This window comes from Artemia franciscana, chromosome 1 (genome assembly GCF_032884065.1).
Source record: "Artemia franciscana chromosome 1, ASM3288406v1, whole genome shotgun sequence".
In the NCBI taxonomy this organism is placed as follows: Eukaryota; Metazoa; Arthropoda; class Branchiopoda; order Anostraca; family Artemiidae; genus Artemia; species Artemia franciscana.
In genome coordinates, this window is record NC_088863.1 from 5,912,689 (window position 1) to 5,984,777 (window position 72,089).

The following is a 72,089-nucleotide window of genomic DNA, read 5'->3' on the forward strand; positions in this document are numbered from 1 at the left end:
TTTTATTTACTTCGTAAATTAAAAAAAAAACAAATATATCTTGGTGAACCAACAATTTTAGGGCATACAATCTCTCTTGACATACAATCAGGTTACAAATCATCCCTATTGTTACATTCTATTGGATCTGAATCAGAACATATCCAAGGAATTAAGTATACTCACCGATATTTTTGACACTGAAATTATCGCATATTCACCAGCGAAGAGTGAAAATAGACATTAGTTAAATCCATGTATGAAACTAATGAAACTATTTGAAAACAGATATTTATTTTAAGTCTTAAATAATTCGAAATTGTTGTTTAGGAAGGGCTATTCTCAAGAACAGTTTTGAAAAAAAAAAATGTTAATCTCTTATAAAAGCTTCGTTTCAATTTGACTAAGGGCTATGTCCAACTGCCAAAAGTAGTTAAGCATTGGTGGAAAAAAATATAATTACTTGTACGTGCCCTAGCAAGTAGAAATAAGGGAAAGTATTTAAAAAGAAAACATATGCTTGATTTGGATGGTTGATTCTTGAAACCTTTATTACAGATAATTGAACAACTTGTAAGTTGTTTTTTTTTAGTAGAACGATTTTAGTAGAAATAAATATTTCTTAATCAATAGCATAACATAAGCAAAGCTTGCGAGGCTGTGCTAAATTCAAGGAAAATAAAGAGAGAATATGGAGAATGAGACCATATACCGATATAAAAAAAACATAAACAACATATTACATTGCGTGACCCCAAGACAACAAATATAACAAACAAAAAAAAATACATAAATATTACAAATGAATAACCTATGATAAACTTATTTCAATTAATCTTTTTCAAAAGTAATTCTACGGAGCAACACCAAATGTAAATCAGACTTACACTGGCCAAAGATACCTATTTCCTTAATATCTATACTCAGTTTAGTCCAAAATTTCTAATCTCGTTAAATACTTGAAAGTATTTAACAATAAGGTCTTTTTTCTAAAAAGACCTACTTGAAACTAATCTAGGAACCTCAGTATTACCTCGTATCCGAGTAATGTGGTGGTGAACATCAGATCTATCACAAAATATTCCTCTAAAACAATCAGAATGGCTATCACTTCAATACTTATATATAAAAATCAACGTATAAAAATCACGTAATCCAGCTGCAGGCATTATACTTAAATATCTATACACAGACCTCAAAAATTCCTGGCTCCAAACATCACAAAAAAACTTAGGTAGTATTATTCTGGATGACATAGATTGGACGAACTATCGAAGAGAAAGTACCAGGCCAAATCGACGAGCAATACAAAATGAAAGGGTGAATCAGGGAAAAGTATGAAAATCGTAGAACATTTGGTGTAAAAAAATGTTTCAATATCCGCATGACACCTAAGTTATGTGACAATATTTTCAAAACTGTCTTCACATGATCTTTAAATAATAGGATTTCATCAACATGTTCCGATGTATTTGGTGAATCTTGTTCGTTTAATGATTCCCCGCTCCGAAATCATTTCCGTAAACCAAGGGTATAAATTTGGAGATTGAGAGAAAATAACCAAATTCGACTTATCTATAATAATGAAATAATGAAAATAATGAAATTGGTCTATAATTCCCCAAATTCTTCTTGTTACCTTCCTTAAACACAGGAGTTATTAAGAATAAATGGCCCCAAGAATAAAGAATGAGCGCGAACCAGTGGGTAGTATATCCAACTGTTCTTCCAAAATATCCATAAAGGCCGGTAAAGACCCAGATGGTGGTCTATATAGTGAAAAACATAAACATCTTCAGGCTTTAGCCTGAGCTGAAGGATAAGTGGCGCACATAAAATCTTATGATACAGCACTAGATCACTTCTTGCTAAAACCTCAATATCGCTCCGTATATAAGCTCCAATACCTCCATTTTGGCGAAATTAACGATTCCAATGATAAAATTTATAACCTAGAATATCAAAGAGAGCAGATTTATGCTCATTTAGCCATGTTTCTGTAAGACCAATAACCAGAAAAATGGAAAGTTCATATATTTTGATTAATAAATTAAAAGATGAAATTATACCCGGGCGGCTGAGATGGAAAACTCTGAGATCTTCAGAATCACCACCACTATACCCGGACCTCAAACCATTCTTAAATAGGTACTTTTGATTACAAGAAACATATTGACTAGCAATTCCAATGTCATAATTCCGATAGAGCTGCTCCGTAGACATACTATCAAAATCCACAAATGAAGCTTCCAAATTTTTAAGACGGCTGTTGCCCGGGGTTCCACGATCACCATCAACCATATTCATACAGTTTTACAACAAAGTAATATGGCCTTATCTCCACAACAAAACAAAAAGGAACAAAAAAACAACTAAATAAGAAGAAAATAGAATATAACAAACAACAAAAGAATGACACTTTCCATCAAACAAACAAAAAAAGAAGCAGGGCTCATTTGATTTGCCCGTAACGGATCCATAAACAAGTCACCTAATACAACGGCTGCTAATTCCCATAATTACACAACCATAATTATCGCAAAAAAATAGCAAGTTTTATTTATTATTTATTTTTCTATGTTTTTTCTATTGATTTTTTTCAGACGCAAATATACACTCAGTAATTTTAACAGCAGCAAACAAAATTTAAGAAACCAAACAAACTCTTAGCATTGTATCAAGGCAGTTTAATAACACGGTTGTCCTTTTTAACAAAAATGCTGGGTGGTAGGGTAGGAGATACCCAGCATTCCAAATCCTTATCTACCAAATTGATTAATGAATTTAATTAATTTTATTTTTCACCCACACGATACATAAAGTAAATATGGTGAAATAAGAATAAATATAAAAAAAGCACAAAAAGAAAAACGATAAACACAAATAGTCAACGAAAAAAACGGATAAGACGGTGGTGAGGGGATAGGCACGCAGAAGCTGTATTAGAGAGTTTTCTGTGAAGAATCTCCAACTTCAAAGTTTTATCAGGAACTGACAATTTTTTAACAAGAGTCCGGTTTTTTTCCAAGGAGGAAGATACAGAAGAAATTTGCAAAATTTGAAATAATTTATCCGAATTTTTTTTAAATTATCATTATTAAGAAGGGGGAAAAAACCTTAAGCATAAAGGACGGCATGATCACAGAAAGTAGAATAAAGTTTAGCCTGCGCACGTCTATTATACTTCCCTTTATTTGCAACAATTTTGCATAACCAATCTGAATCTTTTTACTTATATCACAAACAGTACGCTGACGCAAGCTCGAAAGATTATTAGTAATAGAGATACCAATCCAATGAATACAATCAACATAAGGGATAGTGAAGTTATTACAGGGAAGGGGAGTAGCATTAATACAGATATAGGGAAGAAAGTCACATTTATCTATATTAACTGAAAGGCCAATATCAGAGAAAGCATTAGAAACTATAGAGTGTACTATAGCGACAAACACTTACGTAACCCAAGTATTTCTTTATGCAAAACCCGTACAAGTGGTGTGACATAATCACTAATAAAGACAGACTTATAAACACAGAACTCTTTCCCTTTTTATATTTTCGCATTACTTAGAATCAAGAAACGTGCGTGGACACTGTCCACCCTAATTTTAACAAAATTCTTGGAACAGTGAACCACAGTGAATAGTGGCAACATGTCAGTTGGGAGTGACAAACCAGCTACAATCACCTTGCAAACCCGAGATGCAGCCTCATTCAAGGGGACAATAGTAAGGCCCCAAAACAACAAATTATGCAACTTGTCCCAATTTTCATAAACAAGAGACTGGGACACAACCACATTCATTTCCTCATTGCATTCCTTAATCAGATGTGACTGGGCTTTTACAAAACTTTGCAGAGCTAGAAGTTCCGATTTCACTGTTGAAATTTCATTGTCTGTTGCACTACTTTTGTTTTATAGCACCATAATACGACTGTTAACTGTAACCAAATCATTCAGACTTTTGACCATATTATGCTTTAGGGTTTCCATGTTGAAATTTATAGATTGGTCTATTTCAAAAATTTTAATGATATTCTCTGCGTTCGTTTTCTGGCAGTCCGCATTGACACTCGTATCCAAATTGCTAGTAGAATTCATAACCGGATCTGGTAACTCAGATTCTCTCCGGCTGCGTTTGGGTCTGGCTTTCTTTCCCGTTCTGACTTTATCAAAATAACATGTGACCTACCTTTGCAAAAACTTATTTTCTACCCACCCTTGCTTACAGCGTGCAATTTCCATAAACCATTTAAAGGGCGCGGCTAACACCCACATTAGAATTCCCCAGGAACTTGCTCGAACGCAGAACTCACTCCTTTGTATCCAAGATTATATTGTAACAATTAATTTAAACAATTGTTACTATATCATTCACATACGTCTAAAACACAGCATAGCAACCGTTGTATCCTGGTAAAAGCAGTCAGACAAGTTTATCCGTGGATTGCTAAATGATTGACTGCTAAATGAGAACTTTAAGGTTAAACCTTAAAAGCTGACACTAATAGAACTTCAATTTCACTGAAACAGCAAACTGAGGACAATCTCACTAATTTAATTAAAAATGAGACAATTGCTAACGATAAGAAATTACGAAATTACTTTTTCTTCAAAATGCCATTTGATGAATGGACAAGCATACACCCTACCGCAAGGGGACCACTCAAAGCAAAAAACATTGATTATCGAAAGGAAACACCTCGAAAGTCTGGAGCTTTCAGACAACCAAAACAAGAAAATGAATTGTCATTGTCTAAAGTTTTGACAAGTGTTGCAGAACTATTACCTCAATTATATCAAGATCGTCTTTTCTATAAGTTTTTGGACTTTTCAAAAACTTCAAAAAAGTCTTGATTATTTACACCCGTAAATATTCATATTTTAAAACAATTAAAGTAATATGGGGAAGCGTCAAACGATAATTTTAAGTCATTCTTGGAAAATACTAGCACACCAAGTGATGAGGAATTTTAATTAAGAAATACCGAGTAAAGGTGTCCTAATATAAGTGAATAGCACTCACTTATTAGTTTGAAAAACGATATTGTATGCTTCATTGAATTTTTACGTTCAAAATGGCTTATGTTTTGAAACAAATGTGTGGGAATATTGGTTTAACGTGAAGCTTAAGCTCCCCCACCTTATTTGCTCAAATCACCGGACTTCAAGAGGATCTAGCAACTCGAATAAGAGTATATAGACAGTAAATAACATTAAACTCTTTATTGCAATCATAGATTTGGCTATAGTCATTATCGAAAACTAAAGCCCTTTTCCTATTATATATGTTACGGGCAGTTTTTTGACTCTATACGAGTTTTAAGGATGTCACTATAGTTTCATACAACTATATTTTACTTGCAATCTGTGTCAAATCAAGGCCCTCATCGATCTCTGTTCATTACTAGGCCTCTGAAATTTCATCAAGGTGGCCATCATACACTACACATGCATTTAAACAATATTCCAATGAAGTATTCCAATGAAGTACAAAGGAAGAAATTCATTGTTGGTGATACAGTTTGAATCAATCGCTAATGTTTTTGAAAAAGGAAACTATATATGGTTCAATGAGCTTTTCAAAGTTCTAACGTCTTAGACACTAAACCAGTGACGTATCAATCACTTGCTATAAAAGATTAGGAGGTTCTTGGTGGTTTTTATGACTAAATTTCACAAAGTTAAAAATATAAGAATCTTTCAGACTAAAAAGATATCAAATAATCACACTGACAGTGACAAGAGACAGTTGCTGTTTCGTTGGCTAGGATAAAACTGTGGTTTTAATTCTCATATTACCACTGAAGATGTAATCAATGCCCACTGCTGACTATGCGACATTCATGTCCATTTTCTTTTACCCCTTTTACCATGATTCGAATGAAACAAGTTGATCTTAGAAAAAATCTCCCCTACCATCAAATTCGATGGAAAGTATAAAGTTTCTCTTGTTCATTGTATTCTCAAAATTACATACAATATTCTGAGAAATAATAATAATAATGACACAAGAGTTAGACCACACATTTGATAACTCTTTACCAGTGAATGAACAGTATCACATAACTTTGGTGAATATCCCTTTGTCATGCTGCCACAAAAGGAACTTGGTAATATAAATGATTCGTGTCTTGCAATCAATAGAAGAATCTCTACTCCTAACAATTGTATATGCCACTTTAAGCATTGATTAAAAAGCGGCACGATTAAAATTGGGTCTCCGATTGAGACCGAGAAAGTATTGCGGAAATTTGTCATTTAACATAGTTAAGCTCATTTGGTGATCTTTGAGAAATAGCAGAGGGTTTGGTTGGGATTGCTTACCATTTTCTTTATTCAACAACAAGATGGTTAATAAAAAACTACTTTTGTTTGTCCTGATTTTGATTCCTATGCTGCTTATCTTTGATCACAACAATTTTGTACTGGAATTTACAATTAAAAATTTCGGTTGTCAATGTCAAAGTGCAGTCTTGGCAACTAATTTGCTAAGTTATTTTAGTGTGCATTAACCCTATATAAAATAAGTTTTGCTAGGGTTGCCTCAGATTTTGCGTCTTCCAAATTGCACCATTGGGGCTTAGGGAAACATTTGAAAGAAAGTGTTTCAGGAAACCTCAGTTCAAGCACAGGATGCCTCGGTGAGCAATTCAAATAACACCAAAGAGGTGAGGTTTTAAAAGTTAAAAGAAAACAGCTCATTACTCATGATTCTCTTCAAGGCAAAACAATAGGTATCACTTTTGTCTAAAATCAAAAAGAAATCAAGATAACAAAAAATTATCACATCGAAAAAGCATTTATTTTCAGACAGAGCAATGTCAGATCTACCACACAAGGAGTCCTATTTCTCAGTTACATCATCATTGAATATTTTCAATGTAGAAAATATTGATTTGAGCGGAAAAGCGAGTTACTATGAAAAACTCTATCCACGATAGCTCGTCTCTGAAAAATTTCATTTGAAAATTATTCCAGTGAATACTATTTTATAGATTTGACTTTATTATGGGACAGTAAAAAATTCTAACAAAGAAAAACCAAGTTCTGCCGATTTTTGAAATTTGTCTACTACCCAATTTGTTTAAACCAATCAGTGTATACATAATAGTACATTGGTGACTACTAGCAACAATCTATCAAACTATGCAAGTTACATACTTTTCATATCGGTGACTCCAATGTCGCATAAAAACCTGAAGGACGTGACGATTGGATTTGAATATAAGGGGGACACTGACTCTTCCAAGGGACATTGACTCTACAAATATGCTTAGAGAGGTGACAACTACTAATTTCCACCTAGTGAAGAATATAATCATGAAATATTTAATATAACCCAATTGATGACTCCCAATGTTAATATTGATATAAAGTTGCAACTTGCTCTGTCCAATTTTATTTCGCCAAAGATAATTGCTGATAGGGCTGATGCAAGAGCCTCTCTCATTTCAGCAATACTTCATGTGCATGAACAACAGGGTATGAGTTCTTTTGCTTTGAAAACTGAAAATTAAGAGCCAGTTGAAATAATATCAAACTGCTCGTTCCTCACACTGACATCAATTAACGACATATTACAACGGATTCTGGTGTCTACACCTATTGCTAAAGCATCAGGGACAAATTCCCCCACACAAATTGGAAGTTTGTGTGTTCTTATGTGTATAGTAAATGGATTTCCCCTCTGCAATTTATCCTTTGATAATCCTAAATCCCTATATGAATTGACAATGCAATCTTTAGACCAATATTCATAACTATTTTAAAATGGTATAACTGATAGAATTCTCACAAAAATTCATGTTGTATTTGTAATTTACTTTTCCGGTACTCAAAATATGAATGTTGTTGAAACAGATATTGTATGCTTAGAGTTTACTTTTGCCACGCCAATAACAGAGAGAATAGAATTTTTCTTGCTAAATCAATTTAATACTTTTTGGGTTGTCTCGGTAAGAGCGAGAGTGTATAGGTTCTGATGATAATATGTTGTTAACTTACGTGTCTTTATATCTCATAAAAAGGTTTTTTAAACCGCATTTCATACAGCACAGTAAAGTAAGCCCATTTGAATCTGATGAGAACAAAAAGGCTACTTTGCTGAAAGTGTAAAAAAAAATCGACATGGTAGCTCACCATGAAAAATTTGTTGTTAACGTCAAAAATGATATATGATTTGAAAAAAAGGTTCAGAAATGTGCAAAGGAATTCCTGAAATCAGAAAATATTGATAAGAACATTGAAGATGACCAAATAGCAATTCAGGGAGGAGTCATTGACAAAGCATCAGATGCCATGGATGATTTGCTAGACGCAAACCAACAGATTTTAAATTGTGAAACCAAACACAGGTTGAAAAATGACTCTGTCACTTAATATGGCCCAAAAATCTTTTGTTGACAAAATTGCAGACGAAGCACCCAAGTTCACTGGTGCAACATCTTTGAAACTGATTGTATCCTGAATTGGATGTGCGGGAAAATCTAGGGTTATCACTGTCATCAGGAGACTAATTTGAAACAAATTCAAGAACGAAACTGGTCCCAATATAGTTCTGGCACCTACTAGTATTGCTGCACATAGTATAAATGGCTGAACAATACAAAGTTGACTTAGTTTACCTATTAATCAGAAAAAAAAACGAAATACACACCTCTCTCTGCTAAAAAACTTCTAATTATAAGAAAGACACTTAAGGGTACACTACTTAATTATTATTTCAAAGTCAATATGGTTCCATATATTCTCTTAATCTATATTCACTTAAGACTAACTGAAATAATGATAGTTGATTTTCCAACGGGTATTGCTAACTACGTACTTTTGGGAGATTTCCTTTAATTAAGACTAGCATGTGATAATCCTCCGTATATACCTCTGACACGGCTAGAAGCAATTTATATTAAAGAATGAACTCAAGCCCAAATGAGGCTGAACCCTCTGTTTCAGTCAAATTATTTTCATTATCTTAGATAAGATACAACTATAAATAGTTGCTTATTACATTTTATTTTAATGAAAATGTTTATATTAGGTTTTACTTTAAAGGGTATTACTTTTAATTCAATATATTAGAAATTGTTCCCCACGGGAAATTTAGTCCTGTTTTCTCGCGTGACAAGTGGGCATTTTACCATAGGACCATTGGAGGCTCATGAAATATAAGTTACACACGGGTCATGATAATAATTTCGTTAATACACTGAAAAATTACACAAGGAATCAGTCATGTTAATTATAAATGGCCATATTATTAGCCTTATTGGTATAATAGCTTTAGGGATGGCTAAAACATAGTAAAGAACAGACCATGGCACATATTAGGCTTATGTTGATGCCTCCTACTCGAAAAGTAAAAATCAACATTAATACCTAATACGAACAGATACTTTCTTGTGTTGGAGGGTTACTTCCACTATGTCAATCCTAGCATCTTACGCCAAAATCTCACTTTTTTATCCAATTTTATAATAGAAACTCATTAAAAAAAACTTGCAAATGTAATGAGAAGCTTATTTCCGGCAGTGAAAAACATTAGCCTACCGATAGAGGGTGTTTGAAGGGTAAGTCTAAATCAGAGACAAAAAGATTTTTGTTCTTGTTAAATCTTACTGTTTCACTTTTCACTCAATGCTGCGTATTTTATGTTATATCTTTTTTACCTAATACTTTACAAGAAATGTTTTCAATCTATAGTCGGACAACAATAATATTAAGATATCCAATTTACTTAAGAGTGCTATTCCCTTTTTCTCTCTTTTAGATCCCCCAGTAATTTCTCCCTCTCTCTTTGTCTCCTTGATATTTGTATTTTTTTTTTACTTCTGAATAATATTGTCTTTTCAAATTTTAGTACTAGTTAGGCAGAAAAATCAATTTTTTGCCATACGTGGATATGAAAGTCATATCTTGGGCTGTTCTATTAAAATATTCTTCACCTGATTCTTGTATTTTTCTTGAAACCAGGTTTTTAACAATACAAATTTCTATAATCAAAACTAATATTCCATCTTGTCATCTATTATTCGAATACATGTTTTGATCTTTAAAAATATTGTCGTGAAATTCGTTAAAAGCTACTGTTTTGTCCCTTGTTAAAAAACAATATTTTGTCGTAAGAAGATATGAAAATGATATCTTCAGTTTTTCTAATCACTTATTGTTAACCAATTTGTTATATTGCCTAGAAACTTGTTTTATGCATAATGCATTTCATATTGCAGTTTTTACTCTCTAGGCCCTAAAATATGTTTATTTAAGAATTTAACTTTCTATAAGAAATAATAAGCTTTGTATCTTATGATATACTATTCAAATACCTGTTTTAATTTTTTAAAATAATGTTGTAAAATTTCAAGTTGAGTTTTAAAATCGTGAGCAGAATTTAACTTCTTCGGGATCAGGCCCTCTATAGCACAATTGTACGGTGAACCACAAGCCAAGATACTTTCCGCACACAGATCCATTCCTATAAATTTTATTATTAAAAAACAAAGGAATGTACTTATGTAGGTAATATGGCTTCAAAATCAATTTTGGTTTTATTAGATATGTGTTATTAACTGCGTTTCTTGTAAACCTTATGATTCTTTAAGTGCAAATGCAAATTTGCACCACCTTTGAACACCAGAACATAATTTGCATTTTAATGAATAAAATAAATATTTGTAATGTTTTCACTTTTATGACTAAAATAATAAAAATTTATTAAGACTTTAGGGAAAAATATTAGCATATATATGTTAATCAAAAATCTACATTCATTTCTGTTTTTGATTTTGTGTATTTTTCAGTAAAGTAAAAATTATGCTTTGGTCTTAAGAAGGAATTTGATTAAGTTTAAATTATTTCTACTGTTGAGAAAGACTGAGGGTTACCGGCCCTAATTATGTTATTTCCTTTTGTTTTGATTTTAACTCCATTATTTTTCGTAATATCTGTTTGTAATCTTTGTGGTTCTTATGTGTAAATATTGTGAATTCTGTCTGATTTATGCCTGGTAGATAATTTGACTTTATTTCTGCTCAGTTTTGATGTAATAGAGCTCTATACACTCTCTCAAAAATTTATGTGGAATTAGTTTTAAAAATTAATCTCTGTTCCATTCTTATTGACGAAGTCTTTCAAACAAGAGTAAAATGATTTTTTTGTAAATAAGTCGTGGTACCAAACTGTATGTAAGGATTGATCCGTCCCAATAGTTACCGAAACCCTGAAAAAACCTATTGAATTCATCAAGTTTAATGTCATCACTAAAAATTTGGATATTATAGTTGGTTAAAAATCAAAACTCGGGTGATCATGGTTAAAATCATAAGTTCTATGAGTAATTTAACCTATCAAAAATTTACCCATTTCTTAAGTAGAATAAGAAACAAAAGACATCAAAAAATAATATCACCAGAATAAGAACTTGCGAAAAACGTGCTGTGTTGGTATCAAGATTTAATGTAAGAAATGTGGGATTTTGCCTTTTTTGGTTTAAGACCAAGAAAGCTCGTGTAACTGTTTGGTTTTTTGTTTGAACGTTTCTTGTTTTTCCCAGTAGTTATTTTATCAGCCAGTTTTCCTAGAATATGGAAAGAGAGCACATTTTATTGTACAAGAAAAATCTAGTGTCCTTTTCAAGTGATCAAACGTACTACAGTTCAGCTGGTCCTCCTCCCCACGTCTCTTATTCCCCCAAAGTCATCCGATCAAAATTTTGTAATGGATATTTGGTGAAGTACTGTCGAAAAATCTATTAATAATGTCTTTAAGGATCACTTTATTCCAAGCAGTCCACTGGGAGGAAGTATTACCATTTAGGACCTTAAAGTCCCATAGCTCTGCGTTATAAACATGGCTTTATAAGTTATAAAAATAGCTTTAACTTGCACCCTTTGATTGTTAGGACTGGCTTGTCACCTTGAGCTGGGCTTCGTGTATGTTTTCTGATTCCATTTAGAAGAAAATTATTCTTAAAATGTTTTTGTAATTCTCATTGAAAATACATAATCTTATTTTCTTTTCACTTTTGAATTAATTCTTTTTCACTGGCCTGGGTAGAGTCTAAATTATGTTCTGATTATTCTGCTTTGGATGAGGTTTGAGTCGTAGTCCTTGAGAAAAAGTATTTTCCATTACCAGTCACTGTGATCCTCTTCCAATTTTATAATGAATAGTCCTACTTCCTAATTTTGGCCTATAGTGGTATAAACATTAATTTCCTCCAAACCTTATTCCTTGATCTATATATCCTTGTTTTATCTTCATTTGACATCGATTCTTGTTCTTCCTAAAATTATCCCAAGATATGGGACAAAGAAAAAATTTTATTCACATTTTCTTGTATTTTTACAAAATTTATTTTTACACCAATTGATACAGCGAAAGTTTGCATCGTGAGCTACGAGCGATGTTAAATTGTACCAAGGGACAATTTGTGTTTTAATGTAGTTGTGGAGTGGTTTTTACCATTGCAAATTAAAAGAACTAATTTAGCCAAAACATCTTGACATTTGGAATCGTCCAAATGCTAAAACCCGATTCTTTTTTCTCTTGAATGAAATGTTTGTTGATTCGAAATTTTTTCGTTAAGAGTATTACAAACTTTTTTATATTTTTCCATCAGGCTGGTGGGTTTATGGATATACGAAATCCCTTTAAAACATACCTGAGAATAATTGTGTAGAATTAGCATGATTTAGATCATCAAGTCTCTTAGATTTCTGATTCTTAAAAATCAAACTTCAAAATTTAGAGGGCTATACAGCCCAGAGCTTCAATTTTTCGTCAGAGACATTTATTGGTAATGAGCCTTGAGAAAATCGTTAATCTTCCATTAATCTTTGAAAGGAGATGCTATGGAAATTGTCTCTGATAACTAGATAAATATCATTTTTTTCATTTTTTCTTTAAATGTTAAACTTATTCCTATTTATGGAAATCCTTGTTTCATCCCCTTCTCTTTTTTGTAATCTCATTGTTTCTCTTTTCACAAAATGTTTTGTTAATTTTTGATACACTGGCATATTTGCTTTCAATAGTTTTGATAAGATTTGTCTGGGATGAACCAGAAAATCAGTTCTTCCATTGGTGATGATGCATTGCATTACATTGCACCCTTAGAGGGCTGCCATTGGATGGCCTGATTGAGGTGTTCATCGTGTTGTTTTTATTTTTGTCTTTTAGAAGGAAATTTTTCTTAAATTCTAATTGCAATTTGGATTTGGCAAGAAGTGAAAGAATTTCTCTTGTTTTTGACATCTCTGTTTTGCTAGCCTTGGTAGAGTCTCGATTTTAGAGAGAGAGGAAGATGGTAGAAGGGGGTACAGGGATAAAGTCCTCTATTACTTTAGAAATCTTTCCTAGTGGAAAGTAATAGTTAAAGAAGATTTTATGCAAAAGATTTTTTTGTCAATTGTCTGACTTCTTACAACCTGGTGGAAGCTGGAAATTATTCTTAGTATCTGCTCCCAAAATGACGTGTATGAGGTTAAAGTGTCAGATATACAGATTTTCAAGTAATATATCACATTTATATTAAATGTATTATTCCATATGAGTGTATATCCTTTGAACAGTTTTATTAGAAGATTCTTCTTATTTTTATTATTTGGATATTTATATTTAATCTAGGTCTTACTTCAAAAACTAAGCCCTAAGTTACCTTCACTTCACCGTGCACAAGTTAAAAATTCAAATTAGGGTCTCAAATCTTGATTTCTTAATAGAAAACCTAGAAAGGTATAACACTATTTGAAGTATTAATTAAAAAAAGATTTAGGCAATCAGAATGAGCAAAAATAAATTTTAAATAAACTTAACTGGAAACAAATTGTTCAGATAAAAGTATAAAGCCAAATTAAATTTAAGATGAGTAATAAAAATTCCTATGATAGTTCAAATTTAACCTAGGTAGAACCAAAGAGTAAACTCTATCCAAATCTAACAAAAATGAAAATTATAATCACATCAAGTATAAGGCTGATAATTTATATAGATAATAATTAAATCTGTATATATATAAAAATAAGTTGTTTGTCGACTGACGTCATGTCTGTCCACTGATGTCATTATAAAGATTGAGCATTATGAGGTCATTTATGTATTTTATATGTTTGTATTTGACGTCAAAGACTTGTGTATGACGTCAAAGGCTTTGTATAGGACTTCATTATAAGTATATAAGAAGGTGTTTCAAAGAAAAATTTTTAGTATTGATCTTAAATTGACAGAAGAAACAGCCGAGGAAGCTGCTCAAATAGTTAATTCAATGAGAAATTTTAGTATAAATCATACAATGGCAGAAGAAACAGCTGAGGAAGCTGCTCAAAGAGTTAATGCCAAAAGGCTTGCGGCTAAAGAACGCAAAACCGCGCAGTTAGATGAAAATCAACCTGGACAGCGAGAGTCAAAACTTATCAAAAGTGAAAATGATAGCGATGATGATTGGGTTTGGGATTTTGACTTGGATAAGGTCATCAATGTTTACCAGAATTTAGTTTAAAAAATAAAGGTTCGGCGATATGTATTTCATAGTGACGAAAGACAAGCCGAGGTAAAATTAACCAAAAAACTTGAAAGTGATACCGATGATAAAAAAAACGACGTTGAAAGGACTATCGTTTCCCAGTTGCAACATCTTTTCCATAATAATAATAAATTAGTGCTTCTGTTCAAAACAGCAACCGAATTAATGCCTACAGATACGAAACTATCAACGAAGTGGCAATCGTTATGGTCGGTGATCAGTTCTTACCTCGAGATAATATTTGTTATAGGCGAAACAATCATTTGACAAGAATTACTTAAACTCATCGACGCTACGATGCCCTACAATATTTTATCATTTTTTGGGATGGAGCCGATGGCTATCACTTTAATATTAAATTGATAAATCCAGACACTAACAAAGAAATAGATATGAAATGCAGCACAATGAAATATTTCGCGTATAGATTAATGATTCGTCATTTATTACATTTATGTATAATCCATCTTGGCATTAGATACAACAGCTTTTACATCAAGGACAATCGCCGGCTCATAGAAATTAAATTACGGCCTGTGTCTTCCGGCAAATGTGTCTCTCCTTCATCTCCTACAGTCATGGGAGAAATACAAATCGCAAATGACCGAGAATATACTCCACCAATTACGACTAGAGAGGTCAAATATGACCTTGGACTTCACAACAGAAATTCATAACCCCACGTTAGTTGTGATTGAAGATTTAAGCTTATCTATTGCAAACGAACTTCACCTAATCGTACTTCTTTTATTTCTAGATGTGTAGAATGGGATCGTGAATAAAGTTACATTACAATTGATCTATTGTCGTATTTTACAGACCGGGACACCTTGACACAAGGAATATAAATGACAAACGGGACACTCAAAGAGAAATTACATACCGGTACACGGTGAAACAAATGACAAGTGGGACACAGGGAATATAAATGACGACCAGGACAGTCAAAGAGAAATTACAGACCGAGACACCGTGACACAAATGACGACAGAGACAGGGGGAATATAAATGACGACAGGGACACAGGAACACAACTACAACGGGGACGCTGGAAGGGCACATGGGGGATATATAAATGACAATGGGGAAACAGGGAATATTCGATTAGTAATTACCATCAACAAAACCCAAGGGCAATCATTAGAAAATGCGGTTTAGATCTCAATACGGATTGTTTTCCCATGGACAGTCATATGTCGCATGTTCAAGAGTCAGTACACCTGACAATTTATTTATATGCACAGACAATGGGACAGCGAAGAATATTATATATTTGCAAGTTTTACGTAGTTAGAAACATATATCTCTATCTGTATTCACAGGTGGGACACAGGGACACAATTACAATGGCACGTAACTATTACGGTGCGTAACGACTTAAGCGTGCGGGGGGGGGGGGGCTTGGGGGGCTCCAGAAATCCATATAAGGATTTCGGCTAATGGCTCTAGCTGCTTGAAACAAGTAAAATTTATATTGTCGAGAGTATCATTTAAGCTTAACTGAACACAAATATACTTAATAAATTTTAAAAAGCAGAAAATATAGACCGATTGTCTTTGATAATACAATTATGACATTATTAAACATCACAAAAAACACAGATAGTATTATTCTGGATGACATGGATTGGACGAACTATCGAAGAAAAAGTACCAGGCCAAATCGACGTGTAATACAAAATGTAAGGGTGAATCAGGGAAAAGTATGAAAATCGTAGAACATTTGGTGTAAAAATATGTTTCAATTTCCGCATGATACCTAAGTTGCGTGACAATATTTTTGAAACTGACTTCACACTATCTTTAAATGATAGGATTTAATCAACATGTTCTGAGGTATTTGGTGAATCTTGTTTGTTTAATGGTTCCCCGCTCTGAAATCATTTCCGTAAACCAAGGGTATAAATTTGGAGATCGAGAGAAAATAATCAAATTCGACTTATCTATATGCAGGTCAAGGTGGTTACTTTGAACCATGTACATATCTTGCTTATTGATCAAATCAAATTAGATTTTTGATCAAATCAAATCTTATTGATCAAATCAAATCTTATTGATCATCATCAAATTAGGCCATAGTAGCCTGGGTCTTACTCGGTCCGTTATCAACAAAGTCGTCAATTCTGGGCAGAACTTTCACAACATGTGGCATATCATTAATAAAAATTAAAAACAAAGTCGGACCAAGTATAGATCCTTGAAGTCTCCCTTAATGCATAAAATTCCCATTTTTTTAATAATATTTGATGGTCAACAGTATCAAAGGCCTTAAGTAACTCCAAAAATACACCAGCTACCCAAAAATTTTTATCAATAGCATCATTAATTATAGTAGCAATAAATGAAATCGCTATTTCTGTTGTTCTATCATTCCTGAAACGAAACTGACTTGGAAGTAGAAGTTTACGACACTCCAAATGCTCATAAATTATAATATTAATACAATTTTCTAAGACTCATGAATCAACACATAATAATGCTATTGGTCTTTAATTTCCCAGATTCTTCTTGTTACCACCCTTATACACAGGAGTGATTATTTCAATTTTAAGACAATTGGGGAACTTTCCTAGCTTAAAAGAAGCATTAATAAGGGATGTAAATATATGTGGAATGCTTGGAAACAAGGTTTTGAAAACAAGAAGGTTAATTAGGTCACTCCCAGGCAAATAACTTTTCATCTCGAAGATAATCTTACAAATTTCATCATGAGTGACACGTCCTTGATACATTCATACATCTACAAAAATACCCATAAAAGTCACAAGCAAACGATCATTATCAAAAGCTACTCTAGTAGAGAAAATTGAGCCCCAACAGTTGCAAAATGTTCCAAAAGGGCAATACATATTACATCAGGTTTATTCGATTTTAACCAATCACTTGTAGTAAATTCATGTGACAGAACCGGATCTGTTGAAGATATAACACTTTTACCAATTTTCCATGTTTCAACTGGGTTACCACCAGCATCTTCAAATTTACACTCAAAATAATTTTTCTTCGCGTTTCTCAAAAGTTTATAAAGAGCATTTCTATAAATTTTATAAGCTTTTGTGGAAACAGAATTATTTTCGTTCCTTAGTGAATCCTTATATAACTGGTCTTTCTTATTTATGCACCGCAGAAGACAAGGTGACAACAAAGACGTTTTGGGTATCTTTTTCCCTGACCTTGTCCGATTCATCATACAAGTTTTACCCAAAATAGAGTTCAATTTATAATAACATCTCTGAAAACTAATTTATATCATCGATATTTTCAACTACATTATTCCAAACAACATTGGAAATCTCTTGTTTAATCTTTTCTAAGTTACTCTGGTTGAGCATAGGTAACATACTCATTTTTAGTTTAGGGCCTTGCTACCTCGGGAAACAAACTTTAAAACTTGCCAAAATCCCAAAATGGTCAAAAATATCAGTAACAATAACCCCTACATTGGAAAATTTAGAATTAGATTGGAAAATTTAGAATGATAAATATTAAAATCCCCAAGAATAAAGAATGGGCGCGAACCAGTGGTCTATAATTCCCCAGGTTCTTCTTGTTACCACCCTTATGCACAGGAGTGATTATTTCAATTTTAGGACAATTGGGGAACTTCCCTTGCTTAAAAGAAGCATTAATAAGGGATGTAAATATATGTGAAATGCTTGGATTTTATAAGCTCCAAAATATCCATAAAGGCTGGTATAGACCCAGATGGTGGTCTATATAGTACAAAAACATAAACATCTTCAGGCTTTAGCCTGAGCTGAAGGATAAGTGGCACACATAAAATCTTATGATACAGCACTAGATCAATTCTTACTAAAACCTCGATATCGTTCCGTATATAAGCTCCAATTCCTCCATTTGCGAAATTAACGATTCCAATGATAAAATTTATACCCTGGAATATCAAAGAGAGCAGAGTTATGCTCATTTAGCCAGGTTTCTGTAAGACCAATAACCGGAAAAATGGAAAGTGCAAATATTTTGCTTAAAAAACTAAAAGATGAATTCATACCCGGGCGGTTAAGATGGAAAACTCTGAGATCTTCAGAATCACCACCACTATACCCGGACCTCAAACCATTTTTAAATAGGTCCTTTTAATTACAAGAAATATATTGACCAGCAATATCAATATCATAATTCCGATAGAGCTGCTCCTTAAACATACTACCAAAATCCACAAATGATGCTTCCAAATTTTTAAGATGGTTATTGCCCGGGGTTCCACGATCGCCATCAACCATATTCATACAGTTTTACAACAAAGTAATATGGCCTTATCTCAACAACAAAACAAAAAGGAACAAAAAAACAACTAAACAAGAAGAAAATAGAATATAACAAACAACAAATGAATGACACTTTCCATCAAACAAACAAAAAAAGAAACAGGGCTCATTTGATTTGCCCGTAACGGATCCATAAACAAGTCACCTAATACAACGGCTACTAATTCCCATAATTACACAACCATAATTATTGCAACAAAATAGCAAGTTTTATTTCTTATTTATTTTTTTATATATTTTTTATTGATTTTTCAGACACAAATATACACTCAGCAATTTTAACAGCAGCAAACAAAATTTAAGAATCAAACAAACTCTTAGCATTGTATCAAGGCAGTTTAATAACACGGTTGTCATTTTTAACGAAGATGCTGGGTGGTAGGGTAGGAGATACCCAGCATTCCAAATCTTTATCCACCAAACGCTTACGTAACCCAAGTAACTCTTTATGCAAAACCCGTACACGCGGTGTGACATCATCACTAATAAAAACAGACTTATAAACACAGAACTCTTTCCTTTTTAATGTTTTCGCATTACTTAGAATCAAAAAATGTGCCTGGACACTGCCCACCCTAATTTAAACAAAATTCTTGGAACAGTGAACCACAGTGAACAGTGGCAACTTGTCAGTTGGGAGTGACAAACCAGCTACAATCATCTTGAAAACCCGAGATCAGTTAGGCCCCAAAACAACATTTTATGCAACTTGTCCCAATTTTCATCAACAAGAGACTGGGACACAACCAAATTCATTTCCTCATTGCATTTCTTAGTCAGATGTGACTGGGCTTTTACAAAACTTTACAGAGCTAGAAGTTCCGATTTCACTGTTGCAATTTTATTGTCTGTTGCACTACTTTTGTTTTCTAGCACCATAATACGACTGTTAACTGTACCCAAACCTTTCTGACAGTTGAGTACATTATGCTTTATGGTTTCCATGTTGAAATTTATAGATTGGTCACTATTCAAAATTTTAATGATATTCTCTGCGTTCGTTTTCTGGCAGTCCGCATTGACCCTCGTATCCAAATTCCTAGTAGAATTCATAACCGGATCTGGTAACTCAGATTTTCTCTGGTTGCGTTTGGTACTGGCTTTCTTTCCTGTTCTGACTTTATCAAAATTACATGTGACCTACCTTTGCAAAAACTTATTTTCTACCCACCCTTGCTTACAGCGTGCAATTTGCATAAACCATTTAAAGGGCATGGCTAACATCCACATCAGAATTCCCCAAGAACTTGCTCGAACGCAGAACTCACTTCTTTGTATCCAAGATTATATTGTAACAATTAATTTAATCATTTATTACAATATTATTCACCCTAAGTCTAAAACACAGCATAGCAACCATTGTATCCTGGTAAAAGCAGTCAGACAAGTTTATCCATTGATTGCTAAATGATTGACGGCTAAATGAGAACTTTAAGGTTAAACCTTAAAAGCTGACACTAATAGAACTTCAATTTCACTGAAACACCACACTGAGGACAATCTCACTAATTTAATTATTAATGAGACAATTGCTAACGATAAGAAATTACTTTTTCTTCAAAATGCAATTTGATAAATAGACAAGCATATACCCTACCGCAAGGGGACCACTCAAAGCAAAAAACATTGATTACCGAAAGTAAACGCCTCGAAAGTCCGAAACTTTCAGACAACCAAAACAAGAAAAAGATTTGTCATTGTCTAAAGTTTTGACAAGTGTTGCAGAACTATTACCTCAATAATATCAGGATCGTCTTTTCTATAAGTTTTTGGACTTTTCAAACACCTCAAAAAGTCATGTTGCAAATAATCATATTTTAAAATAATTAAAGTAATATGGAGAAGTGTCAAACGATAATTTTAAGTCATTTTTAGAAAATACTAGCGCACCAAATGATGAGGAATTCTCATTAAGAAATACCGAGTAAAGGTGTCCTAATATAAGTGAATAGCACTCACTTGTTAGTTTGAAAAACGATATTGTACGCTAAATTGCATTTTTACGTTCAAAATGGCTCAAGTTTTGAAACAAATGTATGGGAATATTGGTTTAACAAGAAACTTAAGCTCCCCCACCTTATTTACTCAAATCACCGGACTTCAAGAGGATCTAGAAACTCGAATAAGAGTATAAAGACAGTAAATAATATTAAACTCTATTGAAATCATAGATTTTGCTATAATCACTATCGAAAACTAAAGCCCTTCTCCCTTTATATATGTTACAGGCAGGTTTTTGGACACTATGCGAGTTTTAAGGACGTCACTATAGTTTCATACAAGTATATTTTACTCGCAATCTGTGTTTTCGTCGCTATGCATATTTCATTCCGTTGCAATCAAAGAAACGAGAAGGGGTCGCTCTTGAATCCATCCTTGAACACAACTTTTATAAGAAATTTTCTAGCAGATCAAGGTAGTGAACTGGCTAAACCAAATATAAAAAAAGATTTTATTGAAATATAATACAATGTTCTCTCATATTCATAGTCCAATAAAAGTAGCAGCGGCTGAATGATTGATAATAACAATTTGGTTTTTAATCTCGAGATACTGTACATTGAAAAGTAGTGCAGCTTTTATTCATGATTTAAGATACAGGCGGCTCTTCAGTCCATGGACTCCAGACCTTTGTATAATTATGAGTGAATGAACGGAATCACATAACTCTGGTGAATATCCCTTTGTCATGCTGCCACCAAAGCAACTTGGTAATATGAATGATTCGTGTCTTGCAACCAATAGAAGAATCTCTGCTCCTAACAATTGTATATGCCATTTTAAGCATTGATTAAAAAGCGGCACGATTGATATTGGGTCTCCGATTGAGACCAAAAAAGTATTTTGTAAATTTGTCAGTTAACATATTTAAGCTCATTTGGTGATCTCTGAGCAATAGAAAAAGTTTGGTTGGGATTGCTTACCATTTTCCCTATTCAACAACAAGATGGTTAATAAAAAACTACTTTTGTTTGTCCTAATTTTGATTCCTATGCTGCTAATCTTTGATCACGACAATTTTGTAATAGAATTCACAATTAAAAATTTCGGTTGTCAATGTCAAAGTACAGTCTTGGCAATTGATTTACTAAGATATTTTAGTCTGCATTACCCTTATATAAAATGTGTTTTGCTAGGGTTGCCTCAGATTTTGTGTCTTCCAAAACGCATCATTAGGGCTTAGGGAAACATTTTAAAGAAAGTGTTTCAGGAAACCTAAGTTCAAGCACAGGATGCCTCAGTGAGAAATTCAAATAACAACAAAGAGGTGAAGTTTTAAAAGTTAAAAGAAAACAGCTCATTACTCATGAGTCTCTTCAAGGCAAAACAATAGGTATCACTTTTGTCTAAAATCAAAAAAGAAACCAAGAGAACAAAAAATTGTCACATATAAAAAGCATTTATTTTCCAAGAGAACAATGTCAGATCTACCACACAAAGAGTCCTATTTCTCAGTTACATCATCATAGAGTATTTTCAATGTAGAAAATATTTATTTGAGCGGAAAAACGAGTTACTATGATTTTTGAAATTTGTCTACTACCCAATTTGTTTAAACAAATTAGTGTTTACATAATAGAACATTGGTGAGTACTAGCAACAATCTATCAAACTAGGCAAGTTACATACTTTTCATATTGGTGACTCCAATTTCGCATAAGAACCTGAAGGACCTGACCATTGGATTTGAATATAAGGGGGACACTAACTCTTCCAAGGGACATTGACTCTACAAATATGCTTAGAGAGGTGACAACTACTAATTTCCACCTAGTGAAGAATATAATCATGAAAAATTTAATATAGCCCAATTGATGACTCCCAATGTTAATATAAATATAAAATTGCAACTTGCTCTGTCCAATTTTATTGTGCCAAAGATAATTGCTGATATTGCTCATGCAAGAGCCTCTCTCATTTTAGCAATAATTCATGTGCATGAACAACAGGTTATGAGTTCTTTTGCTTTGAAAACTGAAAATTAAGAGCCAGTTGAAATAATATCAAACTGCTCGTTCCTCACACTAACATCAATTAACGACATATTGCAACGGATTCACATGTCTACACCTATTGCTACAGCATCAGGGACAAATTCCCTACACAAATTGGAAGTTTTTGTGTTCTTATGTCTCTAGTAAATGGATTTCCCCTCTGCAATCTATCCTTTGATAATCCTAAATCCCTATATGAATTGACAATGCAATCTTTAGACCAATATTCATAACTATTTTAAAATGGTATAACTGATAGAAGGCTCACGAAAATTCATGTTGTATATGTAATTTACTTAACCGGTACTCAAAATATGAATGTTGTCCAAACAAATATTGTATTCTTAGAGTTTACTTTTGCCAAGCCAATAACATAGAGCATAGAATTTTTCTTGCTAAATCAATTTAATACTTGTTGGGCTGTCTCGGTAAGAGCGAGAGTGTAAAGGTTCTGATGATAATATGCTGTTAACTGACGTGTCTTTATATCTCAGAAAAAGGTTTTTTAAACCACATTTCATACAGCACAGTAAAGTAAGCCCATATGAATCTGATGAGAACAAAAAGGCTACTTTGCTGAAAGTATAAGAAAAAATCGACATGGTAGCTCACCATGATAAATTTGTTGTTAACGTCAAAAGTGATATATGATTTGAAAAAAAAGGTTCAAGAATGTGCAAAGGAAATCCTGAAGTCAGAAAATATTGATGAGAACATTAAAGATGACCAACAAAAAGCAATTCAGGGAGGAGTCATTGACAAAGCATCAGATGCCATGGATGATTAGCTAGTCGCAAACTAACAGATTTTAAATGGTGAAACCAAACACAGGTTGAAAAATTAATATGAGTCACTTAATATGGACCAAAAATCTTTTGTTGACAAAATTGTAGACGAAGCTCCCAAGCTCACTGGTGCAACATCTTTGAAATTGATTGTATCCGGAGGTGGGTGTGCGGGAAAGTCTAAGGTTATCACTGTCATCAGGAGGCAAATTTGAAACAAATTCAAGAACGAAAATGGTCCCAATGTAGTTTTGGCACCTATTGGTATTGCTGCACATCGTATAAATGGCCAAACAATACAAAGTTGACTTAGTTTACCTATTAATCAGGAAAAAAACACGAAATAAACACCTCTCTCCTCTAAAAAACTTCTAAATACAAGTAAGACACTTAAGGGTACACTACTTGTTTATTATTTCGAAGTCAATATGGTTCCATCTTTTCTCTTAATCTACATTCACTTAAGACCAACTGAAATAATAACATTTGATTTTCCAATGGGTATTGCTAACTATGTACTTTTGGGAGATTTTCTTTAATTAAGACTAGCATGTGATAATCCTCCGTATATTCCTCTGACACGGGTAGAAGCAATTTATAATAAAGAATGAACTCAAGCCCAAATGAGTCTGAACTCTCTGTTTCAGTCATATTATCTTCATTATCTTAGATAAGATACAACTATAAATAGTTGCTTATTACATTTTATTTTATTGAAAACGTTTATATTAGGTTTTATTTAAAGGGTATTACTTTTAATTCAATATATTAGAAATTGTTCTCCACGGGGAATTTAATCCTGTTCTCTCGTGTGACAAGTGGGCATTTTATCATAGGACCATTGGAGGCTCATGAAATATAAGTTACACAAGGGTCATGATGATAATTTCGTTGATACACTGAAAAATTATATTAGGAATCAGTCATGTTAATTATAAATGGCCATTATATTAACCTTATCGGTATAATAGCTTCAGAGATGGCTAAAATATAGTAAAGAACAGACCATGGCACATATTAGGCTTATGTTGATGCCTCCTACTCGAAAAGTAAGGATCAACGTTAGTACCTAATACGAACAGATACTTTCTTGTGTTAGAGGGTTACTTCCACTATGTCAATCCTAGTAGCTTTCGCCAACGTCTCACTTTTTTTATCCCATTTTATAATAATAACTCATTAAACAAAAAAAAAACTTGCAAATGTAATGAAAAGCTTATTTCTGGCAGTGAAAAACATTAGCATACCGATAGAGGGTGTTTGAAGAGTAAGTCTAAATCAGAGACAAAAAGATTTTAGTTCTTGTTAAATCTTACTGTTTCACCTTTCACTCAATGCTGCGTATTTTATCTTATATTTTTTTTTTACCTAATACTTTACAAGAAATGTTTTCAATCTATAGTCGGACAACAATAATATTAAGCTTTCCAATTTACTTAAAAGTGATATTCTCTTTTTCTCTCTTTTAGTTCCCCCAGTCATTTTTCCCTCTCTCTTTGTATCCTTGATATCTGTATTTTGTTACTTCTGACTAATATTGTCTTTTCAAATTTTAGTACTATGAAGGCAAAAAAATCAGTTTTTTTGCCATACGTGAATATGAAAGTGATATCTTGGGCTGTTCTATTAAAATAGTTTTCACCTGATTGTTCTATTTTTCTAGAAACCAGGTTTTTAACAATACAAATTTCTATAATTAAAACGAATATTCCATCTTGTCATCTATTATTCGAATGCATGTTTTAATTTTCAAAAATAATGTCGTAAAATCCGAGAAAAACTACTCTTGTGTCCCTTGTTAAAAAACAATATCTTGTCGTAAGAACATATGAAAGTGATATCTTCAGTATTTCTAATCACCTATTGTTAACCAATTTGTTATATTGCCTAGAAACTTGTTTTATGGATAATGCATTTCATATTACAGTTTTTACTCTAAAGGCTCCAAAGTATGTTTTTTTAAGAATTTAATTTTCTATAAGAAATAATAAGCTTTGTATCTTATGATATACTATTCAAATACCTGTTTTAATTTTTTAAAATAATGTTGTAAAATTCCAAGTTGAGTTTTAAAATCGTGAGCAGAATTTAACTTTTTCGGGATCAGGCATTCTATAGCACCATTGTACGGTGAAGTACAAGCCAAGATACTTTGCGCATACAGATCCATTCCTATAAATTATATTCTTAAAAAACACAGGAATGTACTTATGTAGGCTTCAAAATCAATTTTGATTTTATTCGATATGTTTTATTATCTGCGTTTCTTGTAAACCTTATGATTCTTTAAGTGCAAATGCAAATTTGCACCACCTTTAACACCAGAACACAATTTGCATTTTAATGAGTTTAATAAATATTTGTAATGTTTTTACTTTTATGACTAAAATAATAAAAAAATATTAAGACTTTAGGGGAAAATATTAGGATATGTATGTTAATAAAAAATCTACGTTCATTTGTGCATTTGATTTTGTGTATTTTTCAGTAAAGTAAAAATTATGCTTTGGTCAAACAGTTCGTGGTAACGAACTGTAGTAAGGAGCGCCCCGGCTCAATAGTAACCAAAACTCTAAAAAATGGATTTTTGATACCAATGCATACATCAAAAGAATTGCATTTTAATGCTGATTTCAAATATATAAGTTTCATCAAGTTTAGGCTTACCCATCAAAAGTTAGGAGACTGAGAAAATTTGCGTTATTTTAGAAAATAGGGGGAAACGCCCCCTAGAAGTCTTAGAACCTTGACGGAAATCACACCATCAGATCCAGCGTATAAGAGAACCCCACTGTAGAAGTTTCAAGCTCCTATCTACAAAGATGTGGAATTTTGTATTTTTATCCAGAAGGCAGATCACGGATGCGCGTTTATTTGTTTGTTTTTTTTTCCCAGGGGTGATCGTATCGACCCAGTTGTCCTAGAATGTTCCAAGAGGGCTCATTCTAACGGAAATGAAAAGTTCTAGTGCCCCTTTTAAGTGATCAAAAAAATGGGAGGGCATCTAGGCCCCCTCCCACGCTAATTATTTTACCAAATCAACGGATCAAAATTCTGAGATAGCCATTTTATTCAGCGTAGTCGAAAAACCTTATAACTATGTCTTTGGGGACGACTTACTACCCCACAGTCCCCGTGGGAGGGGCCATAAGTTACAAACTTTGACCAGTGCTTACATATAGTAATTAAATAAAAAAAACAAGTTTTTTCAACTGAAAGTAAGGAGTGACATTAAAACTTAAAACGAACAGAAATTACCTTGTACATGAAAGAGGCTGCTTCCTCATCAACGCCCCGCTCTTTACGCTAAAGTTTGACTCACCATTACCCATCATTGTGTTTTTAAATAATGCTAGTAAATCCTGCGCTCCCTTCATGGAGATTTTCATCCCCCATGACAAATTATCGATGGAAAGTTCCCCCAGCATATCCCCCTCTTCTCAACCCCTCCCCCAACCAAAACAATCCTCCTGAAAACGCCTGTACACTTCCCAATAACCATTACTATATGTAAGCATTGGTCAAAGTTTGTAACTTGTTGCCCCTCCCATGGGGACTGTGGGGGAGTAAGTCGTCCTTAAAGACATAGTTATAAGGTTTTTCGACTACGCTGAATAAAATGGCTATCTCAGAATTTTGATCCATTGACTTTGGTAAAATAATTAGCGTTGAAGGGGGCCTAGGTGCCCTCCAATTTTTTTGGTCACTTAAAAAGGGCACTAGAACTTTTCATTTCCGTTAGAATGAGCCCTCTTGCAACATTCTAGGACAACTGGGTCGATACGATCAACCCTGGAAAAAAAAATAAACAAATAAACACGCATCCGTGATTTTCCTTCTGGCAAAAAATACAAAATTCCACATTTTTGTAGATAGGAGCTTGAAACTTCTACAGTAGGGTTCTCTTATACGCTGAATGTGATGGTGGGGTTTTCGTTAAGATTCAATGACTTCTAGGGGGCGTTTCCCCCTATTTTCTAAAATAACGCAAATTTTCTCAGGCTCGTAACTTTTGATGGGTAAGCTTAAACTTGATGAAACTTATATATTTAAAATCAGAATTAAAATGCAATTCTTTTGATGTAGGTATTGGTATCAAAATTCCATTTTTTAGAGTTTTGGTTACTATTGAGCCGGATCGCTCCTTACTACAGTTCGTTACCACGAACTGTTTGATGGTTATTGGGAAGTGTACAGGTGTTTTCAGGAGAATTTTTTGGTTGGGGGAGGGGTTGAGAAGAGGGGGATAAGCTGTTGGAACTTTCCATCGATAGTTTGTCATGGGGGAAGAAAATCTCCATGAAGGGAGCGCAGGATTTACTCGCATTATTTAAAAAAAAAGAAAAAATAAATATGAAAAAGTTTTTTCAGCTGGAAGTAAAGAGCAGCATTAAAACTTAAAACAAACAGAAATTATAACCCATTTGAGGGGCTCATCTCCTCCTAATACCTCGCTCTTTACATTAAAATATTTTTAGTAATTTCAACTATTTATTCTACGGCTTTTATGATTCTGGGGTCATTCTTAATGAATTGGGACAAAATTTAAGCTTTAGTGTAAAGAGCGAGGATCTGACAAGGGGGCGAACCCCCTCATATATGTAATAAAAATATGAGAATACAAGAGTTCTTTACGTAAGCTAATTTATAAGTTACGTAAATCTTTTACTAATAAAAATATTTGTAAAAAATTAAAAATTCTAGTTGCCTTTTTAATTAACCAAAAAATCGGAGGGCAACTAGGCTTCCTCCCCCGCTCTTTTTTCTCAAAATCATTCGATCAAAATTATGAGCAAGCCATTTAGCCAAAAAAAAAATGCAAATTTTGTTTTAATTATTCCTCTGCGGAGAGCCAAAATCAAAACATGCATTGATTCAAAAACGTCCAGAAATTAAATAAAAAAAACAAGTTTTTTTAACTGAAAGTAAGGAACGATTAAAACTTAAAACGACCAGAAATTACTTCGTATATGAAAGAGGCTGCTTCCTCATCAACACCCCACTCTTTACTCTAAAGTTTTTTACTGTTTTAAAAAGAAGAATTGAGAGAAAGAGTCAAACTTTAGCGTAAAGAGTGAGGTGTTGATGAGGAAGCAGCCTCTTTCATATACGAAGTAATTTCTGGTCGTTTTAAGTTTTAATGTCGCTCCTTACTTTCAGTTAAAAAAACTTGTTTTTTTATTTAATTTTCTTAAAAAGGCATTTGATTAAGTTTAAATTATTTCTACTGTTGAGAATGACTGAGGGTTACCGGCCTTATTTAGTTTTGTTTTGATTTTAACTGCATTATTTTTCGTAATATCTGTTTGTAATATTTGTGGTTCTTATGTGTAAATATTGTGAATTCTGTCTTATTTATGCTTGGTAGATAATTTGACTCTATTTCTGCTCAGTTTTGATGTAATAGAGCTCTTTGCACTCTCTCAAAAGTTTATGTGGAATAAGTTTTAAAAATTAATTTCTGTTCAATTCTTATTGACGAAGTCTTTCAAACAAAAGTAAAATAAATTTGTTTGTAAATAAGTCGTGGTACCAAACTGTATGTTAGGATTGATCCGTCGCAATAGTAACCGAAACCCTGAAAAAACCTAATTGCCTAATAAATAAAAAACCTACTCAAAAAAATATTGTCAATTCATATCCAAAATAGATAGAGTTCAACACGTTTAATGTCATTCCTCAAAATTTGGATATTATAGTTGGTTTAAAAATCAAAAGTATGGTTAAAATCATAAATTTCATGAGTAATTTAACTTATCAAAAATTTACCCATTTTTTAAGTAAAATAAGAAGCAAAAAACATCAAAAAATAACACCACCAGATTAAGAACTTACGAAAAACGTGCTGTATTGGTATCAAGATTCAATGTAAGAAATTTGAGATTTTGCATTTTTTGGTTAAAGAAAGATCAAGAAAGCTTGTGTAACTGTTTGGTTTTTTGTTTGAACGTTTCTTATTTTCCCCAGTTGTTATTTTATCAACCAGTCTTCCTAGAATATGGAAAGAGAGCACATTTTATTGTACAAGAAAAATCTAGTGCCCTTTTCAAGTGATCAAACATACTACAGTTCAGCTGGCCCTCCTCCCCGCGTCTCTTATTCCCCCAAGTCATCCGATTCAAATTTTGTAATGGCTATTTGGTTAAGTACTGTCGAAAAATCTAATAATAATGTCTTTGAGGATCAGTTTATTCCAAACAGTCCACTGGGAGGAAGTATTACCATTTAGGACCTTAAATTCCCATAGCTCTATGTTATAAACATAGCTTTATAAGTTATAAAAATAGCTTTAAGTTGCACCCTTTGATTGTTAGGACTGGCTTGTCTCCTTGAGCTGGGCTTCGTGTATATTTTCTTATTCCATTTAGAAGAAAATTATTCTTTAAATACTTCTGTAATTCTCATTGAAAATACATAATCTTATTTTTTTTTCACTTTTGAATGAATTCTTTTTCACTGGCCTGGGTAGAGTCTAAATTATATTCCAATTATTCTGCTTAAAGTAAGTATTTTCCAAAAAAGTATTTTCCATTACCAGTCAGTATGAACCTCTTCCAATTTTATAATGAATAGTCCTACTTGCTATTTTTCGTCTATATTGGTATAAACATTAATATCCTCCAACCCTTATTCCTTGATCTATATATCCTTGTTTTATCTTCACTTGAAATCGATTCTTGTTCTTCCTAAAAATATCCCAAGATATGGGACAAAGAAAAAAAATTTTATTCACATTTTTCTTGTATTTTTACAAAATTTATTTTTACACCAATTGATACAGCGAAAGTTTGCATCGTGAGCTACGAGCGATGTTAAATTGTACCAAGGGACAATTCGTGTTTTAATGTAGTTGTGGAGTGGTTTTTACCATTGCAAATTAAAAGAACCAATTTAGCCAAAACATCTTGACACTTGGAATCGTCCAAATGCTAAAACCCGATTCTTTTCATCTCTTGAATGAAATGTTTGTTGATTCGAAATTTTCTCGTTAAGAGCATTAAAAACTTTTTTTTTTTTCCATCAGCCTGGTGGGTTTGTGGATATACGAAATCCCTTTAAAACATGCCTGAGAATAATTGTGTAAAATTAGTATGCTTTAGATCATCAAGTCTCATAGATTTCCGATTCTTAAAAATCAAAACTTCAAAATGTAGAGGGCTATACAGCCCAGACCTTCAATTTTTCGTCAGAGACATTTATTGGTAATGAACCTTGAGAAAATCGTTAATCCTCCAATAGTCATTGAAAGGAGATGCTATGGAAATTGTCTCTGATAACCTGATAAATATCATTTTTTCATTTTTTCTTTAAAGGTTAAACTTATTCTTATTTTTGGAAATCCTTATTTCATCCTCTTTTCTTTTTTGTAATCTCATTGTTTCTCTTTTCGTAAAGTATTTTGTTAATTTCTGATTCACTGGCTAATTTTCTTTCAATAGTTTTGATAAGATTTTCTGGGATGAACCAGAAAATCAGTTCTTCCATTGGTGATGATGCAGTGCATTACATTGCACCCTTAGAGGGCTGCAATTGGGTGGCCTAATTGAGGTATTCATAATGTTGTTTTTAGTTTTGTCTTTTAGAAGGAAATATTTTTTAAATTCTAATTGCAAGTTGGATTTGGCAAGAAGTGAACGAATTTCTCCTATTTTTGACACATCTGTTTTGCTAGCCTAGGTAGAATCTCAATTTTAGAGAGAGAGGAAGATGGTAGAAGGGGGTACAGAGATACAGTCCTCTATTACTTGAGAAATCTTTCCCGGTAGAAAGTAAGAGTTGAGGAAGATTTTATGCAAAAGATATTTTTTTGTCAATTGTCTGACTTCTTACTACCTGGTGGAAGCTGGAAATTATTCTTATAATCTGTTCCCGAAATGACACGTATGAGGTTAAAGTGTCAGAAATACAGATTTTCGAGTAATATATCATATTTATATTAAATGTATTATTCCATATGAGTGTATATCCTTTGAACAGTTTTCTTAGAAGATTCTTCTTATTTTTATTATTTGGAAATTTATATTTAATCTAGGTCTTACTTCAACAACTAAGCCCTAAGTTACCTTCACTTCACCGTGCACAAGTTAAAAATTCAAATTAGGGTCTCAAATCTTGATTTCTGAATAGAAAACCTAGAAAGGTATAAGACTATTTTAAATATTAATTTAAAAAAGATTTAGGCAATCAAAATGAGCAAAAATTAATTTTAAATAAACTTAAATGGAAACAAATTGTTCAAATAAAAGTATAAAGCCAAATTAAATTTAAGATGAGTAATATAAATTCCTACGATAAGTGAAATTTAACCTAGGTAGAACCAAAGAATAAACTATATCCAAATCTAAAAAACATTAAAATTATAATCAAATCAAGTATAAAGCTGATAATTTATATAGATAATAATTAAATCTGTATATATATATAAATAAGTTGTTTGTCGACTGACGTCATGTCTGTTCACTGACGTCATTATAAGGATTGAGCATTATGAGGTCATTTATGTATTTTATATGTTTGTATTCGACGTCAAAGACTTGTGTATGACGTCAAAGGCTTTGTATAGGACGTCATTATAAGCATATAAGAAGGCGTTTCAAAGAAAAAATTTTAGTATTGATCTTAAATTGACAGAAGAAACAGCCGAGGAAGCTGCTCAAATAGTTAATTCAATGAGAAATTTTAGTATAAATCATACAATGGCAGAAGAAGCAGCTGAAAAAGCTGCTCAAAGAGTTAATGCCAAAAGGCTTGCGGCTAAAGAACGCAAAACCGCGCAGTTGGATAAAAATCAACCTGGACAGCGAGAGTCAAAACGTATCAAAAGTGAAAATAATAGCGATGATGATTGGGTTTGGGATTTTGACTTGGATAAGGTCGTCAATGCTTACCAGAAATTAGTTTAAAAAATAAAGGTTCGGCGATATGTTTTTCATAGTGACGAAAGACAAGGTAAAACGAACTAAAAAACTTGAAAGTGATACCGATTATAAAAAAACGACGTTGAAAGGACTTTCGTTTCCCAGTTGCAACATCTTTTCCACAATAATAATAAATTAGTGCTTATGTTCAAAACAGCAATCAAATTGATGCCTACAGATACGTAACTATCAACGAAGTGGCAATCGTTATGGTCGGTGATCAGTTCTTACCTCGAGATAATATTCGTTATAGGCGAAACAATCAGTTGACAAGAATTACTTAAACTCATCGATGCTACGATGCCCTACAATATTTTATCATTTTTTGGGATGGAGCCGACGGCCATCACTTTAATATTAAATTGATAAATCCAGACACTAACAAAGAAATAGATATGAAATGCAGCACAATGAAATATTACGCCTATAGATTAATGATTCGTCATTTATTACATTTACGTATAATCCATCTTGGCATTAGATACAACAGCTTTTACATCCAGGACAATCGCCGGCTCATAGAAATGACATTACGGCCTGTGTCTTCCGGCAAAAGTGTCTCTCCTTCATCTCCTACAGTCATGGGAGAAATACAAATCGCAAATGACCGAGAATATACTCCACCGATTACGGCTAGAGAGGTCAGATATGACCTTGGACTTCATAACAGAAATTCATAACCCCACTTTAGTTGTGATTGAAGATTTATGCTTATCTATTGCAAACGAACTTCACCTAATCTCACTTCTTTTATTTCTGCATGTGTAGAATGGGATCGTGAATAAAATTATATTACAATTGATCTATTGTCGTATTTTACAGACCGGGACACCTTGACACAAAGAATATAAATGACAAACGGGACACTCAAAGAGAAATTACATACCGGTACACGGTGACACAAATGACAAGTGGGACACAGGGAATATAAATGACGACCAGGACAGTCAAAGAGAAATTACAGACCGAGACACCGTGACACAAATGACGACAGAGACAGGGGGAATATACATGACGACAGGGACACAGGAACACAACTACAACGGGGACGCTGGAAGGGCACATGGGGGATTTATAAATGACGAAGGGAAAACAGGGAATATTCGATTAGTAATTACCATCAACAAAACCCAAGGGCAATCATTAGAAAATGCGTTTTAGATCTGAATACGGATTGTTTTCCCATGGACAGTCATATGTCGCATGTTCAAGAGTCAGTAAACCTGACAATCTATTTATATGCACAGACAATGGGACAGCGAAGAATATTATATATTCGCAAGTTTTACGTAGTTAGAAACATATATCTCTATCTATATTCACAGGTGGGACACAGGGACACAATTACAATGGCACGTAACTAATACGGCGCGTAACGACTTAAGCGTGCGGGGGGGGAGGGGGCTTGGGGGGCTCCAGAAATCCATAGCAGGATTTCGGCTAATGGCTCTAGCTGCTTGAAACAAGTAAAATTTATATTGTCCAGAGTATCATTTAAGCTTAACTGAACACAAATATACTTAATAAATTTTAAAAAGCAGAAAATATAGACAATTTGATTGTCTTTGATAATACAGTTGTGACGTTTTCAAAGTAAGCAGCATAAAAACATATTGTATGTTTCTAAGAGAATGAAAGATGATGTTTCGAGGAACTGCTTTGTCCTGATGTTACAGAAATCTCATTTTTTGGAGGGTTCTTCTAAGAAGTTTATAATAAAGAAGAACAACAGCAATGAGTTGAGTAATGAGTGATGACCATGGTTCTGGTTTCAGGTAATTTGACAGTATGCGGCAACTCAACTTCGATATTGCAGGTAGTTGCTGTTTTATAAATACTATACAAATATGTGAAATTCAGGAATAAACTGGTATACGATAAGTAAACTTGCTTACTTTGGTTTATTAGTCAGTGTGAGCAAAGTAGGCTTATTGAATATTTGTTATGATTCGAACTTATCGTTTCCACCTTTTAATCATTGGTGGTTGTTTACTTGTTTTGTTGTACAATTCTCTTTTAATATACATCAAGCTAAATCTTTCCAAAACACAAGGTCGAATGATTAAGCAGTTACTTATTATGTGTGCCATTATGTGTGCCACGAATTATATTGTTTGGATACTATGAATTTGTCAGACATTACACAGATGGATAGCTTGGAAAGACTTCTGCTTTCCTTAATAAGAGAATCTCCAAAAGAAATAATGATTCTTAATATAATTACATATGAAAAAGAAGTTCGCGTACACCTACAGGTCCTAAAAAGTATAGTGATGGAAAATAGAACGGTAAGAACTTAATTTAGACTGTTAGTTTTAGTTAGATACCAGAATTAGTCATATAACGCCTTTACTACAATTACTAATAATTATTTACACCTGTAAAAATAATGTTTTATGATATTTTTTTAATACTGGTGTTTCAACACCTTTTTTCAACCACCTGTGGCACAGCAGCTCAAGTTTCTTCTTTAATAAAATATTTTTCACATTTATGCCTGTTAGATGTGCGTGGGTACAGAGGAGCAGACACTCAGTCGGATCACATGCTCAAGATCGTCCACTTACAGATCAAACTACGTGCCCAAAAAAAGACACAGCAAGATCTGAAGAATCTGTAAGACACGGACAAGCTACAGGATCAAAAAACCCGCAAAGATTTCTGTATCTCTGTATGGAACAAATTTGATGCCTTGGCTGTTGAGGCAAATGACTCAGAAAGTGTCGAAGACCAATGGGAGAAAATAAAAAGTGCATAAACAACGATTACCGAAGAAAAGGTAGGTTTCTGAAAGAAACCAAAGGAAAGGTGGATCTCTAACATAACATGGAAACTGATTGACGAACGAAAGGCACTTAAGCAAGCTATGCTCATAGATACTACAAGGTGTTCAGAGCTGGCAAAAAAACAATTATACAAAGAAAAAGATAAAGAGGTAAAACAGAGTGCAAGAAAGGATAAGAGACAGTTCCTTGAAAAGAGAGCAGCTTTAGCTGAAGAAGCTGCTAGGAAGGGTGACTCCAAGACTGTCCACAGATTGACAAATGAGATGGTAGGAAAACAAAGCAGCCGAATCACCCTTGTCAAGGACGAAAATAGATCAATTATATCTGATCCAGAAAAAATTGACGAGAGATGGGCTTCCCATTTCGAAAAACTTCTGAACAGACCGAGAACTTGTGACCAAGCTAACGTACCTGATATCCTTTTTATGTATCTAGACATCAATACAGGTCCTCAGGGTGCTGAGGAGATCAAGCATGCAGCAAAAAAGTTAAAAAACAGACGAGCCCCGAGTATTAATGGTATTTCAGCAGAAATGCTGAAGTACTCAATTAGTATATGCATATCCATTTGGCTTTCTCTTTTCACCAGAATATGAACCTTATTGAAGGTCCCAAGCTATTGGAACAGAGGCACTATAGTCAAACTCTTCAAAATGGGAGACTTAATGACCTGCCATAACTGGAGGGAACAATCTTTTCCCTGTCTCATCCAAACTATTAGCCCCCTCATTTTACAGCGTCTGCAGAAAGCACTAGACGTAACTCTACGAGAAGAGCAGCATGGTTTCAGAACTGGGAGATCCTGTTCTGATATAATATTTGTACTGAGAATGCTTGTCGATGATTCAAAAGAATGGAACAAGAAGCTCTGCCTCCTCAAACAAGAAGGCGTTTGACTCAGTTAACGGTGATTGTTGCGGAGAGTTTAGAAATACTACGGAATTCCCGAGAAAATAGTAAATATGATTATAGTGCTTTATGAAGAATCGGAATGTTGCAGAGAGACCAAAAACGGTACAACCAGATTTTGCAAGATCATGTCTGGTGTTTGTCAAGGATGTGTACTTTCCCTCATGCTATTTATAATTATAATGGATTATGCCTTGAGATTCACATCGGGCTACGGGGTAAAAGTAAGCAACAAGCAACTGTTTGATCTGTACTTCGCGGACGACGTGTTCCGTCTCGAAGAGTCTAAAGAACGGTTGCAGCAGCTGCTTGACACTATTACCAAGAATGCTGAGAATATCGGTCTAAAGATAAACATTGACAAATCGAGGAGCATGGCCATCACAACCTCACCACTTGTTCTCCGTTGTAAAAACAAAGATCTAGAACAAGTCCAGGAGTTCAAGCACCTGGGTAGCTGGATTGATTGTGATGGAGAGATCTCGACCGAGATTAAACGCAGAATTGGACAAGCCACAGGGGCCTTCAATAGATTGAAGCCTATATGGAGAAGTAATAAATATTCAATGCGACTGAAGCTTCGACTCTTCAACAGCAATGTACTCTCAATTCTCCTTTACGCAAGTGAATGTTGGAAAATAAACGCCATGCTTGAAAAAAAGATTTTTCCATTTGAAAATATGAGCCTCAGAAGATTGTTGAATACAAGTTAGCAACAAAAAATTACAAATGCAGAAATACACAGAAAAACAGGTCAACCTCCAGTCATTGAGTTGCTGAAAAGAAAGCGGTGGACATACCTGGAACATGTTACGTTCTTCGTACGGAAGAGAGCCGCCTTCCTCAAATGACCTATGAATGGAAGCCAGACGGTAGAAGAAAGAGAGGCCGCTCAGAAAATACATTAAGACGAACACAAGACCGAGATTTAAGGACGGCCGGCACCTCACTAATACCTGAATGGGAAGACTTCATCGCTGCAGCACCAATGCGAGACGAATGGAGAGGCTTTGTCGACGCCCTATGTGCCACCGATGGCTCTGGAGGAACTAAGGTCTAAGGTAAGGTATGTTTCATTTTTTTTATCTTTCTTGTAATCATTTATCGCCAGAAAAAGGGACAGCCTACTTTTTGCAAGTCTCCAGATGGATGAAAAAGGAAAAGTATCTATAAAAATATGACATAATTTATATTTAAGATAAGCTTTAATCATCTTAAGCTTTCTTCCATTATAGAGCTATAAAAGTGGTAAAATAAAATTTTTTATACGACATGCTGTCTCAGCTGTTCATTCAAACAAGCACCTAAAAATATACCTAAAGTTCTTTGAAATTTTTTCTGTCCAATCATTGTCAACCTTTTGAAGCAGTTAATTTTTGAAGATAAGCATAAACAATATTATGGTTAAGATCTACAATGTGTTAATTTGAGCATTATGCCTTTAACCTCTTGCTTTAAGCCTTTTAATAACTTCAAAGACAATCCAACGCTCTGCTGGTCTGCCTTATACACCTTCTCTGCATCCAACTTCCTAACTAAAAATAAAGCTCAGTAATTGATTCAATCTACTTCATAATTCCTTGAGTTAGGGATATTGTTTCTTCACCTCTCAACTCGGAAGTCAAGTTTTGCTGAAATCAACCTTCAAATCCTAACTTTCATAAATATTTAGTTTTAAAACATTCAAAATTCTTTAATTTCATGTTAAAATAGCCAAGTCTTTCCTATGTATAAATATAACCTTATCTTGAGGGTGATCTAAAACCTCATGAGTTTTTTCGTGAACCTATGACAACACATCCCATTTCCTTTCGTATTTTGTTGATACTAACGAGCTGAATTTTGGATTTGAATTATAAATTATTCAAATGTCTAGAAAAAAAGTGTTTTGTTTTAATTTCGACAACAAATATAATTTAACATTAATCAATGTCATAATTTTTGTTATTTTTTTAGTTTAATCTACATAATTTAGATTGAAACAGCTAAAATTTTCAAATTTTTAGATTATAACCTATTTTCAAATTTTGTTAGGTCATATTTTTACAAAAATAACAGTTGGAGTATGATTTATATGTATTTTATATTTTCAATTATTATTTCAAATGTAAAGAGTGTGAAACTTTGTAAACTTTAGAATTCCTTTATCAAGTCTAAACAATAAGAAATATATGCTCTACTCCTCACCACTTAAATTTTTATTTCAATAAATAAGATTATTAAAAAAAATTATTAAAAAAAATGGAATATCAACTCTCTTCATAATTTTAGAAGTTCAACAATAAGCTTCACAATTCAACCAATTCCCATAATTTCAACATATATTGCTCTTTCCCCTTTCAATAATCTGAATATGAATCCTAGATATCTAAACCATTCATATACGTTAAACATAATTATTTTTCCGAATTTCATCATCGTTACGTTTGAGCTTTGATAAAAAATTATCTGTCCTGTTAAAAACTATAAAATTCAATTTTTTTTCAATAAAACCTTCTGACTACCAGTTTTGTTTATTTGAATATTTCAATAGCCAAGAATATTTTCTTTTTGGGAATTTTTACATTTATATTGTCAAGTTTTGATTACCAGTCGTAACAAGACTTTTTTTTCATTTGTATCCATCAATCAATCATCAATCCCTTTATTATTACAAAAACATTATTACAGATGTAAAAACTTCAAAGGGACGTTTTTATCATTCCCAGTTCATAATTATAATAATTAATTTATTTTACACCGAAAGCAACTAGAACTTCACAACCAAAAGGTGGAAATATAAAACGGTGTGTATGAAAAGTTTCAGTGTGACAAAAACGACAAAAAAAGGCCTCTTTCTAGTTCAGTGATATAATTTAGAGAGTTAATTGTGGTTGGTAAATATATCAAAGACTTCACATATGCTCAAAATAAAACTGCATGAACCTGGCCTTCGTAATGAGTCCCTTATTGGAAATACTGAAGAGCAGCACTTGCCTGCTCAGTTTTCTTTTTTTTTTCGGAAGCCAAACTTAAAACCATAGATAATCTTTAAGTTCTAGAAAGATAGGTAGACGGGAAAGCAAAGAATTTTCCTACCTTTAGCTAAATACTGATATTAGAGATTTTAGGCAATAACTTTTTGGATCGCTTATAGTTTATCCTTATAAAATTATCACTCGAGCTTACCTAAGCAAATTGATAAAAACCTAATTCTCAAGAAATATATTCGTAAGTCCTTTCAAGGGATAGATAATGGAAGAACGAATGAATTTACAACGTTGGTGTGTATCCAATTCGGGACAGAAACAGATGAATCACTTGACCCAATTAAGCTTATCTCACCCTAAATAACAGGCTTCAATCCCGTTATTTTGAATTAAATAGGACCAAGAAGTAACTTGAAATCTGGCTGAAGAAGACTTGAGCTAAGTGAAAGAATAATAATTTCTCCTAAGTTTGCTAAATCGGAAATTAAATTAACCTTTCGCATCCACGCCGTCAATTTTTGAGCTTTGAAAGATGCAGAAGATGAACACAAATCTCTTAGTAAGGAAATAACCCGTTACCAAGTTAAAAAAAATATTTTTCTGTACTTCAAAATTTCTGAGAAGAATTAAGATGTTTGGCCTTTCAAAAAAAAAGAATTATAAGTATTCATATAGTGTCTAGAACGTTCAAGTTGAGCAGCATCTATACTTATAGATAACTTAGTTGACCTGTAAGATTTTCAAAGGTTTTTTCAGGTTTTCGAGAAGGTTTGGGGTTATCCTTTGATTGGAAGAATAGATATTTCAAATATGGAATGAGGCATAGATGTAGTACACCCATTAACAGAAGATATACTTCAAATACAATAAAAATACATTAAAATCTGAAATATGCCTCATATATCTACTTTATGGTCTCCGCTAACCTTGATTTAAAAAGAAATTGGAAATTTTTACAACATTTCAAGGTAGCCGAGCAAAAACTAGGGACTCTTTGGCTTAACAACTTCATAAAAATAAATAAAAGAAAAAACTTTAAAATAGCCCAATAAAGTATTTGATAGAATAAAACTTTGCACCAAGTTAAGAAAAATGAAAAAAATATGAGAAGAAAAATATAAAATATAGGAATGCATTTGTAAGGTTCTTACTGCAGGCACTAATGATAAAAATTTCAACAAAATTGAAAACACAGGATCCTGTAAATTAAGCTAGAAATCTTCCATTATTAAAAACTCGCATTAACAGGGTTCATGCTATCTTCAAAGGCTTATTAATGAACTATAGGAATGAATATATTGAGCAGCTGTGGAAGGAATAAACTATGAATAATAATATTCCTTTCCTCAAGATTTAATTACAATATATAAAGATTAAAAAGTCCAGTTCTGATATGTTGATATACTTATCCTGGCAGTGTATGAAAAGGTCATTGGACATATCAGAAGCAAGACAACTTCTTGCCATCTTTCACTGGAAGACTCTGTCCATAGTATACCCGGGCATATATAACAGCTTAGCATTATTAATATCTGTAAACATTACGTATTTTTCTAAATTAAAAGTGAAAAAATTTGTTTTTTGTAATAATATTAAAGATCAGAGAAGTATTTTGAGCAGAGACAAAAAAAACAACAGAAATTATAATGAAAAGGGGACTAAGGTAAAGAAACAGATAATAAATTTCCAACATATATTAAACCAATAATGAACTTAAAATGTACCAAAAATATGACATTCAATTCTAACTCAGAACTAACAAAAAGTATTTGATGTGTGAACTTGGAATACCCACGCCCCGAAGTTGTATTTAAAATGGGGTTTTTGTCTCACCTAGATCAGCCAATCAATTTACATCAATTTCAGTTCATTTGACCTAATTTTACATCCAATATTGTACAAATTTGAGAAGTTTCCATTTCTACATTTAAAATGAAAACAGGTCCTTGAAAATCGAATTTAAATTCTATTTTTTACTTTTCACAATTTGAACACCGGTTCTAGGCCCTGCTTCGATCACCTCATCAATTTCTCCCAATTTTTAACAGAGTTCAAATGATTATTTAAAACAATCTTCAACATTTTTACGGTTGCCAATCCTGAGCCTTAAGATTAAAAGAGGTATTGCTAAATAAGAATTTATTTTTATTCAATTTTTCTTATACTACTGATATGATGTAATAATTTAACATTATTTACTATTTAGTGGACACTTTGATATCAATATCTAAATATTTTTTATTATCTATATAATTTCTCTCGATATACTTTAAAATCGCCTTCATCCAATTTATAAGTTTCTTTCCAAGATAAGCTGATTTAGAATTGAAAAGCTTAGGGGCAAGTATATCAGCCATTTCAACTTTATAATTAATAATGATAACATCTTTCTTTCCAAATTTAGTTTTAACATATTTTCTTCCTTTGATTGTATGTTCTATTTAACGTCTAAATTGTTTTTATTAATAGGTATATTTTGTTTATTTTATATTTTCTTGTCGCTTAAAAGTTTCTCCATTTGTTAGTTGCTAGTTTTATTAAACAAATTTTCAAATCGAGAACAATTTATATACTAACATACTTTTTCCATCAATGACCTCCATGATTGCTTTTCCTTCTGAAAATATAACGCAGTAAATGTTGACTGGATTAGCAGATACTAGATCTAATAAAAGTTAGTTTCTATATCAGCAGTTGATCCATTTAAAAGAGTATTCGATTTATGCTTTAAAACTCTAAAAAAAATGAAAGACTTACTGTTCCAAAATAATTATAACCTATAATTGCTCCTCTATCAAAATTCTTATTCCTATATCCCAACTGTATAAGTGGTTGATAAGCGTTTGAATAATTTTCATTAGCACTACTGAAATCACATTTCACATCTTCTTGTAGATACTAATATCCATTTACTCTCTAAAATGTCTCAACTGATATATTTGCAGTGTAATCTATGTTTTCACAAGCTTGTATCATCCGCCTTTCTCTCCTCTTTGCAATTTTTTCGTTTTGTCATGATTAGCCAATGTGGTGAAACTATATATTTCAATTCTTCATATCTTAGTTTTTATGTTTGTTTTAAGGCTTGGTTTTCTTTTTGTTTTCGTTTGATTTTAAAAATTATTTTTTCTTTTTTTTAATATTGCGCATTGACACTCAATTTTCTTGACCAAATTATTGGTATTGTAATCTACGTGTTTTAATAGCTTGTGGTATCTTCGTTTCTCTTCTCCTTGCGATTTTTTACTTAGCCTGTTTGATTAGCTGGTGTGTTGACATAACATATTAAAATTCTTCATAGTTTAGTTTTTAGGTTTGTCTTAGGTTTAGTTTTTTTTTATCCTTATTTATTTTTTTCAATATTCGCTTTTTAATATTACAAACTGAGACTGTCAATCATCTTAACCAAAATGTTGGCATTGTAATCCATGTTTTTCGCTTGTGGTGAAGTTACATATTTCTACTATTCATATTTTAGTTTATGTGTTTCTTTTAACGTTTGTTTTTTAATATTTTCATTTGATTTTTATAAGAATATTTTTTAATAATATGCACTGAAATTGTTAAGCGTCTTTAATGAAACGTTTCATTGTTATCTACATTTTTCACTAGCTCGTAAAATCCTCGTTTCGATCCTATATACAATTTTTATCATTTTGTCATGATTAGCCAGTGTAGTGAAACTATATATTTCATAACATCATATTTTATTTTTTTTTTATTTTTTCAAGGTTTGGGTTTCTTATATTTTCTTTTTTTTAACTATTTTTTACTCGTTTCCCTAATATTGTTCACTAAGACTGTCATATGTCTTGACCAAAAACATCGCATTGTCATCTCCTTTTTTTTACTAACTTGTATTATTCTTGTTTCTCTCCTAATTACAATTTTTTTATTTTGTCATGAATAGCCAGTGTGGTGAAATTCCATATTTCAAATCTTTATATTCAAGTTTTTCACTGGGTTGTATTTTCTTTGTTTCTCTCCTCTTTGCAATTTTTTTGTTTTGTCATCATTAGCAAGTTTGGTGAAACTACATATTTCAATTCTTCTTATTATAATTTTTGTCTTTTTTAAGCTTTTTTATATTTTCTTTTGATTTTAGTATTTTTACTATTTATCATATTTTGCACTGAGACGGTCAAGCGTCTTGAACGAAATTTGTTCGTTTTGTCATGATTAGCCAATTGGGTGAAATTACATAATTCCCTTCCGCATATTTTAGTTTTCACGTTTGTCTTAAGTTTTGGTTCATTTTTAACTTTTTGGTCTTTATCAATATTTGTTTTTATTAGTATTCGAGACTGTAAAACGTCTTCACTGAGATCCTTGCATTGTGATTTACGTTTTTCAGTAGCTTATATAACTTTTGTTTCTGTCTTCTTTACAATTTTCTCGTTTTTTCATGATTATCATGAAAAAACGATATCATCACATATTTCAATTCTTCATGTTTTAGTTTTAATTAAGGGTTTAAGGGTTTTTTTAAGGGTTGCCATTTTTAATTTTCTTTTGAATTTTATCAGTATTTTTTCATCTTTTAATACTGTCTGTTGAGACTCTTAAGTATCTTGAACAAAATATTTGCATTGCAATAAGGATTTTTCACTAGTTTGTATTATCATTGCTTCTCTCCTCTTTAAAATATTTGGAGTTTTAACGATTAGCCTATGTGGAGAAATTGCAGATTTCAATTCTTCATGTTTTAGTTTTTGTGTCTGTTTAAGACATGGTTTCTTTATAGTATTATTTTGATTTTAGTTAGTGTTTTTTTTTTCAATATTGGGCAGTGACACCGTCTAGCCGCTTACTGAATTGTTTAAATTGCAAACTACGTTAATTTTTTACCTTATTTTATCCTTATTTTTCTTTTCTTTACCTTTTTCTCAGGTTTTTGCATGATAGGCCAGTGTGGTAAAATTACAAATTTTAATTTTGCTCTCTTTGTTTTTGTGTTTGTTTTAAAGATTGGTATTTTATACTTTATTTTCAATTTCATATCTTTATTTTGTCTTTTTTAATATTGTGTAGTAAGACTGTTAAGTGTCTTGACCGAAATATTTGCGATGCAATCTAACTTTTCACTAGTTTGAATTATCCTCGTTTCTCTCCTCTTTACTATTTTTTTCGTTATTAACATGATTAGCCAGATGGTTGAAGTTACCTATTTCAATTCTTAATATTTTTGTGTTGGTTTTAAGTTTAGCCACAGTGGTTAAATTCCATATTTAAAATATTCATATTTTAGTTTTTGCGTTTTAACTAAGGTGTTTTTTTGTATTTTTGTTTGCTTTTATTAGTATTTTTGTTTTTTTATTATTAGTCAGTGGGATGTTTTATCAGTATTTTTTCGTCTTTTAATACTGTTTGTTGAGACTTTTAAGTATCTTGACCAATATATTTACATTGTAATATAGATTTTTCACTTGTTTGTATTATCATTTCTTCTCTCCTCTTTACAAATATTTGGAGTTTTAACGATTAGCCTGTTTGGAGAAATTACAGATTTCATTTCTTCAAGTCTTAGTTTTTATGTGTGTCTTAAGGCATGGTTACTTTATATTTTATTTTGATTTTAATTAATGCTTTTTTTTCAATATCGTGCAGGACACCCTCAAGCCTCTTACTGAATTGTTTAAATTGAAAACAGCGTTTATTTTTTTGGCTTATTTTATCCTTATTTTTCACTTCTTTACCTTTTTTAGGTTTTTGCATGATAGGTTAGTGTGGTAAAATTACAAATTTTAATTTTGCTTTCTTTGTTTTTGTGTTTGTTTTATTGATTGGTTTTTTATACTTTCTTTCGAATTTTTTATATTTATTTTTTCTTTTTTTAATATTGTGTAGTGAGACTGTTAAGTGTCTTGACCGAAATATTTGCGCTGTAATTTAACTTATCACTAGTTTGTATTATCCACGTTTCTCTTCTCTACTATTTTTTTCGTTTTTTTCATGATTAGCCTGTCGGTTGAAGCTACATATTTCAATTCTTTTTTTTGTGATTGTTTTAAGTTTGCTTTATTTAAATTTTCTTTTGATTTTCGTCAGTATTTTTTTATATATTATGTGCACTGGGAATTTCATGCGTCTTGACCGAAATATTTTTATTGTAATCTGCATTTTTCACCATTTTCTTTTCCTCATGTATAATGTATTTTCCTCATGTATATCATCTATCTTCGTTTCTCTAGTCTCAACCATTTTTCTTTGTTTTTTCATGATTAGCCACAGTGATTTAATTCCTTATTTTAAAATGCATATTTAAGTTTTTGTGTTTTCATAAGGTTTCTTTGTATTTTCATTTGCTTTTATTTGTATTTTTTTTTTTTTATGATTAGTCAGTGGGATGAAATTACATATTTCAATCATTCATATTTTAGATTTTGTTATTGTTTCTTTTTTTGTACTTTTTTCACTGAGACTCTTAAGTGTCTTCACCGAAATATTGGCACAGTAATCTACTTGTTTTACTAGTTTGTATTATCCTCGTTTATTTCCTCTTTATTATTTTTTTGTTTTGTCGTGAATAGCCAGTTTGGTGAAATCAAACATTTCGATTCCTTATGTTTTAGTTTTTATGTCTGTTTTGTTTGGTTTTACTATATTTTCTTTGTTTTTGTCAATATTTGTTCTTTAATATTGAAAATTTTGGATTGTAATCTACGTTTTTCCTTAGTTTGTTTTATCCTCGTTTCTCTCCTCTTTAAGATTTTTTCGCTTTTTCATAATTAGACAGTAGTGTGTAATAACATACTTCAATGTTTCATCTTTAAGTTTATTTATGTTTAAATGTTCCATTTTTTATATTTTCTTTTCATTTTATCATTTTTTATCTTTTTTCAATATTTTTCACTGAGACTGTAAAGCGTCTTGTCCATTTGCATTGTAATCTAAGTTTTTCACTGGCATGAATTATTTTCGATTCTCTTGTATTTTATTTCGATATTTATCAGTATATTTTTAATTTTTTTTATATTGTGCAATGAGACTGTCAACCTTATTCACCAAAATATTTACTTTACAATCTCCGTTTCTCACTAGATTATTGTAACCTCGTTTCTCTCCTCTTTACGATTTTTCCGTTTTGTCTTGATTAGCCAGTGTAAAACTATCTTTGCAACTATCAGGTGAAACTATCTATTTCAATTCTTAATGCTTTAATTTTTTGTGTTTGTTTTAAGGTTTGGTTTTTTATATTTTCTGTTAATGTGAATCAGTATTTTCGTTTTTAATATTCAATCGTCTTGACCAGTATATTTTCATTGTAATTTACGTTGTCGCTTGTATTTTCTTCTTGTCTCTCTTTTTACGATGTTTTTGTTTTCTTATGATTAGCCAGTGTGGTGAATTTATATATTTCAATTATTTATATTTTAGTTTATGTGTTTGTCTTAACGTTTGTTTTTTTATTTTTTATTTTGATTTTTATGAGTGTTTTTTTTGTTGTGAAGTGAGCCTGTCAAGCGTATTGACCAAAACATTTTCATTGTAATCTGTGTTTTTCACTATCTTGTATTATCCTCGTGTCTTTCCGTCTACCGACTTTTCACTTTTTCATCATTAGCCAGTGTAGTGAAATTACATATTTCAAATTTCATATTTTAGTTTTTGTGGTTTTTTTATGGTTTTCCTATATCTATCATTCAGTTATTATCAGTGTTTTTATCTTTTTTTCAATATTGTGCACTTAGAATGTCAAGGATGATGACTGAGATGTTTTCATTGTGATCTACACTTTCCACTAGCGTTTCTCTCCTAACCATGATTTTTTGTGGTCGTATGACATATTCCAATTCTTCAAAAAAAAATTTCTGTTTTGCTTAGGGATGTTTTTCTTATATATTTTGTTTGGGTTTATATCAGTATTTTTCATTTTTTATTTATACTGCACTGAGACTGCCAAGAGTCTTGACCAAAATATTTGATTTGTATTTTACATTTTCACTACCTTGTATTATCCTCCTGTCTCTTCATCTTACGATTTTTTTTGTATAATCATCATTAGCCATTGTGGTGAAACCCCATATTTGAATTCTTTATATTTTAGTTTTTTATTAGTTTTAAGGTTTGTTTTTTCTATTTTATTTTCATTTTAATAAGAAGCTTTTTTTAAAATTTTACACTGAGCCGGACCAGTGTCTTGACCGAAAAAATGATAATCTATATTTTTTGCTATCTTGTATTTTATTCGATTCTCTCTTCCTTATGATTCCTTATGATTTTAATTTTTGTCTATGTTTTAATGTTGGTTTTTCTTATGTTTGATTTTGATTTTCATTATTATATCCTTTTTTCATATTTTATACTGAGACTTCTAAGTGTCTTGAAGTAAATATTTACAGTTTTTCTCTATGATTTTCATTATCTAGCATGATATTCGATTCTTCATTCCTTACGATTTTTTCATTTTGTCATGATTACCAAGTGTGTTGAAATTAAAAATCGTATTTCAATTACTTAAAATTTTAGATTTAATTTTGTTTTAAGGTTTGTTTTCTTATATTTTCTTTTCATTTTTATCATTATTTTTTTTTTCAATACTGTAGACTGAGACTGTCTAGCTTCTTGATCAAATATTTGCATTGTAATCTACACGTTTCACTTATCCTCGGGTCTTTTTTGTCAATTATTTTTGTTTTGTCATGATTACCCAGTTTTGAAATTAAATAATTCACTTCTTTATATTATAGTTTTGGTGTTTGTTTTTAGTTTTATTTCTTTGTATTTTTTATTTGTATCACTTTTTTGTGTTAAAATATTCTGCAGTGAAACAGTCAAGTGTCTTGACCAAATATTTGTATTGCAATCTACCCTTTTCATTAGCTTGTATTACCCTCGTTTCTCTCCTCTTTACTTTTTTTTTATTTTTTTCAGGATTAGCCATAGTGATTCAATTACATATTTCAATTTTTTATATTTGGTTTTGGTGTTTGTTTTAATGTTTAATTTTTATACCATCTATCGATTTAAATCAGTGTTTTTTTTTATATTTGCACTGAGACTGTCAAGCGTCTTGACAGATTTATTATATTGTAATCTATGTTTTTCATTAGCTTTCTTATTTATTTCTCTCCTCACCACAGTTTTTTTGTTTTGCAATGATTTGACAGTGTGGTAAAATTTCAAATTTCAATTGGTCATATTTTAGTTGTTTTGTCTTTTTTAAACTTTGTTTTTCTTATATCTAATAATTCGTATCACTATTGTTTTTTAATATTGTGAACTAAGACTGTTAAGCATCTTGAGCGAATGTTTGCTCTGTAATCTATATTTTACTAGCTTGTATTGTCCTCATTTTTTCCCTTGTTACGAATTTTTCGTTTTTTCATGGTTAGCCAATGCGGTAAAATTATTCATATTTTGATTTTTGTGTTTGTTTTAAGGTTTTGATTCCTTATTTTGTCTCTTAATATTTATCAGTAGTTTTATTAATGCTGTTGACTCAAACTATCAGGCTTCTCGACCTAGATATTTGAATTGTAAATTATGTTTTTCACTAACTTGTGTTATCCTTCTTTCTCTCTTTTTTACGATTTTTTTGTACTTTCACTGTGAGTAAGTTTGGTAAAACTACTATTTTTAGTTCTTTGTATTTTGGTTTCTGTGTACGGTTTAAGGTTCAATTTTTTTTTATTTCGATTTTCATTAGTATTTCTTATTTTTTTTTAATTTTGCACTGAGACTGTTATTTTGTTGTTTTAAGGTTTGGTATTTCATATTTTCTTTTTATTTTGATTTTATGTGTGTTTTTTCATTTTTTTAATATTGTACACGGAAACTTTCAAGCGTCTTAACTGAAACATTTGCATTATATTTAATTTGCATTATCTATATATTATATATTAATTATACATTAATTATATATTATACATTATCTATATAATATATTAACATATATTAATTTGTATTATCTTTGCTTCTGTTCTCTTTATAATTTTTACGTTTTGTCATGATTAGCATGAAAAATTTGCATTTATGAAAATGCATGTTTTAGTTTTTGTGCTTTTTAAGGTGTGGTTTCTTATATTTTCTTTTGATTTTTATCAGTATTTTTTCTTTTTTTAATATTGTGCACTGAGACTGTCAAGTGTCTGGCTAGAAATATGTGAATTGTAATATATATTTTTTACTAGTTTGTATTATCCTCCTTTCTGTCCTGTTTACAATTTTTGGTTTTGTCATGATTATCCAGCGTTGTGAAATTACATATTTCAATTCTTTATATTTTCTTTTTTGTATTCGTTTTAAGGTCTGTTTTTTTATACTTACTTTTGATTTTTATCAGTATATTTTTTATACTGAAGTGAAGCAGCTAGACCAAAATATTTGCATTGTAATCCATGTTTTTCACTAGATTGCATTCTCCTAGTTTCTCTCCTCTTTAAAATATTTTGTTTTATCATGATTAGCCTGAATAGTGAAATTACATATTTCAAATCTTCAGATTTTACGTTGTTCATTGTTTTAAAGTTTGTTATCTTATATTTTCTTTTGATTTTCATTAGTTTTTTTTATATATTTTACATAGAAACATTGATATAACCTATTTTAATATTAGGCACTGAGACTGTAATATGTCTTGACTGAAATATTTGTATTTCAATATACTTATTCACTAGCTTGCAATATCCTCGAACCTCTCCTCTACAGTTTTTCCTTTTGTCATGATTAGCCAATGTCGTGAACTTACATTTTTAAATTCACAACAATTTAGTTTTTTTTATTATTTCAAATTTTGTTTTTATATGGTTTGATTTGATATTTATCAGTATTTTTTTTTTAATATTGTGCACTGAGACTGTCAAGCGTCCAGAAAGAAATTTTTGCATTGTAAACAACATTTTTCATTAATTATATATATATATATATATATATATATATATATATATATATATATATATATATATATATATATATATATATATATATATATGTATATATATATATTATCCTCGTTTCTATCGTCTTTACAATTTCTTGTTCTGTCATTATTAGTCAATGTGGCAAAATTATATATTTCAATTCTTCATATTTTAGTTTTACTGTTTTTTAAAGATTTTGTTTCTAATATTTTCTTTTGGTTCTTATCAGTACGTTTTCTTTTTTTAATATTGTACACTGAGACTTTCAAGCGTCTAGACCAAAGCATTTGCATGGTAATCTACATTTTTCACTATTTTGTATTATCTTCGTTTCTGTCTTTTTTAAGATTTTTCGTTTTATCATGATTAACCAACGCGGGGGGATTACGTATCTCCCCAGCGTGGGGAGATAACATATACTTACTGTTGATTTTTATCAGTATTTTTCTTTATAATAAAAGTCAAATGACTTGACCCAAATATTTGTGTTGTAAACTATGCTTTTCAATAGATCGTATTATTCTCGTTTCTCTTCTTTTTACGATAGTTTTGTTTTGTCATGATCAGCTAGTCTCGTGAAATTAGATATTTCATTTCTTCACATTTTAGTTTTTACTTTGTTTAAAGGCTGTTTTCTTATATTTTAATTTGTTTTTCATCAGTATTTTTTCTTCTTTTAATATTGTATACTAAGACTGTGAAACGTCTTGACCGAAATATTTGCAATGAAAATGTTTACTATTTTTACTAGCTTGCATTATCCTCGTTTCTCTTCTCTTAACGAGTTTTTTGTTTTTTCATGATTAGCCAGTGTCATGAAGTTACATAATCTAACTCCTTATGTTTTAGTTTTGTCGTTTTTCAAGGTTTGTTTTTATTTTTTTTATATTTATTATTATTAGTTTTTTGTTTATTAATATTAGGCACTTACAGTGTAAAACCTCGTGAACGAAATGTTTGCATTTTAATTTACGTTTTCACCAGTTTGTATTATCCTCTAATCTCTGCTCTACAGTTTTGCATCTTTTCATGATTAGCCAGTGTGATGAAATTACATATTTCAATTCGCCGCAATTTCGTTTTTGTGTTTTTAAGTTTTTTTATTTTTTTTTTATTTTTATTAGTATTTTGTCTTTTTAAATATTTTCCACAGAGACTGTCAAGGGTCCAGACCGAAATATTTACATCATAATCTATGATTTTCAGTAACTTATAGTATCCTCGTTTCCCTCTTATTTATGATTTTTTTTCTCATGATTAGCCAGTTTGCTGAAATTGCAAATTCAATTCTTCATATTTTAGTTTTTGTATTTTTCTAAGGTTTGTTTTTTATATTATATTTTGATTTGTCTCAAAATTATAACTTATTTTTAATACTGTACACTGAGACTGTCAGGCATCTAGATCAAAATATTTGCATTGTAATCTGAAAGTTATCACTCTTTTGTATTATTCTTGTTTCTTTCTTCTTTACGCTTTTTTCAATTTGTCATGATTAGCCAGTGTGGTGAAATTACATAATTCAACTGTTTATTTTTCAGTTTTTTCGTGTTTGTTTTAAGGTTTTTTTTAAATTATTGTTTACTTTTATAATTTTAGTCAAGCGACATGACCGAAATATTTGCATTGTAATGTTTTTCATTAGATATGTATTGCCCTCATTTCTTCTGTGTCCGATATTTTTCTTTTGTCATGATTAGCAAGTCTGGGGAAATTAGGTATTTAAATTGTTCATATTTTTCTTTTTGTTTTTGTTTAAAGTTTTAGTTTTCTTATATTTTTATTTGATTTTAATCATTATTTTTTCTTCTTTTAATATTGTGAACTAACACTGTGAAGCGTCTTGCTTGAAATATTTGCATTGTAATCTACGTTTTTCACTAGCTAGTTTTATCCTTGTTTTTCTTCTCTTAACGTTTTCTCATTTTGTTATGAATAGCTAATGTGGTGATATCTAATATTTCAATTCTTCACATTTTAATTTTGTGTTTTTAAGGGTTTTTATATACTTTCTTTTAATTTTTATCAATATTTTTCGGTTTTTTATTTTACACTGAGACTGTCAAGCTTCCAGTTCGAATTATTTATATTGTAATATATATTTTTCTGTAACTTGCATTATCCTCGTTTTTCACCTATTTAAGTTTTTTCGCTTTGTCATGATTAGCCAGTTTGCTTAAATTTTATATTCCAGTTCTTCATATTTTAGTTTTTTTAATGTTGGTTTTTTATATTTTCTTTTGATTTTTATTAGTACTTATACTTATTTTCAATATTGTACACTGAGACTATCAAGTGTCTTACCGAAATATTGCATTGTAATTAAAAATTTTCAATAGTTTTTATTATCCCCATGTCTGTCGTCTTTACGACTTTTTTTGTTTTGTCATGATTAGCCAATGTGATGAAATTACATATTTCAGTTCTTCATATTTTAGATTTTTAATTGTTTTAAGGGTCGAATTTTCATACTTGCATCTGATTTTTAGTAGTATATTTCCTTTTCTAATTTTTTTAAATAAGAGTTTCAACCGTCTTGACTGAAATATTTGCATTGTATTCTATGTTTTTTACTAGCTTAATTATTCTGGTTTCTCTCTTCTTGACGTTTTTTTTTCATTTTGTGTTGATCAGCCAGTGTGGAGAAAAAATATATTTCTAATCTTCATATTTAATTTTTTGTGTCTATTTTAAGGTTTGTTTTCTACATTTTCTTATTATTTAACTTGGTATTTTTCCTTTTTTAATATTGTTCTACGTAACTGTCAAGTGTCTTGAAATTTATATATTTTTTGCATTTTATACTATATTTTTCACTAGCTTGTTTTATCCTCGTGTATATCTACTTACGCGTTTTTTGTTTCATCATCATTAGCCATTTTGGTAAAATTACATATATTAATTCTTCCTATTTTAGTTTTGTCTTTGATTTAATCTTTGTTTTCTTACATTTTCTTTTCATTTTTATTAGTTTTTTGTTATTATTATGCAAGGAGACTGCTGAACATCTTGATTAGCTTTTTTAACTAGCTTGTATTATCTTCGATTCTCTCCTTTTTACGATTTTTGTGCTTTGACAAGATTACGTATTGTTATAAATAATATTTTTTAGTTCTTCATATCTAAGTTATTGTGTTTTTTGTTAGGTTCAAATTTAATTTTTGTGTTTGTTTAACGTTTCTTTTATGTTTACTTTGAATTTTTATAAGTGTTTTGTTCTTTGTTTTTATTTTCACTAGATTTTATTATCCTCGATTCTCTACACGATTCTTTCTTTTATCGTGATTAGCCAGTTTGGTGAAATAACCTATGTCCATTCTTCATACTTTAGTTTTTGTGTTTTTTTTAATTTTTTTTATTCTTGTATAACATTATCATTATAACATTAGCGTTATATCTGTATTTTTACTTATTTTTTTTTTTTAGTTCTGAGACTGTCAAGTGTCCTGTCCAAAAACATTTGCAATGTACTCTTCGTTTTTCACAAGTTTAAACTATATTAATTTCTGTCCTCTTCATGATATTTTCACTTTGTCGTGTTTAGCCAGTGTGCTGAGATTATATATTTTAATTCTTCATATTTTGATTTTTGTGTTTGTTTTAAGGCTGTTTTTTTTATTTGCTTTTGATTTTTAGCTGTATTTTTCCATTTTTCAATATTGTACACTGAGAGTGTCAAGTGTCTTGATAGAAATATTTGCATTGTGATCTATATATTTCACTAGCTGTTATTATCCTGGTTTCTATCCATGATTTTTCGATTTATCACAATTAGCCAGTGTGGTGAAATTACATGCTTCAATTCTTCATCAGTATTTCTCAGTATTTTTACTTATTTTGTACATATTGCACTGACATTGTTAAGCAGCATTATCAGTATATTTACTTATTTTTTACATTTCGCACTGACATTGTTAAGCATCTTGACCAAAATATTTGCATTGTATTCCACGTTTTTTAATAGCTTAAATATCCTCGTCTCTCTGCCCTTTGGGATTTTTCCGGATTTTTATGATCAGCACGTTTGGTGAAGTTACATATTTCAGGTTTATTTTTTTAGGTTCAGTTTTTTATATATTCTTTTGATTTTTACTAGTATTTTTTTCCTGTCTTTATAAATTGTAAACTGAGACAGTCAAGCCTCGTGACTGAAATATTTGCAGTTTAATTTATGTGTTTATTAGCTTAATTATTCCGTTTTCTCTGCTCTTTACAATTTTTTTCGTTTTGTCATGATTAGCCAGTTTGGTGAAATGCCATATTCCAATTCTTCATATTTTATTTTTTGTGTTTGTTTGAATGTTCAATTTTTATATTTTCTTTTCACTATATTATTTTTTTTATTTTTTGAATACTTTGCACCGAGACTGTCAAGCGTCTTGACCAAAGCATTTGCATGTTAATCTATGTTTTTCACTTTCTTGAATTATTTTCGATCCTCTTCTATTTAAAATTTTTTTGTTTTGTCATGATTAGCTAGTTGGGTGAAATGATATATTTCAATGCTTCAGTTTTTAATCTTTATGTTGATTTCTAAAGTTTATTTTTGTTATGATATTTATCAGTATTTTTATTTTTTTTATATTTTGCACTGAAAATCTCAAGTGTCTTGACCCAAATAATTACATTATAGTAAACGGCTCTAGCTAGCTTGTACTTTAATCCTTGTTTTCTCATCCTTACGAACCGTCGTGACCGTCTTCTCGTCTTGACTGAAATATTTGCACTGTAATTTACGTTTTTCACTACCTTGTATTATCCTCGTTTCTCTCCTCTTTATGATTTTTCTTTTTGTCATGACTAGCCAGTGTGGTGAAACTATTTTTTTTTAATTCTTCATATTTTAGTTTTCGTGTTGGTTTTCAGTTTTTTCTTTTATATTTGCTTTTAATTTTAGCAGTATTGTCCTTTTTTAATATTGTGCACTGAGACTGTCATGGGGCTTGACCGAAATATTTGCATTGTAGTGTATGTCTTTTTTCCTAATTAGCCAGCGTGGTTAAATGACATATTTTATTTCTTCATATTTTCATTTTAGTGTTTTATTTAAGATTTGTTTTTTATGTTTTCTTTTGGTTTTTATCAATATTTTTCCTTTTCCTAATATCATTTACTGGGACTATCAGACGTCTCGATGGGAATATTTTTATTGCAATCTGTGTTTTTCACTGGTTTGTATTAACCTTGTTTCTCTCCATATTACAATTTTTCTTTTTTGTCATGATAAGCCAATTTGGTGAAATTACATACTTAAATTCTTAAGATTTTAATAGGAGCCTTCCTAGCCGATTGAATTAGTGCGCTGGATTTATGATCCTTTTTTCGAGAGGGCAAAGGTTCAGTTCCTAGTGTATTCGATTGTTTTGTTTCGGACGCAGGCTGATAATCTGGTGGTGGTGGTGGTGAAAATATGGGGATTGTAAACAGGAAAGGTGTTGAAAAGCCAAGGATGGTTTACCCCAAGCACCCCATTCAAGAAACAGAGATAAGCACCTTTGATAGGGACTTTAGAGTCCACTGCCGTATTTATTACCTGGTTTTTTCTTTATTTTAGTTTTTGCGTTTGTTTTAATGTTTATTTTTTGATATTTTCCTTTATTTTTATCATTACTTTTTTTAATATTGTGCAATGAAATTGTCTAGCGTCTTGACAAAAATATTTGTATTGTAATCTACGTTTTTCACTTGCTTTTATTATCTTTGTTTCTCTTCTCTCTACAATGTATTCGTTTTGTCATGATTAGCCAATTTGGTGAAATTACATATTTCATCCTATTATGAAACATTATTCATTATTAAACATTATTATATTTACATTATTCATCCTATTTTAGTTTTTGTTATTATGTTCGGTTTCTAATGTTTTCTTTTGATTTTTGTCAGTATTTTTTCTTTTTTAAATATTGTGCACTGAGACTGTCAAGTGTCTTGACCGAAATATTTACATTGTAATATACGTTTTCACTAGCTTATATTATTCTCCGTTCTTTGCTCTTTACAATTTTTTGGTCTTGTCATAGTTAGCCAGTGCGAAAAAATTACATATTTAAATTCCTAATATTTTACTTTTTGTGTTTGTTTTAGTTTTTTTATTGCACTTCGTATTAACCAAGTGACGTATAGTGATCGCAAATTCTGTCGGTCTGTCTGTCGGTCCGTCTGTCCCGGTTTTGTTACTTTAGGCACTTAAGCAAGGCAGACCGGACCAGATTAAATTAGAAATTGTCTTTTCGCGATTTGACTGTCTGGGAGGAGTGGTGGGGTCGGTTGATTAGGATAAAAAAGAATTTTTTTTTGGTGGATTTGTCGCGATTTGACTGTCTGGGAGGAGTGGTGGGGTCGGTTGATTAGGATAAAAAAGAATTTTTTTTTGGTGGATTTGGGGGGTGGGGTAATTTGGAAAAATTTGAAAAAATTAGGTGTTTGTAACTTACGAACGGGTGATTAGATATCAATAAAATTCTATATCCAGATGGATCTTGTGCTTTAGAATTCGCATTCGAAATCTCGACCAGAACTGGTGTTCTGAAGAACTGTCCATTGAAGGGACTTGGAAGGGGAAACCGGAATTATTCGAAAACTTGAAAATCAGGGTAACTTGCAAATGGGTGATCGGATCTTAATGAAACTAGATATATAGAAGAATCTTATGGCTCAGATGCTCAATTTCAATTCGAATCACATCTGGGGACATAGAGGGCTGGAGGGGGGAAACAAAAATATTGGAAACCGGAAATCTTTGAAAACCCTTGGAGTGGAGAGATCGGGACGAAACTTGATGGGAAGAATAAGAACAAGTTATAGATACGAGATTGACATAATTGGTACGGATCTGTTCACTTTGAGGAAGCTGAGGGTTTTTAACTTGGAAAAATAAGAAAAATTGAGGTATTTTTAGCTTTAGTACGGGTGACAGGATCTGAATGAGATTTGCTATTTACAATGTTTCAGAGCTCTTATTTAAGATCCCGACCAGGTATTTTGACATTGGGGGGAGTTTGAGGGGGAAAGTGGAAATTTTGGATAGCGCTTATAAATATCGCAGATACGTGATTGGTGCAACCGGACTGGATCTGCTATCTTTGGTGGAGTTAGGGGATGGGGTCCAGTACTTTGGTCAGTTTGGTGCTTCTGTACATGCTAGGACGATGAAAATTTGTAGGCTTGTCAGGGAGCTGCAAAAATTGACTTGATAAGGTCGTTTTCTCTGATTTGACCATCTGAGGGGCTGAAAAAAGAGGAAAATTTATTTTAAGTACTTACCGGCATTAAGCCTCTGATTTTCCTTTTAAAGCAATCTATCGATTCTTAGAATTTTGCTAGAGCTCATACCATATGAGCTCTTGGCTATTCCAACCTCGTCACAAGTGCCTTGTGAGCTCTTAGCTCTTGTAATATTTTCTCTTTATGTTATCAGTATTTTCTCTTTTCTTAATACTGTACACTGAGACTGTCAAGCGTACTGAGCCAAATATTTGCATTGTAATCTACATTTTCACTAGCTTTTATTATTCTTGTTTATCTCTTCTTTAAGAATTTTTGTTTTGTAATTTTTAGCCAGTTGATGGAACTAAATATTTCTATTCCTCATATTTTATATTTTGTCTTTGTTTTAAGTTTTTTTATAATTTCTTTTGATTTTTATCAGTATTTCCCCTTTTTTTTAATATTTTCCACTAAGATTATCAAGCGTCTTAACCAAAATATTTGCCCTGTAATTTACATTTTTATTAGCTTTTATTATCCTCAATTTTCTCCTCTTTTAAATTTTTTGATTGATCTGGATTAGCCAATGTGGTGAAATTACGTATTTCAATTCTTTATGTTTTAGTTCTTGTGTTTGTTTTATGGTTTTTGTATATTTTATTTTTATTTCATTTGTATTTTTATTAGTTTTTCAACTAATTTTTAATATTTTGGACTAAGACTGTCAAGTATCTTGACTGAGATATTTCCATTTTAATCCAAGTTTATTACTAGCTTGTATTATCCTCTAGTCTCTCCTCTTTAATTTTTTTTTTAATTTGTCATGATTAGCAAGTTAGTGAAATTACATATTTCAATTATTCTTATTGTAGTTTTTGTGTTTGGTATTAGGTTTGGTTTTTATATTTTCTTTTGATTTTGATCAGTATATTTTTTTTATTGTTATTTTGTACGGGAAAAGCAGAAAATGTCCAATGTGCATACCTCCTCATCTGGGTTGGAAATAGAGGACGTGAACTTTTCAAGATATTTGATGTTACAGAGACAAACAAAGACAAAGTTTTTCCATACCTTAATAAGTTTCGAGATGAAGCTGCACCAAAACAAGACCAAGTCTTCTCACGGTATGTGTTTCAGAAAAGGAGCCAAATGGGATGAAAAAAATATGCATGAATTTGTAACTCAGCTTAAGATTTTGTCTGAACTTGCGGCTACACTAACGAGAGATGATCCATGACCAGATTGTTTGTGGTGACAAGAGCACAATAATTGGCAAAAAGCTTTTGGCAGAAAGAGATGGACAGACAATTCACTGGGCCATAACAATCTACCTTGCCTATGAAACTACCCAAGCACAACTGAAAATTTTTGAAAAGAAACAAGAAACAAAACAAGAGGTGGATGCTGTATCAAGAAACTGGAGGAGGTCTACAGCTGAGACTCCAAAATGCTACTTCTGTGGTGGAAAATATACAAGAAACTATTTATGCCGTGCAAAAGGAAAAACTTGCTCGAAAGAGCAAATGCTTTGCAAGAACAAAGCATTTAATTTTGTGGAATATCTGTATAGTGAGAACTCACCCAGTGGACAGCTCCCAGGCAACTAAGACTCAGGTAAAGTGTCATACTTCTACCTGTATATAGTTAACCAGAATGTCATTAAGAATGAAGCTTATGCATGTTTATGCATCAATAAACAGAAGAAAATAGACTTTAAAATTGACACTGGTGCACAGGCAAACCTAATCTCTCAGCATTATCTAGGGATGCTCTGCCCAAGCCCAAATTACAAACAACGTATCAGAGACTCACCATCTACTCTGGTTCCCAGATACCCTTCTTAGGGACATGCAAACTGTAGTACAGGTGCCAAAACAGGCACAGCAAGCCCCAGCTATTCTATGTGGTTGCATCTATGACTATCCCTATTATTGGGCTAAAATTAAGCCATGAGCTGAATCTGGTCAAACTAATCCTTAACATTAAGGCTCGAATAGAAACAGACCAGTCGACAAACGCACCAAAAGGATGAAAAGATGTCTTTGAAAGAAAACGGATGTTTTCAGTAGATTCTGTGAAACACCTAAAAGATAATGGCAATCCCACGGTACATCGAGGTAAAGAGGTACCCATAGCAATGAGGGATAAGCTCAAGAATGCGCAAGAATCACGAATGCGTACGTCAGGATGAGTTATGTATCATTGAAAAGGTCATCGAACCTACTGAATGGGTAAATGCCATGGTCATGGTAAAAGAGAAGGTCATGGTCAAAGAAAGAGGAGAGCGTACGTCTTCGCGTAAACCCAGTCAACCTTAACAATGGAATTAAACGACCATATTACCCAATACCAGCATTTGACGAATCCATAAGCAACCTTGATGAATCCGCATATTTCTCTAAGCTTGACACACGGTCAGAATACTAGATACTACAGCTGTCACAAAAAAAGCATCTTACCCTGCAACATTTAGTAAAATCTACGGACGCTACCACTGGAAGATATACCCATTTGGCTTCATATCTGCGCAAAAATGTATTCCAGGAGAGACTGGAGCAGGTATTTGATGGGCTTAATGGACTTTGCATACTAGTTTATTATTTTTTCATCTCTGGCAGAACTCAGTAAGAGCATGCTGAAAGGGTAAATGAAGTCCTTCAGCTTGCCTGACAACTGGGGATATAATTCAACAAAATCATATACCAGCTTGGATGATAAAAAGTAAGCTATTTTTACCACGAGAATAGCAAAGATGGCACAAAACTAGATCCTGAAAATTTACGAGCCATTAAGGAAGTGCATGAACGAAAAAATAAAGAAGAACTAAAAACGCTTCTAGGAATTCTGTACTTCCTGTCAATATACATCCCTGAACTATCATCCAAAAACAAATCGCTAAGAGACCTATTGAAGGAAGAATCCTTCATCCTCCAGAGTAATCCTCGTGTATGCATTAAGCATATCAAGGAATTTATTGTGTAGGGATTAGTATTCTTTTAACATAGCTGCAGAACTATCGAACTTAGAGTTAAAGCCTCGAACATCGGCCTAGGAGAAGTTATTTCATCCAAGAATTATGCATTCGGATATGCATCTACAGCCCTGTATTAAATAGAGCAAAATTACTTCCAGTTGAAGAAAGTTTCCGGAATAGTTTATGGATTTAAACAATTCCACCACTTCATTTACGAAATCGCCCCTTAGAAACTGTCCTTTCAAAGCCACTACACATCGCCCCACTCAGGATACAGAGACTAATGAAACAAATTCAGCCTTACGACCTCACTGTCCATTACTTACCTGGCTCAAATATCCCAGCACCTGACGCATTGTCTCAGCTCCACCTCCCCGACACGGACGAGACCTTAAGTGCAGACATCCTGGTATTTATGTGAACCGTAGCAAACCGTCTGCCTTTCAGCCAAGCCAAACCTCAGGAAATCAAAGAAAAGGCCAAATCATTATTACAGTTAAAACAGCTGGAGACTACCCTCAAGAAAGGTTGGCGTCTTTACGAAACCGATACCTCCCGAAATCAGCTTATACTAGAACAGTCAGTGCGAGCTATCAGCTTTTGATGGAATGCTATTCAAAGATCTCCTAATCATCATACCAGCGTGATTCCAGAAAAATATATTGGAACAGCTTCACATCGCCCACCTCGGCATAGAAAAAATCAAACAAAGAGCCCGCATACTCGTTTATTGGCCCGACATTAACGCTGACATCGAGAAATTTATCAAGAAATGTGGAACCTCTGCTAAACTTGCACCAAACAACCCAAAAGAATCACTGATAAATTCTACTATTCCAATTTTATCATGGAAGCAAGTAGGCATTGACCTGTTTGAGTGGAAGAAGCAGCAATACTTGATCAGTATGGACTACCATAGCCGGTATTTTCAACTAAATAAGCTGTCACACTTAGCTTCAGGAATTGTCATCCAGAAACTAAAACTCACCTTGCTTGCCACAGCACACCACAACTGACAATATGACCCTCAGCTGTCATCATAAGAAATAAAACTCTTCACTGAATCTTGAGGAATACAAAAAAAGACGTCAAGCTGCATATACCCAAGGTCAAACACCTTAGTAGAGAAAACAGTACAATCCTGCAAGATAATCATGTCAAAGTTGCTTGAAATTGGAACAGATCCATACATTGGATTCTTAGAATGTCAAAACACCTCTGTTGACGGTTTGGCTTCACTCTCACAACTTCTTATGAGTCGACATCTCAGATCAGTCCAACTGTGTGACAACCAGCATCTTAAGCCAAAAATAATCTCCCCAGAAGATACTCATGAAAGGATGGAAGAAACAACAGCTGCACCAGAAATCGTACTACGATGAAAGAAGGAAAGTTTTGCCAACACTACATGTCGGAGATAAAGTCTACGTGCAAGAAAGAAAAGATGGTAACTGGACCAAGGCAGAAATTGGCACAATGAGAACCCAAGATCATACATGGTAAGGACAGAAACAGGGTCCGTAAGAAAAGACACCAAATCCACGTCTCTAAACCCTCCGCAAAGTAACCTTTGATACACCTGGACTCAACCTTTCATGAAATTTTATGTACCATTCTATGCCCGAATGCTGAAGAAGAGCAACAAACTGACTATCGAGATTGGAGTGAAAAATTGGAAACAGAGGCCAGACTACCAGGGATCACTTCTGAATCTAGCCCGGGCCCTCCAGATGAAGCCATGACGCTGTGAAATCGAGGCCACCTTCTCTAAGAAGCAACCGTTTCCCATTAAAGGCCGCCATATAACATTCCCAATACACCACATGGCAGTCTGCAACCACGGTCTGACACATCGATTACGAGCCCTCAGTTAACGCGTTATGATTGACTTCTAAAGCCCATGAAAAAATATTAACTTATGATTGACCCGATCCGGACTACGCGGAGAGCCACTACAAAAACCAAATCGCGAAGAATGGAGATTTAGTATAACCAGCCTCCCCTGTGTATACTATGCCTACCTACTAGTGAGCTGTCCAAGCTTTGCTTTATTTATTATGTGCTTTGTATTTATTTGCTATGCTTATTGTGTGCTTAAATTATAGGTACTTGGGTCTGAATAAAACAATCATTACAAATCCTTCAATTTTTATCAGTAATTTTTCTTTTTCTTAGCATTGTGCACTGAGACTGTCAAGTGTCACGGCCACAATATTTACATTGTAATCAATTTTCTTACTAGATCTTATTATCTCGTTCCTCTACTCTTTATGATTTTTTCGCTCTGTCATAATTAGCTAGTCTGGTCAAATTACATATTTCAATTCTTCATATTTAGTTTTGTGTTTCTTTTAAGGTTTGTTTTTTGTATATTTTCTTATTTTTAATTTTTGTTTTATATTTTACACCCAGACTGTAAAGTTTCTAGACCAAAATAGTTGCATTGTAATCTAAGTTTCTCACTTACTTGTATCATTCTGATTTCTTTTCTCTTTATGACTTTTTCATTCTCTCATGATTAGTTCAACTGGTCAAATTACAAATTTAAATTTGTCCTATTTTAGTTAATACGTTTCTTTTCAGGTTTTGTTTTCTTATATTTATTTTGATCAGTAGTTTTTTTCTAATATTTTACAATGAGACTGTCACGCGTCTTGACTGAAATATTTAAATTTTAATCTACGTTTTTCAATAGCTTTGCGTCATCCGTTTTTCTTTTCTTTGTGATGTTTCTTTTTGTCTTGATTAGCAAGTCTGACAAAACAAGATATTTCAATTCATCATATTTACATTTTGTATTTGTTTCCAGGTTTGATATTCTTATATTTTCTTTTGATTCTTATCCTTATTTTTTCTTTATTTTAATGTTATGCACTGTTAGTGTCTTAACCGAAATATTTGCATTGTAATTTATGTTGTTCACTAGCTTGTGGAATCCTCGTTCTCTGAGTTTGTTTGAAGGTTTTCTTTCTTTTGATTTTTATCAGTTTTCTTATATTGTGCTGTGAGACTGTCAAGCGGCTTGACCAGATATTTACACTGTAATCTATTTTTTCACTTGTGTTTATCCTCGTTTCTCTCCTTTTTAAAATTTTTTGTTTTTTTTTAATGATTAGCCAGTGTGGTGAAATCACATATTTGAAAACTTCATATGTTAGTTTTTGTGTTTTTCTTAAGTTTTTTTTTATATTTATGTTTAATTTTTATCGGTTTTTCTTTTATATTTTGCAGTAAGACTGTCATGCGTCTTAACGTAAATATTTGCAATGTAATATATGTTTTTCACCAGCTTGTATTATCCTCATTTGTCTCCTCTTTGAGATTTTTGTTTTGTTTTTATCAACATTGGCCAGTTTGGTGAAACTACATATGTCAAATCTTCATATTTTTTTGTTTGTTTTTAGGTTTTTTATGTTTAGATTGGATTTTATCTGTATTTTTCATTTTTTTTAATATGGTAAACTGAGAACATGAAGGGTCTTGACCGAAATATGTGCATTGTAATCTATGTTGTTCACTAGCTTGTGTTATCCTCATTTTTCTTTTCTTTACAATTTTTTTGTTTTGCCTTTATTAACCAGTGTGGTCAAATTACATAATAATAATAAAAATAATAATAATAATAATAATAATAATAATAATAATAATAATAATAATAGTAATAGTAATAATGTATTCCAGAAAAAGCCCGTGTGCCATACGAAATTTACATAACAAAAACAAACAACAAAAATAAATTAATACTATGTAAAGAAAACGCTCACGATGTGCCTCTGCAATCCTGACGAACCTTGCTATTATTTTAATACTTAGGATATTGTCTCTCATTATATCCAATATCCATATCTCAGTCAATTTTTCTTTACCATAAATCTCTTGCCTTGCCACCATTCATTCAATTCAAAACATTCACAGAAAAAAATATATCAAACTTTCATCCTGAGACCAACACATAGGACAAGCAATAAATTCTACCTTCTCCCCTTTTCTCTCTCGATATTTTCTTTTCTGACCAATCGAAAATCCATATCTCCTCCAATCCACATAAGCCTTCAAATCCTCTCTAGTTAACCCAACCTTCCAAACTACTTACTCCCCCCACCTACCCTTTATCTGTCGATTCAATTTTAACGACCTTGAACGATCCAGACTTATCCATCATATTTGGGTTTCCTGGTTCTTCAACCTCTCTTGTACCTCCCTTGTTACTATTTCATCCATATCCATAATCCCCTTTCCTTCATTCCACCATTCCCATAACCCACTTTTATCTAAGATATCATTAATCTCCGATTGCAACCCTGGTTTGCCTTTCGGTCTCAACGCCTCTAAGTATGCCGCCTTTGCTACCGTAAATGTCTCCATATCCAGTTTCCTAGCCCAATATCTCACCATGGTCACAAGCCTCATAGATCGCAGAGATTCTAACCCTTAATACCTCTGGATTACCAAATTACTAAGCGAATCCCCTAGTCCTAACATCCCCTTATAAAACCTCATCATAACCACCTCAAGTTTTGGGCCTTTCCGATAGCCCCAGACCACTGTTCCACAATGCATTGCCGGTACTATCTTACATATCCAAATCCTCTTATGTACTCTAGTATCTCAAACCCGTCTAAGACTATTCTTAGTTAGTTCACTGGTAATATACCTCCCACTTGCATTCGCTAGATCCAGATGCTCACTGTACTTCCCGTAACTACTAAACTTTACCCCAAGATAAACAAATTCATTTTTCACTGGTATAGTTTCACCTTTAAAGGAAAAATTCACATCTTCTTTTTCCACTTCTTTACGACCAAGTACCATCAACACCGTCTTCGATGTGTTCAGGATTAGCTTCTTAAACACCAAGAACATGAAGAACAATAGGGAATTTCTCAAGACAGTGGGAAACAAATTAGAATGAATATTTAGGCCCTATGTTCAAGGACCGTCCTCAGCAATACAACTAAAAAAAAAAAAAACAACTGACAAGAGGATAAAATCAATAAAACTTAAATGAATAGTTTTTCAAAAAAGTCCCAGCATCCTTACCTCAGCGAAGTTCAACCAGGACTGATAATTAAAGTGTGATAAATGAAAAAATTAATTGAAGTGAAAGAAAATGATTTGAATACAGGTTTTTAATGCCAGCCTAGCTTTTTTTACAGCTCATATTATTTTCAGAACAATTTCTTTCATTTCAATGAATTGCTTCGTTTCATCACACTTTATTTATTAGTCCTGGTTGAAAATTGCTGAGGTAAGGATGCTTGGACAGTTTTGAAAAACTGTTCATTTTAGTTTAATTGATTTTATCCTCCTGTAAGTTGTTTTTTCTTATTTGTATTGCTGAGGACAGCCCTTGGACATAGGGCCGAAATATTCATTCTAATTTGTTCTCCCACTGTCTTGAAAAATTCCCTATTGTTCTTCTTGTTTTTGGTGTTTGTGTTGGAAAGGCAGTTAGACTTCGTCTTTGGTTAACTTCTTCTCTTCCAAATAAACCTCCGCAATCTCTAATAATCGTTGCAGTTTCTCTTTTGATTCAGCCAGTAATACGATGTCGTCAGCAAATAGTAGTAAGCACAGTTTAAGCAAAAATATCGATATCATTGGTGCATTGCTCTTTGGCATATTTTGCATTGCTTGGGCATATTTTGAATAAAGACTAAACAATTTCGGTGACAACACACATCCCCACTTTACTCCCAATAATATGATCTATTGCACTGGAGTTGAGCACTTTCCCGCCACTCTGACTACTGACTTCACGTTCTTATACATTTTGCACAGCAACAATATAAAATAGTGAGGCAATCTTAATGATAACAGGTTTAACATCAACAGGTGCCTATTCACATTTTCATTTGCTCCTTTCAGGTCTAAAAGAGCTTCAAATACTGTTCCCTTTATTCCTTCCCTATACTTCTCTACCAAAATTCTCAAAGTAAAAATATGATCTATTGCACTCTGGTTTTTTCTAAGCCCTACCTGGAAAGGAGATCCGATAAGTAAGAAACACCTAAATGATAATGGGAATCCCACGGTACATCGAGCTGAAGAGGTACCCATAGCAATGAGAGATAAGCTCAAGAACGCGCTTGTAGGTCAGGATGAGTTATGTATCATTGAAAAGGTCATCGAACCTACTGAATGGGTAAATGCCATGGTCATGGTAAAAGAGATGGTCATGGTCAAAGAAAGAGGAGAGCGTAAGTCTACGCGTAAACCCAGTCAACCTTAACAATGGAATTAAATGACCATATTACCCAATACCAGCATTTGACAATTCCATAAGCAGCCTTGATGAATCCGCATATTTCTCTAAGCTTGACTCACGGTCAGAATACTGGATACTACAGCTGTCACAGAAAAAGCATCTTACCTTGCAACATTTAGTAAAATCCACAGACGCTACCACTGGAAGATATACCCATTTGGCTTCATATCTGCGCAAAAATGTATTCCAGGAGAGACTGGAGCAGGTATTTGATGGGCTTAATGGACTTGGCATACTAGTTTATTATTTTTTCATCTGTGGCAGAACTCAGTAAGAGCATGGTGAAAGGGTAAATGAAGTAATTCAGCTTGCCTCACAACTGGGGATAAATTTCAACAAAATCATATACCAGTTTGGACGAGAAAAAGTAAGCTATTTTTACCACGAGATTAGCAAAGATGGCATAAAACTAGATCCTGAAATTTTACGAGCCATTAAGGAAGTATATGAATGAAAAAAATAAAGAAGAACTAAAAACGCTTCTAGGAATTCTGAACTTCCTGTCAATATACATCCCCGAACTATCATCCAAAAACAAATCGCTAAGAGACTTATTGAAGGAAGAATCCTTCATCCTCCAGAATAATCCTCGTGTATGCATTAAGGATATCAAGGAATTTATTGTGTCGGGATTAGCATTCTTTTAACATAGCTGCAGAACTATCGAACTTAGAGTTAATGCCTCGAACATCGGCCTAGGAGAGGTTATTTCATCCAACAATTATGCAATCGGATATGCATCTAGAGCCCTGTATTAAATAGAGCAAAATTACTTCCAGTTGAAGAAAGTTTACGGAATAGTTTATGGATTTAAACAATTCCACCGCTTCATTCACTAAATGGCCCCTTAGAAACTGTCCTTTCAAAGCCACTACACATCGCCCCGCTGAGGATACAGAGACTAATGAAACAAATTCAGCCTTACGACCTCAATGTCCGTTACTTACCTGGCTCAAATATCCCATCACCTGACGCATTGTCTCAGCTCCATCTCCCCGACACGGACGAGACGTTACGTGCAGACATCCAGGTATTTATGCAAACTGTAGCAAATTGTCTGCCTTTCAGCCACACCAAACATCAGGAAATCAAAGAAAAGACCAAATCATTATTACAGTTAAAACAGCTGGAGACTACCCTCAAGAAAGGTTGGCGTCCTTACGAAACCGATGGCATCCCGAAATCAGCTTATACTAGAACAGTCAGTGCAAGCTATCAGCTTTTGATGGAATGCTATTCAAAGATCTCCTAATCATCATACCAGCGTGATTCCAGAAAAATATATTGGAACAGCTTCACATCGCCCACCTCGGCATTGAAAAAACCAAACAAAGAGCCCACTTACTCGTTTAGCCTACTCGAGAAATTTATCAAGAAATGCGGAACCTCTGCTAAACTTGCACCAAACAAACCAAAAGAATCACTGATAAATTCTACTATTCCCATTTTATAATGGCAGCAAGTAGGGATTGACCTGTTTGAGTGAAACAAGTGGCAATACTTGATGAGTATGAACTACTATAGCCGGTATTTTGAACTAAATAAGCTGTCACACTTAACTTCAGGAATTGTCATCCAGAAACTAAAATTCACTTTGCTTGCCACAGCATACCATAACTGACAATATGACCCTCAGCTATCATCACAAGAAATAAAACTCTTTACTGAATCTTGAGGAATACAAAAAAAGACGTCAAGCTGCATATACCCAAGGTTAAACACCTTAGTAGAGAAATCAGTACAAACTTGCAAGATAATTATGTCAAAGTTGCTTGAAATTGGAACAGAACCATACATTGGATTCTTAGAATGTCAAAACACCTCTGTTGACGGTTTGGCTTCACTCTCACAACTTCTTATGAGTCGACATCTCAAATCAGTCCAACTATGTGACAACCAGCATTTTAAGCCAAAAATAATCTCCCCAGATGATACTCATGAAAGAATGGAACAAACAACAGCTGCACCAGAAATCGTACTAAGATGAAAGAAGGAAAGTTGTGCCTACACTACACGTCGGAGACAAAGTCTACGTGCAAGACAGAAAAGATGGTAACTGGACCAAGGCAGAAATTGGCACAATGAGAACCCAAGATCATACATGGTAAGGACAGAAACAGGGTCCCTAAGAAAAGACACCAAATCCACGTCTCTAAACCCTTCTCAAAGTAACCTGTATTACACCTGGACTCAACCTTTCAAGAAACTTTATGTACCATTCTATGCCCGAATGCTGAGGAAGAGCAACAAACTGACTATCGAGATTGGAGTGAAAAATTGGAAACAGAGGCCAGACTACCAGGGGTCACTTCTGCATCTAGCCCGAGCCCTCCAGCTGAAGCCATGACGCTTTGAAATCGAGGCCACCTTCTCTATGAAGCAACCGTTTCCCATTAAAGGCCGCCATATAACACTCCCAATACACCACATGGCAGTCTGCAACCACGGTTTGATACATCGATTACGAGCCCTCAGTTAACGCGTTATGATGGACTTCTAAAGCCCATGAAAAAATATTAACTTATGATTGACCTAATCCGGACCACGCGGAGAGCCACTACAAAAACCTAATCGTGAAGAATGGAGATTTAGTATTACCAGCCTTTATTTATGTGCTTTATTTATTATATGCTTTGTATTTATTTGCTATGCTTATTGTGTGCTTTATATTATAGGTACTTTGGTCTGAATAAAACAATCATTCCAAATTCTTCAATTTTTATCAGTAATTTTTCTTTTTCTTAGCATTGTGCACTGAGACTGTCAAGCGTCTTGACCACAATATTTACATTGTAATCAATTTTCTTACTAGCTCTTATTATCTCGTTCATCTACTCTTTATGATTTTTTCGCTTTGTCATAATTAGCTAGTCTGGTCAAATTACATATTTCAATTCTTCATATTTAGTTTTGTGTTTCTTTTAAGGTTTGTTTTTTGTATATTTTCTTATTTTTAATTTTTGTTTTATATTTTACACCCAGACTGTTAAGTTTCTAGACCAAAATATTTGCATTGTAATTTAAATTTCTCACTTGTATCATTCTCACTTCTTTTCTCTTTATAACTTTTTCATTCTCTCATGATTAGTTCAACTGTCAAATTACAAATTTAAATTTTTCCTATTTTAGTTAATATGTTTCTTTTCAGGTTTTGTTTTCTTATATTTATTTTGATCAGTAGTTTTTTTTTAATATTGTACAATGAGACTGTAACGCGTCTTGATTGAAATATTTAAATCTTAATCTACGTTTTTCAATAGCTTTGCGTCATCAGAGTTTTTCTTTTCTTTGTGATTTTTCTTTTTGTCTTGATTAGCAAGTCTGACAAAACAAGATATTTCAATTCATCATATTTAAATTTTGTATTTGTTACCAGGTTTGATATTCTTATATTTTCTTTTGATTTTTATCCTTATTTTTTCTTTATTTTAATGTTATGCACTGAGAATGTCTTGACCGAAATATTTGCATTGTAATTTATGTTGTTCACTAGCTTGTGTAATCCTCGTTCTCTGAGTTTGTTTGAAGGTTTTCTTTCTTTTGATTTTTATCAGTTTTTTTATATTGTGCAGTGAGACTGTCAAGCGGCTTGACCAGTTATTTACACTGTAATGTATTTTTTCACTTGTTTTTATCCTCGTTTCTGACCTTTTTAAAATTTTTGGTTTTTTTAATTATTAGCCTGTGTGGTGAAATCACATATTTCAAAATTTCATATTTTAGTTTTTGTTTTTTTCTTAAGTTTTATTTTATATTTTTGTTTAATTTTTATCGGTTTTTCTTTTATATTTTGCAGTGAGACGGTCATGCGTCCTAACGTAAATATTTGCAATGTAATATATGTTTTTCATCAGCTTGTATTATCCTCATTTCTCTCCTCTTTGAGATTTTTGTTTTGTTTTTATCAACATTAGCCAGTTTGGTGAAACTACATATGTCAAATCTTCATATTTTTGTGTTTGTTTTTAGGTTTTTTATGTTTAGATTGGAATTTATCTGTGTTTTTCATTTTTTTTATTATGGTGAACTGAGAACATGAAGCGTCTTGACCGAAATATGTGCATTGTAATCTATGTTGTTCACTAGCTTGTATTATCCTCATTTTTCTTTTCTTTACAATTTTTTTGTTTTGTCTTTATTAACCAGTTTGGTCAAATTACATAATAATAATAATAATAATAATAACAATAATAATAATAATAATAATAATAATAATAATAATAATAATAATAATAATAATAATAATAATAATAATAGTAATAATAATAATGTATTCCAGAAAAAGCCCGTGTGCCATAAGAAATTTACATAACAAAAACAAGCAACAAATTAACTAAAATAAATTAATACTATGTAAAGATTAAATAAAAAAACAAGTTTTTTTTTAAATGAAAGTAAGGAGCGACATTAAAACTTAAAACGAACAGAAATTACTCCGTATATGAAAGGGGCTTTTCCTCCTCGACACCCCGCTCCTTACGTTAAAGTTTTTCATTGTTTTAAAAAGTAGAGTTGCGAGAAACAATCAAACTTTAGCGCAAGGACCGGGGTGTCGAGGAGGAAAAGCCCCTTTCATATACGGAGTAATTTCTGTTCGTTTTAAGTTTTAATGTGGCTCCTTACTTTCATTTAAAAAAACTTGTTTTTTTTATTTAATTTCTGAAAGTTTTTTAATTAATGCATGACTGATTTTGGCTCTCTGTACATAACTTATTAAAATGAAATTTCCATATTAATTCTTTTTTTGGCTAAATGGCTTTCTCTTAGTTTTGATCAGACGATTTTGAGTAATAAGGGGTGGGGAAGGAGGTCTTGTTGCCCTCCAATTTTTCGGTTACTTAAAAAGGCAACTAGATCTTTTATTTTTAACGAACGTTTTTATTAGTAAAAAAAAAATACGTAACTTAAGAATTAACTTACGTAACAAACTTTTATATTCTTATATTTTTGATTATATATATGAGGGGGTTGGTCCCCTCGTTAATACCTCGCTCTTCACACTAAATCTTGTTTTATCCCAATTCTTTAAGAATGACCCCTGAATCAGAAAGGCCGTAGAATAAATAGTTGAAATTATTTAAAAAAATTTTAGCATAAAGAGTGAAGTGTTTATCTCCTCCTAAATACCTCGCTCTTTATGCTAAAGTATTTTTAGAACCCCTCATATGCGTAATAATCTCTGTTCCTTTTTAAGTTTTAGTGCTTCTCCTTACTTTCAACTGAAAAAACTTTTACATGTTTATATTTTCATTGTTTTTTTATAGTAATGCTAGAAAGTCCTGCGCCCTTTTCATTGAATTTCTCTTCCCCCATGAAATATTCCTCCAAGGAAAGATCCTCCCATATAGCCCCCTCCCCTGAACCCCACACCCAAACCAAAAAAATCCCCCTGATAACGTCGGTACACTTCCCAGTAACCATTACTGTATGTAAACATTGGTCAAAGTTTGTAACTTGCAGCCCCTCTCCCAGGGACTTTGGGGGGTAAGTCATCCCCAAAGACATAGTTATTATGGTTTTCGACTATGCGGAACAAAATTGGTATCTCAAAATTTTGATCCATTGACTTTGGGAAAAAAATGAGCGTGGGAGGGGGCCTAGGTGCCCTCCAATTTTTTTGGTCA